The sequence below is a fragment of the Tenrec ecaudatus genome, chromosome 1 (assembly GCF_050624435.1).
Source record: "Tenrec ecaudatus isolate mTenEca1 chromosome 1, mTenEca1.hap1, whole genome shotgun sequence".
NCBI classification, from domain to species: domain Eukaryota; kingdom Metazoa; phylum Chordata; class Mammalia; order Afrosoricida; family Tenrecidae; genus Tenrec; species Tenrec ecaudatus.
Window position 1 is genome coordinate 33,569,960 of NC_134530.1, and position 70,398 is coordinate 33,640,357.

Below are 70,398 nucleotides of genomic sequence, written 5' to 3' on the forward strand. Positions count from 1 at the left end.
CTGCTTGTTCAAACGCTCGGAGGCAGCATGACTTTGGACAGCGCTATCCAGCTTATGCAGAAAAACAGCAGAGTTGGCAACCATTGTGGGCATCCTAGGAGATCATTTTAGGGGAAAGCGCTTGGAAACCTGGGGCGAACAAAGCATGGCTCGTGTGAAGGAGATGGGGAGCCCTGCTGATGTGCCCAGCACAGGGCTCGGCTGGTGAGAGTTAGGAGGGGTGGGGGAAAGAAGGCAGGAGGCAGTGTAAGGCACTGGAGTTAGGAGTCTGGGCCCCAGCCTCAGACACCTCTGTGAGCAGGGAGCAGAGATGGAGGACTAGGACTGTGCTCTGGGAATTCGGATCGTCCCTAGAGCAGAAGCAGTTCCTTCCAGGTCACCAGCGTCAGCAACACAGTCCTCCAGCTGCAACCTGAGCCCTCTCAACCCCATCTGCAGCTGAGACAAACGCTGACTTCTGAAGGCACTAAAGACAGGGATTTGGGAGATGCAGGGAATATGAACTCTTCTGTTCCTCCCTCCCTCCCTCCCTCCCTCCCTTCCTCCCTCCCTCCCTCCCTCCCTCCCTTCTTTCCTTCCTTCCTTCCTTCCTTCCTTCCTTCCTTCCTTCCTTCCTTCCTTCCTTCCTTCCTTCCTTCCTTCGTTTATTGAGCAGAAGTATAACCTTTTCTTTTCCAAGCCCTGGGAGCAATGGTTTTCATACAGAGCAATCATTCTATTTGCGTTTTGGCTGACTGCTCCAAAGAGTGGTTCTCAGAGTCCCAGAAATCAAATACAGATTGCCCTGCTACCGCCTGTATTTGCTGACAATTGGCCCCCTACTTAAGCTCTTTCTGTGTTTACACACAGGCCATCAGGCGGCTGGCTTCGTGTGCTCAAGGTACTGCGTTCAGCAGTTCTGGGAGACTGAAGACCAAGCGTTGGTGGGCTCTGCATCTGGCGCTTCCAGAGAGGGCTGGGGTGCGGGTCACCGAGCCCAGGAGACAGGGCAGCTGTTGAGGCCAATGGGAAGATGGCGATATAAAGTCGAAGGGAGAGAATGAAAACTTGAAAGCAGCAACCGAGCTGGAGGGAGCACAAAGAGGGGCGATTTTCACAGGGAGAAATGTCAGCTGAATTATGGGCTGATCAAGAGGGACATCTAAGGCCATTTAAGGTCTGACTGTGGAGGCTGAGCAGAGGTGTCACCACCAGGACAGGAAACACATACGGGAGGCAGAACCGGTTTGGGGGAGGGTCGAACACCAGCTCCATTCAGAACTGGGGGGCATTGCCCAATCACAAAGCTAAGTGAACAAAATGTGAAACCGCTCGCTGCATGAGCATACGGCAACCCCTGGCCGAGATCGAATGGGCTGACACTGGCTTTGAAATACGCATTTGTTAGAGTTTAGACACTGCGAGGTGGCAGGTACTGTGTCAGAAACAACCGGGGGACAAGAGAAGCAATGTCCCTGCATTCCTGAAGCTTACATTTCAGGAGAGAATGGTTGAGAAGACACTAGACAAATCCACAAAGGAATGGCAGCAGCTTATCTGGAGACAATGAAATAGAGCCACGTGACCGCGTGTGCTGGAGGGATGGGCAGGTCAGCCTTGTGTGTGGTTTGGGGAGATCTGGGAGCTGAGAGGATGTCAGGCTGAGCCGGGCAGGGACTTGGCGGCAGAGTGGTTCCATTGGGCGGCAATCCACAAGGTCTGCCGTGGGAAACCACCAGCCCTCCCTGGGAGGAGGACAGGGCTCTCTTCCCTAATCAGTTTTCGTGTCAGAAACTCACAGGAGCAGTTTCTGCCCTGTCCTACAGAGTCGCTGAGTTAGCCCTGACTGACTCAATGGCAGTGCACTTGTTTTTGTTTGCACATCTTAAATATCAGAAAGCAAACTAAAATCAACAAGTAGCCTATACAATCATGTAAGACTTGTCATTATCTCACAGCGGGAAGGGGTGCTAAACAATGATGGTAGGGAACCTAGGGGGACAGTGGATCAGAGTTTATGTTCCCGAATAGACACTACAAATATGTTTCTACCCAACCCTCGGTGAACCACACCATGGATGAAGCACCGTGAGGACCTTGGACGCCGACCTTGCAGGCAGCATGGCATAAACCAGGGGCGACACCAGAAAGACTTAACATAGAGGCCTAGCTGAATGAACTGAGCCCTATCTCAAAGTTTCCTGCACCCTTGGAATGAGGACTGGGGTACTCAGCTGGGAGAGGAAGGAGTGTGGCTGCCCCGGGACCGTGGAAGTGGGGGTCATTGGACTTTGGGCAGAACCCCCGCTCAGTGGGGGTCCAACGGAAAGGGACCCAGAATCACCATATATTTGGTACCTCAATGCACCCCTCACAGTGACATGAGAGGTTTTTATCTGTTGGGCAGGGATCTACACTTGGAAGAATTGATCCAAGAAGCCTTCCCCTGACACCAATCTCCATATTTAGGGTAAACAGGTCAATGGAATAGGAGATCAAGCCGTGTAGGGCAACAACACATGGGTTGCAGCTCTGGGTAGACTGTACTCCAACAGACTCCTGATCACAACGATGATGTCATCAGTGGGATCATTTTATGCCCCAGGGGGATGATTGACAATGGTTGTACTTTTTTGTTTCTATGGGGTTTTGTCTTCCTGCCTTTAAAACATTTGTTTGTTTGTTTGCTGGCTGGTTGCTGCTGTTGTTGGTATAGTTGGTCTTATGCGGTTTTGATTTCGTCATAAGCTGCACACCTTTTCTGATTTTAAACCACAGTATTCCTTGTTGTTTGAACAACTGACTCTTAATCTATAGTCAAGTTCCACATGAGCACAAATAAGTGTTCTAGAATTCAAGTCCCTTGCGATGTTATCCATAGCTAGTCGTTATGACTCACACAGTCAAATGCCTTTGCATAGTCAATAAAACACAAACAAACATCTTTCTGGAATTCTCTGTTTTTCAGCCAAGGTCTATCTGACATCAGCAATGATATTCCTTGTCTACTTCCTTTCTGAATCCAGCTGCTGCAACTGATTTATAATTATCTTTAGCAACATTTTACTTATGTGATACTAATGATATTGTTCTATAATTTCTGTTGGGTCACTTATCATGTGCACACATATGGAGCTCTTGTAGTAATCGGTCCAAGCAGCTGTCTCCCAAATTTCTTAACATAGACGAGTGAGTGCTTCCAGAGTTGCAGCCGTTTGTTGGAACATCTCAGTTGGTCTTGTGTCCACCACCTGCAAACCCCCTTTCAGCGGAGTCCATTTCGACTTAAAGTGACCCACCAGTGGCTCGGCTTTAAAAATCATATGCTTTGTAAAGATTATAGCTTTGGAAGCCCTGGGGGGGGGGGGGTTTAGTGTTACCCTGCCCTACAAAGGTTGCTATGAGCGCACCACCTAGGGTGGAAAAATAGAAAAGCCAATGTAAGGGCCTGTGGGAGTCCCAGTGACTCGGTGGGTTAAGGTTGGCAACTCAAACCCACCCGCCGTTCCTTGGAAGAAAGATGAGGCTGCCCTGCATTTACATTTACAGACGCGAAAACCCTAAGGAGCGGTGCTGTAGGGTCGCTGTGCGTGGGAATCAGCTCGCCAAATGGGTTCGATTTTTGTTCGGGTTTGTGGCCAGGACCAGGACCAGGACCAGGACCAGGACCAGGACCAGGACCAGGACCAGGACCAGGACCAGGACCAGGACCAGGACCAGGACCAGGACCAGGACCAGGACCAGGACCAGGACCAGGACCAGGACCAGGACCAGGACCAGGACCAGGACCAGGACCAGGACCAGGACCAGGACCAGGACCAGGACCAGGACCAGGACCAGGACCAGGACCAGGACCAGGACCAGGACCAGGACCAGGACCAGGACCAGGACCAGGACCAGGACCAGGACCAGGACCAGGACCAGGACCAGGACCAGGACCAGGACCAGGACCAGGACCAGGACCAGGACCAGGACCAGGACCAGGACCAGGACCAGGACCAGGACCAGGACCAGGACCAGGACCAGGACCAGGACCAGGACCAGGACCAGGACCAGGACCAGGACCAGGACCAGGACCAGGACCAGGACCAGGACCAGGACCAGGACCAGGACCAGGACCAGGACCAGGACCAGGACCAGGCGGCCTCCAGCAGTTGCAACTTCATTGGCTTACTCGCTGGGCCCAGCCTTCCTCTGCAGGCTGAACACGCCCAGGAGGTGTAGTCACCGGCCCTCGTGCACGCTCTGGCCAATGGGCGCGCCGGATCAGGGCCCACACCCCCGCCCCGCCCCGCCCCCGCACAAGCCCCGCCCCGCCCCGTGGCTCGCGCCGCCGCGTGACGTCACGGCCCGGCCCCCGACACGTGACGGCAGCACGCCGGTTCTCGCCGGCGCGGGGCTCGCGCCGCAGAGGCCGCTGAGGCGCCGGCGGCGACGCCGGGAGGGCGCAGCCCGGGTCAGGCGGCGGTCGGCCCGCGGGCTCATGGAGGCGGTGCTGGCAGCCACCTGAGAAGCGGCGGGCGAGCGAACGGCGGCCTCCACCTCCTTCGAGTCCCGCGCGGCCGCCGCGCCGACGCAGCCATGGCGACGAGCGCTCCGCAGAAGGAAAACACGCTGCTCCACCTCTTCGCCGGCGGGTGAGTCCTCCGGGGCCGTCCGGCGGCGCCCCCGCCTCACCCCGCGCGGGCCGTCGGCCTCGCAGGCGGGTCGCCGCGCCCGTGGAGGCGGAGGCGGAGGGGGGAGGGGGAGGAAGTCCGGGTCAGGTGGCAGGTGGGGAGGCCGTGGGCCTGCGAGCTCACCCCGCGTGGGTCGCTCCCCCGACGCCACCACGCGCCTTAGTTTTTCCTCCTCGTGAACAATTAGCGGCCCGGGTGAGCGATGGCGCCGCCGGGCCTCCGCTGCCCTGCGCTCTGGCCATCCCGAACTCGCTGCACCTCGTGCCGCTGCTGCTCCGGCGGGGCCTTGGCGCCCGGCGTTTCGGAGCCGGGCAGGGTCTGGCTGGCGCCACCTCCGCCGGGGGTCTCCGGAGAAGGCTGGGGTCGGGCATCCGCAGCAAGGGTGGCCCGTGATGCTGGCAGCGCCCTGTGCGTGACGAGGACCTGGGGAGAAGGCGAGCAGGCGGCTGGCTGGGAAGGTGTGCGCAAGTGTTCTTCACCTGGTGATGGATGCTTCCAACACAGCACAGGCCTGACTGTGCGCGGCGTTCGACTGTCATGCCGAATTCATGCGGGTTCGGGTCTGTGCTTTGACTAGAGACCCCCACCCCCGCCCTCCGATTGGGGACCGTAAGATCATTGATGGTCGGTCGTGGCGAGCCTTTCATCATAGCCCAGTGGTTTGGGGCCCATTTGGCGGCCGGCTTCCCAGATGTTTGCTGTCGACCTGCCCACCTTACAGACAGGCCAGGCCCTGCAGAAAACAGAACGGGTCTTGTGTTATCATCTGAACTTGAGATTTTCAGATGCAACTTGGACCTGTTCCCCAGATAGGTTTGTTACCTGGTTACGGTTGAGAAACTTATCTTCAGTGATAACTAGGACAGAAGTGTTCCGAGCTTGGCCTCATATTTGTTGTGGGCTAGCAGGGAGCCCTCAAGCCAGAAAACGTTGGTGGACAGGAACAATTTCTCATTCATCCCCTCCCCTTCTCTATTAACTGTACCTTCTCTCCCCCCACCCCCACCCCCATTTCCTTTGGGGACTTAACACAAGGAGAATGCATTCTTAAATTAAGAGACTCCTTATATAAATTCTTCAGGGGTTTTATAGGTTGGCCACGTTATTCTTACATTTTTTAATGCCAGAAAGGATCATTTAAGAAAAACAAAAACGATTTTATGTTCAATTGAGTTTGCTTTTCTGTTTTTAGTGAGGTCTTTAAAGTAAAAACAAAGAGCTTTGTATTTCTCACTGGAGCCTTGGTTGCTCCGGAGCAGCCTGGGCTGAGGCGCTGACACCATAATTAGTGTTGATGAATCTTCCCTCGTCCTTCACAGTGCCCTCTGGCTGCTGCTGCTCCACTGGAGCTACCAGCCACTTACCTTGTGATGGTGGCAGACTGCAGTGGCCTGGACAGCTCAGTGGTTTGATGGAGCTGTGGGAAGTTTATTAAGGGTAGTGCCTATAGCTACTGCATCTATTCCGTTTCGCTTCCTTCCGTGACAGCAGTTCAGGATTAGAAGACATTCAAGAGAGAAAATTCCATCTTTGAAAGAATGTTTTCAGAGTAATGAATTCCATCCTGATCACTTCCCACCAGCTTAAAATATACAAGAGGGAGGGAGGCGGGCTTCAAAGAGTTCATGGGAAAATTCCATTATCTTTTCCTTTCATTTTTTTTTCCAGGAACGGTTTGAAGTTCCCTCCTGTATGTAGTTATAATTACCCTGTGTTCCCTACACACACCTGGGTGAAATACTGGCTGCTTTGCTCTAAGTAACCAGTGTCCACTGTGGTTCAGCTGGCATCTTTCCAGAGAACTAAGTTCATTTCCTTTGAAAAGAAGTCCAAGCCCCTGCTTTTAAAATCTGCCACATCTCTCCTGTTTATTGAATAATCACCGGAAACTAGAATAACAAGTTTAAGTTGTTACCAATCAATGATATTGACTTACGGTTTTTTTTTTTCAATCAGGTCTAATAAGTTTTACATCGTGAAATAGGAACTATATACAGTATGAAAACATCACCCAAACCTGCCATGGAATCCACGCTGACTCAGCAATTCTATATCGAGTTTCTGAATACAGCATTATCTTTCTCCCAGTGACTGGTGGAGTTGAACTGCAAACCTTGTGATTAGCAGCCTAAAGTCTAACACACAGAGCCACCAGAGCCCTTTAAACAACTCTCCAAACCAAAACAAAAACTCACTGCCATTGAATCTATTCCAACTCATAGTGACCCAGTAGGTCAGGGTAGAACTGCTCCTGGTGGGGTTCAGATACCGTAACTCTTTATGGAAATAGAAAGCCTCATCTTTCTCCTAAACAACTCGGTCTTTTTAATTTTGTTGAATTTTTTAAAAATCTGTTTTGTAGGAATTGTGTGAAAGAGAAAATATTTCTACATAAACCTATTATAATATTTTTAATGCAATATACTACTCTTTAAGAAAATGAATGTACCCTAACAAAATGGCATACAAGACTGTTTCCTCATTTGAAGATAGGGTTCCATTTCAAAGAGACTCCAGGGGATATTTTTGGTTAAAGCTTTAAAGAGTCTCAGGGCATCCGTTTTTAGGTATTCATCTAGCCTCCCTTACATGAAAATTCTGGATTCCTTTAGAATCTGAAATTCTATTGCACACTGCTCCCTTTTAATTAGATTTTTCTATAGACTCTAACTACAATGTTTAGTAATGATAGTTGGGTACCATTCAGTTCTGGTCTCATGGTAAAGAAGAAAGTTGTTCATGGGGGCAATCTGTCACCATTCCATTCTTCCTCCGATCCTTGACTCTTCTTCTGTTCTAGGTGAATAGAGAGACCAGTGGGGCCTTGGGTGAACACTTGGAAGCTTTTAACATTCCAGGCACCATGCAATGAACTAGGAGACAGAACAGCAGCACTAAATATGCTATTAGGCCAACTGACTGCAGTGTCCCATGACATTGAGTAGTATTCAATGGGGCCTAGTGGTATTTATTCTATGAGTGTACTACTTAACCAGTTGATTCCAATTCATGGGAACCCTTTGTGTGTCATAAGTATATTCCATATGGTTTTCCATGCTGAATTATTTATTTATTTGGAGTTAGAGTCCTAGGCTTTTCTTTCAAGGTGCCTTGGGTGGGCCTCTACTGCCAGCCTTTCAGTTAGCTGAGAACTTGTGCCCCCCAGAATTCTGACTTTATCACAGTGGTATACTCCAGAGCCCTGGGCATCTAGCAGTAAAGAAGGCAGGTGGTTAGAGTCCCGTCAAGATGTTTTAGTAATTTACTACCCATCTTTGATTCTGATCCTATAATTTTTGTCTAGTATTCTATGATTGCTCTTTCCTTTTTCTTTTCTAAAATAAGCAACAGATACCTTGTATGTACTTCTCTGATTATGTCCTTAGGATGAACCATTAACAGTCACATTGTTAAATCTTGATAGGCTTTGGTACCTGAGTAACACACTCATAAACCATCTCTTTAACTTCTGTTGAAGTTAATCTTCTTCATTTGATGTTGATTTTTATGACGTTTAGGATTTCTGCTTATCTTCTCCCAATTCTGGGATGTAACGGTCAAAGCAAAAATTTCCACTTTCCTCGCCCTCCAAATCTGAGTGGCATTGTTACCAAATCAAAACAACAATAACAAAATGGGGCTCAAACCAAATTTTTTGCTCCCCCATAGCAAGCAAAAGCCTGTGATCCTTTCCCTGTTTGAAAGTCTGACATCTTGCCTGGCCTTTGGGCCCGTCTTGGCTGGCTAGTCCTTATTTGCTGTTGAAAGGAATACTTTAAAACCTTCCTTGTGCCATGGCGAGGTGTGGTTGCTCAGAGTGTGAAGTGATGTCTGTCATCTGCTGAGTAAGCAGTAAAGTCATAGATCTCCATGGGACCTGAAATAGCTGGCCTGATCTGTAAGCAGATTTAGAGGGTGCTGGGCTGGACTACGTGTGTAGGTCCTGTTTTTATGGCACAGTTTGTTTTGTCATCAGATATGCTTAGAGAACCCCTAAAATATATTTTAATGGGATATGGTGTGTGTCCTTGGTGCACACGCACACTGTGCTTGGCCCTTGGTATTCATCAGCCAGTGGCTGCTGGAAGTGTGGAGTACAGAAATGGTGCTGGTTCATGTAGAGCAGAGGCTCAACCTTCCTAATCCCACGACCCTTTCATACAGTTCCTCATGTGGTGGGGACCCCCAACCTTAAGATTATTTTCATTGTTAATTCATAACTGTCATTTTGCTACTGTTATGAATCATCATGTAAATATCTGATATGCAGGATGTATTTTCATTGTTACAAATTGAACATCATTAAAGCATAGTGATTCATCACAAAAATAATATGTAACTATATATTGTAAAATATTTCTGATTACAAATAAATGAAATTTTGTCTTGGTGTAGCTTGGGTAACAGTCTTCACACCAGGTATTCGTTTGTGGGCATATCTGCATGTGGATATGCATGTGGATATGCATGTGGGCATATCTGCATGTGGTGTGTGGGTTCTTGAGACCATCGGAAATAAGTGTTTTCCGATGGTCTTAGGCGACCCCTATGAAAGGGTCGTTCAACCCCCCTAAGGGGTCGCAACCCACAGGTTGAGAACCACTGGTATAGGGGAACAATGTGGAGAAGGTGCATCACTTAGAGAAATTTTTATTTGTGTTCATATGTATGGCTTTCATATTGACTTTCATCTCATCCAGTGTATGTGTGCCTTCTTTTTTTAACTGTGTGGTATTTGAATGAAAGAATCCCTCTAGAATTTAAGCTTCTTAAGCATAAGTACCATATCTGTTTTCTTCACTGCTGTATGCCAGGGTGAGGGTCACTGGTGGTGTAGTTGGTTACGAAGTTTGAACTCACCACCTTCCTCAGGGGGAAAGGTGAGTCTTTCTGCCCTTGTAACGATTTACAGCCTCGAAACCAAATGCAAGTTCTCTAGAACTGACTCAGTGGCGGTGGATGTTTTGTTTCGTTTTTAATATCCCAAGCATAGGCCCCCAGTATGTTATGGATGCTCCGTTATTAGTTGTGGAATGATTGACTAGTAAGAGAATGGAAGGTCTCCTGCCTTACCAGAGCTTGTTGATGGAAGCAGTTTGTTAAGTTGCCCCAAGTAAAGAGAGTACTTAGATTACGTGTGCCTTATGAATTTGTGTTGGCATAAGGCAATGGGTCTTGTTGGGCTTGTGTATCTCTGAAAGATAGTGATTGTCTTCAATATCAGGAAGTACTGTAGAGTTGGTTTTTTTTATTTATTCTGGGTGCTGTTTTTAATTTCCTTCCTGAATTAGGGAAGGTACAGGAGGGAACATCTCAAGGAGATGTTGTGGTGGTTGGAATTAACTCCAAGTGAAAGGTCCCCAACTCACGGTGGTCCCAGGCACAATGGAAGAAAGCACTGCTTGGCCCCGTGCCATCTCCCATGATTTTGGATCAGACTCCTGGGATCCATAGGGTTTTCAGAAGTAGATTGCCAGGCCTTTTCCCCTAGTCTATCTTAGTGTGGAAGTTCTGCTGAAATCTGATCAGCATTATATTATTTCAACGTATAAGCCTCCACTAACAGACATGGTAGCTGCACATGAGATGCTTTGGTTGGGAGTTGAACCCATATCTCCTACATGTGAGAATTGTGTCACTACACCATCACTGAAATGCTTGCATCAAAACTTAGGTATTTTGCTTTGGCTGAAGGGCCCTGCTTGTGTAGTGGTTAAACATTGGGTTATTAACCACACGATCAGCATTTCAAAGCCACCAGCCACTCCAAGGGAGAAAGACAAGGCTTTCTACTTGTAATAATTTCTTTGAGAAGAATATATACCAGACGAGTCCCAAGGATTTGGAGGTTAAAGATGCTCCAAATATCTAACTCTTCCAAGATGTTAATCTGCTCCATTTCCACCTCACTATTCTCTTGAGTATATTCCTTCACATCCCCGGAGTCTATGATTTGATAAATATCCCACATAAACTCACAAAACTTTTAAGGAAATGTCTCACGTGATGGTTGGTGCTGTTCAGTCCCCAAAGTGAAGGTCAGGCAGAGGCAAGCAAAATGCAGGGTCCTGAGCCCGAGGCAAAAAGTAACAGCAGGTGTTTTTGCTTCTACCAAAGCTTACTTAAGAAATGCAAGTATGGCTTTCCTGACGAGGGGATGTATGGTAGAAGTGTATGCTGGTACCAGTAAATATATGGCTTGGTTCGTGCCCTCTGAACCAAGGATATGGCTTGGTTCATACCCTAATCCTGTCTATTGACAGAGTAGACAAGCCAGATCCAAAGTCATTGCCATCTATTCTGACTCACAGCAGCCCTATACCCTGTGAGTTTCTAAGACTCACTCTTTATAGGAGTAGAAAGCCAGGCCTTTCTCCCACAAAGTGGTGGGTGGTTTTGAACTGCTGACCTTGGGGTTAGCAGCCCAGCACCTAACTACTATGCCACCAGAGCTCCTGTATAGTAGCAAATGCCCTCCAAAGTGGGACTATAGCCACTGGTATATAGAGTCCAGTATGATAGTATATCACATAGGAAATTATGTCTACAAGGGTCATATTCATAGACGGTAACTCACTGCTCCCGTAAAGAGTTACCATTGAGGAGGCCTGTAAGGGCAGTTCTACCCTATCCTATGAGATCGCTGTGAGTCAGAATTGACTTCATGCCAAGTGAGTTTGGTTTGGTTTTTACTGAATATAGAATTTGCATAGTCCAAATCTTGTGAACATTATGCCAGGTATTCACATAAAACACACCAGAAAATTACAGTGTGCACAGTGGCAACTGGTGTGTTTCAAATGATGACTTTAGAGGAAGCAGGTAAAAAGGAGAAATTACCAGGTGTTTCAAGATTAGAAGGCGTTAGATGTCTGGGCAGTATCGTTTCTTGGTAGAACCCATGTTGTACATTTATTCATGCTGTTCTTATGAAACTAGCTTATCATCAACTGGATGGTAATAAAGCTAATGATGAGCACACTGGCCTCAGAATAAGTGAGTGTATGCAGAGAAACAGAGTTTTCTTAAAACGATCTAGTATTTTAAAATTTTCCTTGTTATTTAGACTCAGTTCAAAGGTGTGTGTGTAATTTAAAGTTTTGATCATTTATCGCAAACTCCCATGTGTAATTGTAGTAGTAATGTTAGGCTCCTAATATCCACAAGGTCAGCATTTTGAAACCACCTCCGGCTCAGTGGGAGAAAGATAAGACTTTCCGCTGCCCTGAAGTCAGAAAAATGGTTCTGCCCTGTCCGTGGAGTTGTTGCGAATCAGAACTGACTCGGTGGCAGTGAGTTTGTTTTGGTTTGTCAGGAAAAGTGAAGTAAGGGCTCTGTGGAGCTATGAGGTCTCTGTGTGGTGTGTACAGTGAGGGCTGGCAAGGAAGCCCAATGGCGCATTCTTCTGTGTAGCACCTGGCTAGGGGGTGCCTGGAGTCAGAATAGACTCCATTGCCCCTGTTTGGTTTAGGTGAGGAGAGGAGGCCCTGAGCAGCACAAATGGTTAAGGGCTTAGCTACTCATCTGAAAAGGTGAGGTTGGGTTGTTAGCCACTCAGGCAGGCACCTCAGGAGAAAGGTTTGGCAAGCTGCTACCAAAAGATCCTCGCTACTAAATCCCTTACAGCTCTTTCTGCTCTGCCATGTGTTGGCATCGGCTCAACATCAGTTGGTTATGTAGGGACAAAGAGATCAATGATGAAGTCTATCCATAAGTAATAAACAAGACTCTGGAAGGCAGGGTGAGAGAAGGTAGAGATTGGGGTGTGATCATTTTCATAGACAAAGGTGAACGAGGCGAGGAGGGGATGCAGAAAAATCCAAGGAATAGGGGTTTTCAGAGAGTAACTCTGAATCTGCTCTGAGGCATAGTTTCACCACTCTTGATGGCCTTTCGAGACATTTTATTCAGATCTTTGCGTGTTTGGCTCTGAGTGGAGTATCCCACAGAGAATTTCCTTTGGACTCTGGCATCAGTGATGAGAGCTGGATTACCTTAGAAGCAAAATTAAATTAATATCCAGGAAGTTTTCTCATAACTGTTAGAACACACAGGCTTTTATAAACATGAGTCTAATTGCCTTTTGGAAGATTTATTTGTAGTAGTAAAGTGCTTTCTTGAAAACTATAATTTTTCATTTAAAAAAATTGTGTAGGATCATTTAGAATTTCAGTTGTAAGTAATAGGGAGTTTCCTTCAAACTAGCTGTAAACAGTAAGGAATTCTTGGCAAATATACCTGAATTCTAGAGAAAGAAGAGACTCCAGGTGAGGGCTGGTCTCCAACAATGTCACTGTGGTAGCTGCTTTACTGTAAGGGTAGTCCCCACTGACCACAAAGTGGTCCAATTTTTCCTATTTCTCTAGCCATTGAACTTGTCTTGAGCTTAGGACCAGTGTGGGTGCATGTGCCCATCTCTGGACAGATAATATGGAAAGGAAGATCATGTTTCGTTGACTTAGTCTAGGCTGGGACTAAAGATGGGTTCAGTCCCATCTTAAATCGTATGGCTTCAGAAGTACAGGGTCTTAGACAGAGGAAGAGGAGGGAGATGGGTGCTGTAGAGGCCACCAATAATTACCACTAGGTTGGTTATAGGGCCTTCAAGTATAGTGCCCATTTTATTAGTCTAGTCTAGACACTGGGCCGAATACTTCTTTGTTGCCGGTGCTGTCCTCTAGGACATTTAATAACATTCCTGGCCTCCACCCACCAAGTGCCAATACTTGATGATAACTTATTATTATACATTTATAAAACATGCATAGGAAATAGAAATGCTTATTAATGAAATGGAAACTAACATTTTCTTTCTTTTTTAATATTTTTATTGACACATTATTCTGTAGCATTTTCTTTCTGAGCATGTATCTTGGAGCAGGCACCCCACTGTGGAGAGTAAGTCTAACATGTTGGTAGCCAGTCCAATCCAACTCATCAGTCTTGACAGCCATGTGACGCTACACTGTGTCACTTGGATGTTAAATGCAACTCATCCTGTTGGTGAGCACTGGCTACAGGGTCAGCTGATACTAAGTAACCCATTTTAAATTAGTGTCCACCCACCAGAGCCAGACACTTTCTCAAGACAGATGTGTCAGGGGTCTCAGGATCTGCCCCAACTGCCCTTGGCACTCTGGTCTCTGCAGTGTTGGAAGGAGCTTTTCCTGTCACCACCCCTACCCTTTCTCCATCTTAGAGATCTTGTCTGTGGAGGGAGGGAGCGTGTAAGACCAAGGAAGGGTATCTTGCCCCCTGGCCAGCAGCTTTCTGCAGTTTGGAGGCAGCTTCATTTGCCCAGAGCAGCAGGATGTTAAGGGCTGATACACTGTGCATGGGTGTAGGGGGAGGCTTCCTACCACGTTAACCATCTTGGAATCTCTAGTTGATATAAACATTTACTGCATTCGGCTGCTAGCCCGTAAGTTGGTGTCCACCAGAGGCACTTCAGAAGAAAGACAGGGTAGCCTGACTTCCAAAGAGTCCGTCCTGGGGAACCGTATGCAGCACAGCTCTACTGTGCTGACACACGTGAGGTCCCCATGCAGTCAGTCAGATCGCCTTGGATCCTGAAGGGCAGGATGCCCTCTGTCATCCTCAAAAGGTCACCAGCTCCCTGTCAGTAGGGGAATTGGCTATCTGGACAAACAGAGCTTCCTGCCAGGTCATCCTTTGATCAATGGCCCTCAAAGAGGTTGCCGCCTCACTGTCAGTAGGGCTTTGCTTTTTGGACAGACAAAGCTTCCTGCCCTGGTCGATGGCATCGCTTTGGATGTAAGTTGACCAAAGTAATGAGTGCAGCTGATTTGGGGACAAAGCAGAGATGATTAACCTGTGCCATATTTGATCTTGTTGACTTTCGGATGAAAGGTTTACCCAGATGTTCTGTTTCTTCAATGACAGGCATATTAGAGAGTCCTATGTTTATTTTACTCTGTTCATTTTCAAATGTTATACTTTCAGGGCACATGGTTAATCATAGTAAATAAGAATAATTTATGAGGGCAAGTAAAAAAGTATTGATACAGGATCTTTTTTAAACAAAAATGATCAAAATGTGAAGCTGTTATTTCTAACAATCCTTTATGTAGATCTGTACACTTCTAAAGGCAGTGTTTCCATCTCTGACCATTCCCCAAAGACTTCTGCCTTCTTTTATTTGTAACACATCAAAGCAACCGTTGGAGCATCCTTGAGAAATTCAAATTGTATTCCTTTAAAGTGTTTTTGTAGTTTTGGGGAGCAAAAAGAAGTCTGAAGAGGCAGTGTCAGAGCTGTAGGGTTGATGGGGAAAGATAGACTTAGGAAATTCATGTAGGACAGCCCTGGCTGCCCTGGGAGAATGAGCAGGCACAGTGTTATGATGGAGAAAACAAATTCCTTGGCTCAACTTACTGGTCCTTTTCTCACCAATGCAATTTTCTCCTGTGTGATTTGAAGAAAATTTTCAGGATTACTTCTTTGGAGACCCAATAGAAACCATTGCTATTAAAACAAAAAAATGCTATAACCATGAATTGGACTGGTCCTGCAGATCTCCTTGAAAGTCATTGCTCTGGTTGGACCTTCTATGTTTAAAGGCCTCCTCTAAGACAAAGACAAGCTTATTGCCGAGAAAACCTGTCTGCAGTCATCCACTGACCCCAGAGTCGTGCTCAAAAACATTTTGTGTGGTGTAGACCCCAGTGGGTATAACCTGGAGCCCAACAGCAGTACTTTTTGACTTACCTTTGTATTTTGTATAAATAGATACAGTTAAAAACACTTTTTGTAGTTTTAATTATTTTGGGGGAGGAACATCCCCAACATGTAGTTTCCTTTAGATATATTTTAACACTTAGAAGAAATTATGCATACTAATCCTAAGTTAGGTGTGGTGTCTCTCTCTCTCTCGTTTCGTTTCGTTTCACTTTGGTTTTTCTGTGAACACATTAGAGTTATAATGACCTGCCTGTCCAGGCAATGATGATTTGATAGTTCAGTGAGGGGTGTTTCAAGTCCATTGTTGGTTTCCAACTTTTCTCCTGTCGACACTGACCCTGACCTATTTCCTTGCTTCGTGATGGGTGGGCTATGGCTCACCACTCTGGAAGCCTGTGATAGATAACCAGGTGAGGAGGGATTGGCACCAGGATTTGAAATCAGGCTTCCCTTTCACTTTGCTGTGAGTTGGAGCTGACTTACTGGCACCGGACAAAAGCAACACCACCAACAAACAAAATAGCTCTGGAAGGGCCATTTTCCTGTGCTCCCCGTACCCTTTCTCCCCACATCTGAGTCTCTCAGTCTTTCATTCCGAGACCCGTGTGTCTCAGTGTAAATAAAAGCTGAATCATAGACCCTACTGCACAGGGTAACTCGAAGTTTAAGTGCTTGTCACGCTGCACTCACTCAGTACATGACAGTGTGGCTGTTGTTGAACTCGGCAGCTTCCAGTGCTTAGGTAGCAGGATTCTACTTGCTGTGTACAACTATAGGCTCCTGATTTCAACGTCCTACTAGGAGTGTTCCCTCATTCATTGCGTCAAGGTCTGTGAGGTGCTAGGTTGGCACCTAGATTTCAATGCGTTACTTCTGGTAGAGAAGAGAGCCCAAAACTCAACTGCCATTGAGTTACGGTAATTCTGACTCATAGCGACCTTCAGGAACATGGTAGAACTGTCCCTGTAGGTTTCTGAGATCGTGACTCTACAGTAGAAAGCGTCATCTTTTCTCCCGTGGAGTGTCTGGTGGTTTTGAACTCCTAGCCTTAGCAGCCCAACACAATGCCACCAAGGCTCCTTGAAGAAAAGCAAGCTTAAATATTCTGTGTGCACTGGGCCCTGCCTCCTCCCTGTGGCTGCTGTCCCCTGTCGCAGGTGCCGGTGCAGGGGCTGTGTCCTGTTGTGGGCCCTGTGCTCCACCCTGGTATTCTTGGAAGCAGCAAGCATTCCCTTTAGTGCAAGTGATTCCAAGCAAGCTGCAATCAACGTGTGCGCCCAGACAGCCTGACTGGGCGGTGCGAGTGCAGTTAAATAATGTCTCATTGATCAAGTGGAGGGAGATTTTATAGCAGTGAAATGCTTAAATTGTTGAATATACTTTATTTCCATTATAGCATAAGTATTAACTGTATGCATTCTTGCCAAAGCGGGCAAGAAAGGGTCATTGGGAGGGCCAGCGTCAGTCAGAGCAGGCAATTGACAACAGCAATTCTTGGCAAGGAGAAGCTCTGGAAGTTTATTTGTTTGAACAACAAAATGCATGGGTAGTGTGCTGCGACTCGCCTCAAGATTGACGTGAGGCAGGCTGTGGGAAGGAATATTTAGATAGCCCATAAGCCGTTCTCCTTGAACTCCCAACGGCAGAATCCGTAGCTTAGCAAATAGTGCTTGTGGTCCTGAGGCCGGGCATACGGGGTTAAGTCAGACATGGGTCCTGACCTCTAGGAACTCACTGTACAGCAGCCTTTTCCAGAGAGGAGAGCCTGGCGAGGGTTTCAGATGATGCATGGCATTGCTGGTTAGGACTAGCCATCACACATGTAATTTCCTACATGCTATTGCCCAGGGAAAGATGGAGGTGAGTATTTCAGAATAAAGAAAGGAACTGCTTAGAAGAAAATATTTGAATAGAAATGATCATCAACTTGAAAGGGTTCAAATGAGTGACATCGGGGAACTAGTCTCTGCCAGGAATGGGGCTGCAGAGTTGACCCCTTCTGACGGAGAGACTCCAAGAACTTTAACAATAAAAGTAGGCTTTCACTTAATGTTTAATCAAATCGAAGTTAATCAGATTTTAATTAAAAAATCTATAATTTCGCCAACATTGAATTTCAAAGTAGTCGCACTACTTGAATATTTTGTGCAAGATGTGTTTTCTAGAGTGTTGATCACAATATGACAGTGATATTAAAGAAACGACATACATGTCCAACCATGGGAAATTGTTTAAAATATCATGCAGCAATACAAAATGATAGGCAACTGTTACATATGGCCATTTTCTCTTTATTTGATGAGGTTTCATCAACTTTTTCAGTCTCCCTATATGTTTTTATAAAATAAACGCATACACATTTATAGAAGTAGAGAAACATTCATGTTTCGTTTTATGTAGGAAATTATGTTGCTCTTCTGATCACTCTGTGACTTCTTTTCTTCCAGGTGTGGGGGCACAGTTGGTGCTATTTTCACATGTCCCCTAGAAGTCATTAAGACACGGTTACAATCTTCACGACTGGCCCTGGGGACAGTCTACTATCCTCAAGTTCATCTGGGTACCATTAGCGGAGCTGGAGTGGTGAGACCAACTTCTGTGACACCTGGGCTCTTCCAGGTTCTGAAGTAAGTTCATTTCCCTCCACAGTGGTATGCTGCAGCTGCCCCACTCCCCACCGCCCTGTACTAAACATTCATATAGCGCATGCATCGCATGGGCTGCTCTGTTGTCGACTCTGTGAATATCCAGACTTCTGAATGAGATTTCTTTAGCCATGCGTCTGAACTCTGACCTTGCCCTCTTAGCAAGCAGCAGGGAGATCATACTGCGCATGTGGTCATCATCCAGACAGTTAAAGTGAACTCACTGAGGTGGCGGGAACTCCCGGGTTCATTGGTTGCATCAATCGTTACCTTTGTCCAAAATCTCTTCCTAGCAAGCTCTGAGTCATTTTATTCCACTGCAGTAAAACTTAAATTTTTTTTTATATCACACAAGACAGGTTGTGACTATCTTAAAAGAAAGTAATAGGGAAATAAAATGTCTTTATTTTTATAACTTTTTCTTGGGAATAAGAGTATAGTAGAGTTGCCACATAATGCAATGTGTTATTTAGTAACTTTTGCATTTAAAAGGTTGGTTTTATGCTTAGGTTACCTGACCGTTTTACTATTTTCACTGCATTTAAAATAACGTGCTTACAACATAGTTTAGATACTCATAAGTTACATTTGGCTTATCAGTCACTTCTGCTTAAATCAGAAATTAAGGTATATACTTTTCCATGTCTGACTTTTTAAAAGGCTTGGGCTTTGTCCTTTCAGAGAGACCCTCAGTGGATATTCATGAACCCATGCTTTAGCTGAATGTGATATTCAGATCTTTGAAACTTCCCATTTGAGATTTCTTGATGTTTAATAGCTTTCAAGTAAAAGCATGAATGCTTTTATATTCAACAAAGACACATTGCCCTTTCCCCAAGTAAGTGTTCAGTTGGGAACCAACTGATCGAGAAAGATGAAGTAAATGGGGAAATGCTCTGTTGGAGTAATCACAACAGCTTGGCCAGAGTTCAGTCATGTTTTAGATCAGGGAGAATGACTTGGAAAGCACGTCGTTTATTTTTAGGTACTTTTGTTTATAAAACCTACCTGTGTCTCTCAGGAGTCCCTGCCAAAGGTGTGTGTGGACACATCTGTGGGTTGCGCAAAGACAGGACAGACTGCAGGAGCAACTGCTGGGGTCAAGGTCTCAAGTGAAAGAATCTGAAACTCCGAGTGGGGAGCTGGTCTCCAAGCCTCAGAGAATGTTGTTTCTAAATTAAACCCGAGACGGGGAATGAAGACACCCAGAGAAAACAGGAATCGAGAACTGTGGAGGCACCCTTTGGTCTCAGGAAGGGGCCCTCCAAACCCAGGTCCTCCAGGACAGGGCTATGAGGAACACCCATGTGTCGGTGTGCCCTTGGACACAGTCAGCCCTTGGTGCTGCCTTAGATGCACCTTTTTTCTGAGGAACAGAGTGCTGTGCCCAGACTGAAAGGGAGACAGGTAATTTGCCAACTAACATTTTAAGAGGAACTTCCTCTTAGGTGCTTGCCAAATAACTCATGACTCATGAATTCCTATTTACTGTAATTGGGAAACTGTTGCCCCAAAGTCAAGCAAGCCAGTAAGGTAAATAGGAGTGTTTCTATAGTGCAAGTTTTCTAAGGTTCTTATTTCATGGAGATGCCCAGCATCTCGCTGTCTCTGTCGCCAGGACACACCTCTGTAGATTCCTAAGACTCTCCAGTCCACATCAGCTATTTAATAGTTTCCAAATTGGGGGTGGGGGTGAGGGTGGAGGCCACTTTTATGCAATATGGGAGCCCTGGGATTGCATTTGTCTATTGCTCAGAAAGATTTAAAGCACCTCGGAAAGTGACCAACAGAAATCCTAGAAATTAGGCTAGTCTCTGTACCTCTCAAATGGAAGCCGCAGACTCAGAGACTTCTAGAAGCAATTCTTTTACTCACTGGCTGCAGCTCCTCATGAACCCTTTACAAATGATAAAAAATTATTATTTTCATATCTTAATGTCAGTCATTGCAATCGGTTCCCCCTTTCTCTTCTCCTCCCACCTTCCCCCTGCCCTCATGGTATCACTACTCCCATTACTGTTCCTGAGGGGGTTATCTGCCCTGATTCCAGTGTGTCGAGAACTCTTACCTATATCAGTGTACCTGCTCTGGTCTAGCCAGATTTGTAAGGTAGACCTGGAGTCATGATAGTGGGAGTTGAGGGGCAGCATTAATAAGAACTAGAGGAATGGTGTGTGTTTCCTTGATGCTATACTGTACTCTGAAGTCCTTCCTTGTCTCGAGTAAAACATTCCGTCCTGGTTATGTACCTCTAAAGCCGAAGAACCAGCTTGGTTCTTATTTCTCTCAAATCCTCCAGCAAATTCTATCAATATTGCTTTCAGATTCTGACTCCTCTTCTCTACATTCTCTACTGCCCTTCTGGTTGAAGCCACTGGCCCTCTGTCCTCTGGTAGCTCACTAGCTTCCTGACTGGTCTTCTGGCTCCAGCCCTTGCTGCCCTCACCATCCTCTCCACAAGCAGGCAGCCTGCCGCTCACCTCCCTGCAGAGATTACCATCTCCCTCTGAGGAAGCCAAAGCTATTACTCTGGCCACCGAGGTTCCGAGGTTCCGCACAAGGGCCCTTCCCTCCCGTGACTTCTCTGACTTCATTCCAATGACTCTTTTCCCCTCACCCAGCTCCTAGCTGTTCCTTTCAACCCATAGAACATTTTCTTCTCCAGGCCCTTTGTGCTCCCTTCTACATGACAATCATCATCCCACTTGTCACCGTTGCTTGAAGGCCAGGGAGCAACTGCTATTTACCACTGAACCTTCCCTCTGCTTCTGCTTCTCATACCTGCTGAATGTTTCTCCTTAGCACTTACCTCCATCCGACAGACGTTATAGTTTATGCCAGATCTTGTTTTTTACTCTCCCCACCCCCATTTGCATGCCTAGTCTATAAACTTCTTAGGTACTTCTTATTTTACTTGTTTCTCAAGGACTTTTTTAAAATTAACTTTTTGTTAACGGATGCTGAGTTGAAACATGAATGTCAGTGGGTAGTTGAAGATGTTGATCTCGACAGAGCTCACATCTTTAAAAACTAGCATGTTCTGATGGGACGTGTATCTTAGACTTGTGTACCACGTGCATATTATGTCCTGTGTTCCAATGAAGTGTTCCAAACAAGACTCTTCTACTTTTTTTCCCTAAATGAAGATTTGCATGGCTGTGGGAAAATTTGTCTAGTCTTTACAGGCTTTATTTTGAAGCTAAGTGTGCCATTTATAGTAGGAACTTGATTGTTCCAGAAACGTTTTGTAAACATGCAGCTAGGTTAGAAGTTTGGGTTATGTAACAGAGACTTGACTCTTTGCCCAATGTTAGTGTGCGTCACTATGAGGACAGTCTCTCTGCAGTTCTTAAAAGGCCCAAGTCACTTGAGGACATGTGTTCCCCACTGCATTATGGATGAGCGGCTCTGTGCTTCCTGGAGCCAGCGACTTCCTTCATTGTGTTTAAGTGGCTCCTGGCCTGCACGGCTGATGTGGATGGTGACCACAGAAAGCTAAATACTTGAAATTTGGACTTTTTTTATTATACACTATGAGCTATATGTCACTGTAAGGTGTGATTTGAGAAATGTTTTTGTTGAGAGTTCAGCTTTTTCTAACACACAGCTGATTTGAGAAAGATAGGAAAAGAATTTCTAAAAGGGAAGCCATTACATTCTCACCAGCTCTAGAAAAGGCCAATTGTATAAATTTTGGACCACTGAAAAGTAACTGAAACTCCTTGGATTCATTCAGACGTGTTTTATTGGCATCGTTTACCCTGGCCAGCCCTTGCAGGCTAAAATAGTATTGTTACAGCCTATGGCAAGCTTTTAAAGAGAAGATTTGAAATAAAATGCAAGAATGAGGGATGGTACAGTTAACTTGTTCAGACTCTTTCTTTAGAGTCCAGTTTTGAATGTTTAGCGAAATGTTTAGTGAAAACATTTGTGTTTTCACTTGCCCTCTGTTTACGCACTTTCTTTTTAACCATTTGGGACTAGGTTATATGTATCATGTCCTTCATCCCCTCGATACTTGTAATCCTATGCCTACATTGTACCTATTCAAAAGGTGCCAGTCAATGGTTTCTAAGACTGACCTCAAAGCTGAGCAATCACCACCACAATCTCAGTCCCACCCTCCCCAACCCCCCCCCCCCCCCCCCCCCGTTGGCAGCCTGGATCTGCTTTCTGTCTCAGTCGTTTGTCTGTTCTGGAAAGTCAGTCTAAATGTCATCCTGTCCTCTGTGGCTCTTGGTGCCTGGCTGCTTACACTTAGCATGCTTTCAAAGTCCCAGCTGTGTCATCGCATGTCCCTGAACTTTAAGCAAAACTCATTCATACCCATAAAAGTTATTAGAAGCATCTGGAATTTCTATTCCTGCTCTCTATGTAGGGCTCTATTTTAATGGTAAAGATCTAGAAGAGTTGTCAGGTGCTGTCCGGTCAGTTGCGACTCATAGAGACCCTGTGTACAGCAGAACCACAGCCCTCCCAGTCCTGGGCCATCCTCACAGTTGGTCAGTGTTTGAGCCCATGTCGCAGCCATCTTGTCGACCGTCTTCCTCTTGATCGCTGCCTCCCTACTTTACCAAGCATGATGTCTTTTTTTCAGGGACTGGTTTCTCCAGTCCCTCTAGAAGAGAGGATAATTATAGATTAGGAATCAATTCAAAAGTCGGACCGTCCATAGAAATCTCTGAGCCTGTTTCTTGGTGAATCTTTGCATTGGCACCCACTGCCAGATGTTCATGCTTCCTCAGCTCTGCCTCCCAACTCTGAAAACGGGGCTCCTGTGGGCAGCAGGTGAACTTCTGGAACTCCTGGCTGTCAGATACTCTAGGAGCACACTTTCTCACTTCATGAACAAAAGCACTCCCTTTCTATACTGCAGCACACAAAATAAATAGCCAGGCCCCTGCAATGAGGAAACTTGTCAGAGAAGAAAAACTCACATATTTTTTCCCTAATATAAAGCAATAGAAAAGTAGTCAGACGGCACACCGTCAAAGGTGGAATACCTGCAAGACCTGGAAAAGCAAACCCCCCCACCCCGGTTCCAGCTCTCACAGGTCACACTGAATTACAAATTGGCAGGAGTTTGAGGTCTAACAAATTTTCTCTTCTTAAGGAACTAATGTAAAAGGTGGCTCTGTTTCCATACGCTTTGTCTAAGACGTTTGAAAGATAAATCTTTTCTTATGATTCAGATCCATCTTGGAGAAGGAAGGACCAAAGTCACTTTTCAGAGGCTTGGGTCCAAATTTGGTTGGAGTGGCACCATCAAGGTAAGCATTGTACTCTTCAGCTGACTTAAGCCGACACTGTGTGCTGCTGAGCCATTTCATGTGAAGGGGATACTGGGATGAAGGATTGGGATTTGTCTAAATATATTCAATGTCATCAGATCGTCAGCAGTGCTGACTTGAATCACTGCTAGAGTGGAAAGTGTTGCTGAAGGATGTTCTGGACAAACCACTTGGAATTTCTTTGTCCTTTCAACAAAAACAAAAAAAAACTGATAATTAACGTTTTTGAAAAACAGGTACGGTATTATCATTGATATGAGAGCTAGACTTTGACTTTAAATAGTCCTATTCCAATCCAGAAGAGTTATTAGAAGCATATGGAATTTCTATTCCTCCTCTCTCTACATAGGGCTGTATATATTTTAAAAATCATTTTATTGGGACTCATACAACTCTTATCACAATCCATACATACATCCATTGTGTCAGCACATTTGTGCATTTGTTGCCATCATCATTCTCAAAACATTTTCTTTCTACTTGAGCCCTGGGTATCAACTCCTCATTTTTCCCCCTACTTCCCCAATACTCCCCACTCATGAAGGGGAGTGTGGAGTGGGGACCCAAAGCGCATCTGTAGGCACTGAACTCCCCCTCATTCTCAATGATACGATTTTATGTTCTTTAATGCCTGATCCTTGATCCCTTCGACACCTCGTGATCACACAGGCTGGTGTGCTTCTTCCATGTGGGCTTTGTTGCTTCCAAGCTAGATGGCCAGTTGTTTTACCGTCAAGCCTTTAAGACCCCAGACGCTATATCTTTTGGTAGCCGGGCACCATTAGCTTTCTTCACCATGTTTGCTTATGTACACATTTGTCTTCAGCTATCGTGTCAGGGAAGGTGAACATCATGGAATGCCAAGTTAATAGAACAAAGTGTTCTTGCATTGAGGGAGTACTTTAGTGGAGGCCCAATGTCCATCTGCGACCTTAATACTAAGCCTATAAATATATGCACATAGATATATTTGCCATCATCATATGTAAATATATTTACATACGTACATGCCTGTATTTAGACCTCTATAAGTGTCCTTTGGTAGGGCTATATTTTAATGGTAAAGATCTAGAAGAGTTGTTAGGTGCTGTCCGGTCAGTTGCAACTCATAGAGACCCTGTGTACAGCAGAACCACAGCCCTCCCAGTCCTGGGCCATCCTCACAGTTGGTCAGTGTTTGAGCCCATGTCGCACCCATTTCATCAACCGTCTTCCTCTTTTTCTTTGTCCTGTGGGTTTGTGAGGAGAGCGAGCGAGACTGATGGTCTGATTAAATATAAACATTGACTTATTATGGTCAGTGATAATCTAAGCTTTGTGCATCAAAGTGTGGGATGCAAGCAGCAGTACTGCCTGTCATCTGGAAGCTGCTTAGAAGTGCACATTCTCGGGGTACCTCCCAGGCCAACCTAGAGATCTACATTTAACCAGCACCTTTGGTCATTTCTATGTATGTTGATGTCTTGATCTAAAGGGATTTTAAAAGCTTCTAGGCTTTACCTTATATAAAACATTCTCATTTTTGTTACACAATTTAATTCTCTTCAGAGCTTGTTAGAATATATAAAACTGGACTATGATACTGTAAGCAACTGGCCACATGAAACTAGGAAATACAGATTAATTAAAATTAAAAATGCAGTTCCTCAGTCTCACTACTAGCTACATTTCAGTTACTTGTTCTCCTACTGGCTACTGTAAGGGAAAACATAGTTAGAGAACAGTTCCATCTCCTCAGAGTTCTTCTGGGCATTCCTGAGGTGCAGGTGTGTGTGTGTGTGTGTGTGTGTGTGTGTGTGTGTGTTTGTGTTTGTTGATAACTGACTGGAAAGGTAGATAAACGACCTAGAGGTTGCCTCCTGAGTTCTGAGGGGGCCTCAGGGTGGGGGAGCAAGGTAGCTATATATCCATTTATTTTCATGCTCATACTAAAGTCAAACTTTAAAGAGAAGTAAGCCTTATAACCAAGATGAGAATGTTGTTTTATATCAAGTGAAGACTAAAGCTTCAACAGTTCCTCCAGACCAGTGCCCTCCCTCTGTACACAACTCACCTGGGAAGGTCAATATTGTGCTTGCTCTTCTAGAATTTTGTAGCATTTGCACATCATTTATTTTAAAAATAGGAAGTACCCAGAAACAAGGGAACAAAAAGTGATTTAAAATCGATGGCAAGGAGGGCGTCGGATGCCTCGTGGGGCTTGATCAAGTGCAATGTAGCTGAGAGGTGTTACTGAAAACAGAATGAAGGTCAAACATGATGGTGGGATAAGAGAAAAGTAAAGGAAATAGAGGAAAGAACTAGGAGGCAAAGGGCATTTGTAGAGGTCTAAATATAGGCATGGACATGTGTAAATATATATATATATATATATATATATAATGATAGGGAAATAGATCTATGTACGTATATTTATATGTTAAAGTATTAAGGTAGCAGACGGACATTGGGCCTCTACTCAAGTACTCCTTCAGCACAAGGATACTTTGTTCTAATAGCCTGGCATTCTGTGATGCTCACCTTCTGGACACCATCACTGAAGACAAAGTGGGTGCATAAGCAAATGTGAAGAAAGCTGATGGTGGCCAGCTATCAAAAGATATAGTGTCTGGGGTCTTAAAGCTTGAAGATAAACAAGCGGCCATCTAGCTGAGAAGCCACAAAGCCCATGTGGAAGAAGAACACCAGCCTGTGTGATCATGAGGTGTCGAAGGGATCAGGTATCAGGCATCAAAGACCCAGAACAAAAAATCTTACCAGTGTGAAGGAGGGGGAGCACAGAGTAGAGACCCAAAGCCCATCTGTAGACAACCAGACATCTCCTCACAGAAGGATCACAAGGAAGAGATGAACCAGTCAGGGTGCAGTACAGCACCGATGAAACACACAACTTTCCTCTAGCTCTTTAATGCTTCCTCTCGTTCACCCCCCCCCCCCCCCAGCCCCGGACTATCATGACCCTACTTCTACCTTACAAATCGGGCTAGACTAGAGCATGTAACAGATAAGAGCTCACAACACAGGGAATTCAATACAGATAAACCCCTCAGGACCATTAATAAGAATAGCAATACCAGGAGGGTAGGGGAAAGAAAGGGGGAACCGATCACAATGATGGACATATAACCCCCTCCCAGAGGGATGGACAATAGAAAGTGGGTGAAGGGAGACAGCAGTAAAAAGTAATAATTTATAAATTATCAAGGGTTCATGAGGGAGGGAGAGTGAGAGAGGGGAGGAAAAAATAGCTGATACCAAGGGCTCAAGTAGAAAGAAAATGTTTTGAAAATGATGGCAACAAATGTTCAAATGTGCTTGACATAGTGGATGTATGTATGGATTGTGATAGAGTTGTACCAGCTCCCAATAAAATGATTTTAATAAATAAATGTGAAGTATTAGTTTGAGGGACAGTATAGGATGTAGCATTATAAGTAGATGGTAAATATTGAATAGATGTACTAAGTAGAATGTGAGTGAGGCTAATATTGCCTTGTATAGATTCCTGACTACGTCACTCATTTAAATAGGTGGGACCTAGGGATGGAGGAAAATGAAGGAGATACATGAATGCAACAAAAGTAGTCAAGATCCTAAGTTACAACCTGGTCTGTGCTGGATTCATTGGCCAGCACAGACAGTCCCAAGTGGTCCCTGCTACCAGGAGGGAAGACAGAATCAGGGGGAGAAGGGAAGGTGGAAGGGTTTTAGGGGAGTGGCATAGTTCAACCCCCACCTCTGTGGGCATCAGGATATACCTCTATCTGAAAATAACATGACTATTCTTACATGATTCTCTTAAGTCTTCCCAAAAAGTTCAAATAATTATATTTTACATACTCATTTTGGTGTAAGCGTGATATAATTTTCAAAGATTACAAAATTTAAAATGGAACGAACAGAATTTAAGGTGAATGGATTCATTGGATAGTATAAGTTACCGCAAAAAATACACCCCAAAACAACAACAATAATAATAATATATTAAGGGTTCAGGGAGGTGGGGTGGGGAGGGATGCTGGGGAAAGGAGCTGACATCAAGGATTTCAAGTAAAAAAATGGATTGTAGAAGATCATGGTAACAATTGTAGAACTATGCCTGATCTGATGGGATTGTGGATTATAATAATATCTAAGAGGTAGCACATAGAGGATTCATTAATTGAGAATATAAACTGTCGGAGGACTTAGACATTTTGATAGCGCAGTTTCCTAGTTATGTGTTGGGCACCTTTGTTATCGGTGCATTATTTCTGGAGTGGCAGGGGCTTCCTGAAAGGGCTTGGCTTCAGCAACGATACTGGGAGATTATTTTGGTTCCATATCCACCTTTCCACATTAGTTTTGGACATTTTTCAGATGTTGCAGGGGAGTGTGTAGGGGTGTGGTGCCATCACAACTTCTTTACAATTTCTCTTTGTTCTAACAGGGCTTTGTACTTTGCATGTTACTCCAAAGCCAAAGAACAGTTTAATGGCATTTTCGTGCCGAATAGCAATATTGTGCATATTTTCTCCGCGGGCTCTGCAGGTATGTAACCCTCATGAGTGGAGAGAAGAGTTCTCATTTTCCTGAAAGCTGTCTTGTGCCCACTAGCTTGTTCTTAAAGTGACAACTGCTTCTCTGACACTTAAAATTGTTTTCTAGAGCTTTATATTAGAACTGATACATGTGTTCTGGTGCCATTTGAAACTTAGTTCCGGTTTCTTTGACCACTAAGGCTTATTCCATCAAAAATGTACATGCTGTTAGCGTTATGTTCCTTTAAAGGAATATTAATGTTTTTGTTCCACGTTCCAAAGCAGAGCAGATTTCTTCATAGTCGTGCCCCACCCCACCCCCGTGTCCACCTCATCCTGGGCCACACATATGACCCTTCTGGATGATTTGCTCAGGACATGTAGTTGAGCTTCTTCAGTAGGATCAGCAGCCGGTCAGGTAACCCTTGCTCTCTCTTCATGGGCTATTTCCCTCGCAAAAGAACCCATTGAATTTGTAGCTTTCTAGGTTGAAAGCTAGATGATCTTATATATATACTTTTGTGTCTGTGTGAATAGAAAGACACTGTAGAGAACTTAAGGTGGCATTTTATGAAGTCTCTAGGCCTGCCAGCCTGTAAGACGTCTCCTGTTTTGCTAGTCTTGGTCGTTCCAAGTGAGAGCACTCCCTTTATAGATGGGAAGGTCTGACCTAGAGTAGACAGACAGTGTGTTAGCAGAATGGCTTCACACAAGGCGGGCATTTCTGCTTGCTATGGAGCAGAGACTGAGCTTCAAAACAGACTGGTTTTCATTTATTCCTTACTTAATAGGCCAATAATGAGTTAGCTGTCACTGAAAAATGTTTATCAGCATTGTAACTTTAGCAGAAATAACTTAGAAGAATCCCCTGGGATATAAAGCAGACCTGGAGGGAATTTTTGAAACTCAGTCTTCCTAATATCTGATTATTTTACTTATGTGGAGGTGTGGCATTGGCAGAGTCAGCCCAGCCCCACTGCACTTCACTGTTTTGGTGGAGTTGGAATCCCAGGCAGTGTTGATATGGAGACTCTTACGTACCAGAGAATGGCGCCTGTAAGCGGAGCAGGCTTAAAACTGCACCAGTTGTCAGCTGTGATGAGGCAAGTATTCCAGTTTCTGGATTCTATGCCAGTAAATGGAGACTTAGTTCCTAAAACACATTCTTTCTGGACCTGAATTTTATCAATTGAGTTTTAAGATGGTGAGTTTTAGGATAGTTGGGTAGTTAGCACAGACATCACCTGAGCGGAAATGCCAACAGCGCCATCTAGAGGTTGTAAAGGTGGGACAGGGATCCAGAAAGTTGCAGCAAGGTTTCTTTCAGGCCCAACATGACCAATTTCATGTTGGTATATAACTTTAGGAAATACAGCTTCCAGCTGCGGTATAAATTGTAACTGCTTCCTACTGCCCGTTATACTGTGAAAGCTTCAAAGTTTGTCTTGTATGGACAGCTTCTTAAAGCACTGACCATAGATATTGCTAACTTGTTGTATTTTTTCTTTCTTTCAGCTTTTGTCACAAATTCCTTAATGAATCCTATATGGATGGTTAAAACCCGGATGCAGCTAGAACAGAAGTAAGCTATCCATTTTTCCATGCCCACTCTCCTAGAGAGAGGGGGTTATTCTTAGGGGGTTGTCTTCCTCCCATTCCAGCTGTGGAGTCTCAGCCTTGCTTTTCCTTGAATGTCAGCATGTGCAGAATTTATTTTGTTTTGAGCTTTATGCTGCAGACCACAGTGGGGAGACAGGGCCAGCCTAGGAGCGCACATGCCCTGGCATTTCCAAACGTGGCTCCGTTGGGCACTGTCAGCATGCTCCTCCGTGGGAAATATGCCTGGCTTTCTTCTGTGTTTCCCCACTAGGGAAATAGAGAGGGAGACACAGGACCTATCTGACAGGAGCTGCAGCCCAGTGGGGAGGACAGACTGTAAGAAAACAAAGGGACCCGGGGTGCAACAGGACTGTGGGGGTCGCTAATACAGTCGCTGGGTGGCTAGTAGGGTAGTTGCTCCATGAACAACCGATTCCTTTGCTGTGAGACCAGAACTGGATGGGTCTCAGCTACCTTTACTGTATATTTTGATCAGAGATCCTTCATCTTGATTAAATGTGGTCAAATATATAACAGACTTTAAAATTCTTATGGAATCCAGATTTCTGGGTATGTGGAAGCTAAATAAACCCCTAAAAACTATTGCTGTGAGAGAATCTTTAAACCTTACTCCAAAAAGAGCTCTCGAAGTCTTCCTTAAACCAAATAATAGTTTATCAGCTAGTAAAGAATGTATGCTTTGAGCGTTGTATTCTTTTAAGAACTACCTACCCAGGGGAGTCTGGGAGAAATGGGGAGCCAATAATAATAAGTACAAAAGTGTTCTAAAGTGGATTGTGGTAATGATTGCACAGTTCTTTAAAAAATATTTTCAAACATTGTATGGTCTGTGAATTCTATATCGATAAACCACTGCCACCAAGTCACTTCAAGGATTCTCTACCTGAGATCACCTTGAGGGTGTGGGGAGTTGGCTGGGGAGGAAGCAGTCCGAAAAGGAGAGTCAGAGTTCAATTTTACAACTCAAGAATGGAATCAGTATCACAGAATTATACATGTGGAAATTGTTCCATATATTCTCAAGAAGTAAAATAAAATTTTTTAACTTAGAAATTAAAGGATATGCCCAATAGAGAAAGTTAAAATCATGAGGCACGGAGAGTTCTGAACCGAGTTTCTGAACCGAAAGGAGGCACGTGTGGGTGAAGTGCACCAGGCGCGTGTGCCTGCGCTGGAGAAAATGAAGCTGGGAAAGCCAGTGGGGACCCAGCCCTGACAGGGGCGGGGCTTGGAGAGCAGCTGGGCTCTGTGTTATATAGACTGTAAGAAGTGACAGTTTTACTCCCAGGGAACACTCGGTTAGCCTTGGAGACTATTTTGTTTGTCACAGGTTGGGTGAGGTGCTAGTGGCATCTTGTAGACGTCAGAGATCCTGCTAAACAGCCTGCCTTGCACAGGACAACTCCCACAGCAGAGAAGTCTCTGGCCCCAAGGGTCCAGGTCCAGGGGAATGATTTGAAAGGTCAGTTCTGCTGTGGAGTACGGCCTCTAGAAGAGAGAGCAGGAGACTCCTGGAGGCCGGTGAAGGGCTGAAGAACGGCACTGTCACAGGAGGCTGTTAGCTGTGACCACTGTCAACAGCCCTTCACCTGGCAGCAGGCGTTGGAGCAACCAGTTTTCTGGTTCCCATTGCTTGGTACCACTGAGTCAGTTCTGTAACACGAATCTCATAATCGTCATGTTGCAGCCACTGTGTCAGTCTTATCAAGAGTCTTCCTCTTTTTTGCTGCCTCCACTTCTAAGGAGCATTCTGGCTGTACTTGTTTATTCTTTTGGCAGTCCACAGTACTTTGAATATAGTAGAAACCATATGACCGTATAGACCATAGATAAATAAAATTATTTATATTGGTAATTTTAGCTGGGACCCTTTGTGGTGTAGGGGAAGGTCTGAAGTTCAAATCACTACGGAGAAAGACAGGGCTTTCTGCTCCCATAAAGAGTTGCAGTCTCAGAAACCTACAGGGGCAGTTCTACCCTGTCCTATAGATAGGGTCGCCGTGAGTCAGAATTGACTCAATAGCAGCAAGAGGATTAGTTGTTTTGTAATCTGTTTGACATTTATAATGATATTCATTATAAAATCATGAAATAAATAGTCTCAAAATTCATAATTTTGAAAGAGTACCCATATGCTCTTCACCCTGTCAGAGCTTAGGTAACTATGGCTTTAGTATTTCCCTAAAGCCTATCTGTATCATACCAAACCAGAAATCCAAACTAGCTGCCATTGACTCAATCCTGACTCCTGGTGACATATAGGACAGAGGAGAACTTCCCCTAGGGCTTACAAGGCTGTACATGTTTACAAGAGATCGATAACCTCGTCTTTCTCCCACACAGCAACTCTACATGTAACCCGCTGTACCACCGGGGCTCTTTATTAATTGTGATTATTCTTCCCAAATAATCTCACCCTGCTTAGAGCATTTCTCTATAGTTCACTAACCCATAACCATTTTCAACCTTGTGTGTGCACGGGGGTGGAGCTGTGACTCCTATTTTAGATGTGTAGGTTGTTTTGATGACATGTGTGTATCACTGTTACTTCCTGTGATGATTATCTTTTCAAAATTAGATCAGAGACTATGAACGTTTTCTGGCAACTCTTGATACAGATAGATGTAACTCCTTGTGGGCCAGCCAGGTGTCATGCTCCCCTGGGCCGGGGAGGAACAGGACTGCAGTGCCAGGATGACACAGGTCACCTGCTGTGGAACTTGTGTTCATGCTCCTGGGAGGTCACCAGGTATAGAGCATGCATGCAGTCACCCACTGGCTGGTGCACGCGCTAACAGACCTGTCGTTGACCTTGTGCAGAGTCCGAGGCTCCAAGCAGATGAATACACTCCAGTGTGCGCGCTATGTTTACCAGACAGAGGGCATCCGTGGCTTTTACAGAGGGTTAACGGCCTCCTATGCTGGCATCTCAGAAACCATCATCTGTTTTGCTATTTATGAAAGTTTAAAGAAGCATCTGAAAGAAGCTCCTTTCACCTCTTCTACAAACGGGACTGAGAAAGATTCCACAAATTTCTTTGGACTTATGGCAGCTGCTGCTATTTCAAAGGGGTGTGCCGCCTGTATTGCCTACCCTCACGGTACGTTGTGCCTTTTCTCCCTGAGCCAGAAGAGAGCTGGCAGGTCTGGGTGAGTTGTCAGTGTATCTGAACTTCTGTAGGCCAGATCCTGCGGTAAGGCATGGGGTCCACATGAACATGGTTTGCGGGTGTAAACATCTAGTTGTCAGCCCACCGGGCCCTGTGCTGTCGCATTGCAGTATCGAGGACCCTGTGTTGTTGAGCTGTGGAGGGTTTGAAAGGAGCCCCAAATCTGGCCTTCATTTAAAAGTCCTTGATTTTAAGAGGGCTAGAGAGCCAAGCTTAAAGAAAAGCTTCATTTATTGTGCCCTGAAAACTGGGTTGTTTTGAGAAGCCTGTGCATTGTTGGCTGCCATAGAAGCACATGTCTGTCGTCGTTAGGGCCCCCCGGGGCTTACAGACATGGGGAGCTCTGGGCCATGAGGGGTGCACATGAGGGGGAGTCAGGTTAGCAAAGGCGGTGGCTTTGAAGCCCAGCTGAGTGGAGCCAGATATAGGAGGAGAGAAAGATAGGGAGTACCTGCAAAGCATGCCTTGTTAAAGGCATTTTAAAATTACCCTTTAGAGACATTGTTGTATGTGCTTAATTGGGAGTGTGGTTACTGCGTTCTGTCAGGTCCATTTCAGCGCAGAGCAACCCCATGTGACCACATAGACCTGCCCGGTAGATTTTCTAGCCATGAGCCTCTGAGAAGCAGGTTGCCAGGTCTTTCTCCCGCAAGTGCAAACGGCCAGCCTTTAGTTAACAGCCGAGCACTAAACCCTCACTCGATCAAGTCTCTAAATAGGAGTAGAAAACCATAAAGGATATTAAGTCCCCTTCAGACTGAGCTTTTTAAACATCCCTTAAGTGGTGTGTGCGTGTGCACATGTCCACAGTTGACGGGTTCCTGGTCTGAAACAAGCATTCCCTTGCATTCTGTCCCTGTGTATGTGACCGCCCTGGCTGAGGACAGCCGTGATGGCAAGTGGGTGTAGTGGTGCAGGGACGAACTATGTGACAAAGCTGCCTACTCGCTGCTTTGACACTCTTGCGATGCCTGGAGAGAACGTGTGCCCGGAGCATAAGCGTCTTCCTCTCTTTGCAGAAGTCATACGGACGCGGCTCCGCGAGGAAGGCACCAAGTACAAGTCTTTCACGCAGACCGCGCGCCTGGTGTTCCGGGAGGAAGGTTACCTGGCCTTCTATAGAGGACTCTTTGCCCAGCTCATCAGGCAGATACCAAATACTGCCATTGTGCTGTCTACCTATGAGCTAATTGTGTACCTGCTAGAAGACCGTGCTCAGTAACAGGCCAGAACACTGTGCTCTCCGAGAATAAAACTGAGAAACCCTAGAGAACAGTTTTCCTCGTTGATCTGTAGAACGTTTGAGACGGAAACAGGAAAAGCCATGAAAGAACTGGCTGCTGTCACCTGGTGGACATTTCCTTTTGGATTCATGCTTTCTGGAAGGTTCTAATTCATTAATGTTGAGTTAATTATAACTTTTTTTTTAATTTAAGAGGATTCAGGATTAAGCAGCAACTAAATTAAATCATGCTATTTAATTTAAGTATTAATTTGGTTTGTGTCCTCTTTATGATCCTGGTACTATAAAAGCTAAGGACTTCAGTATTTTGGGCAACGCACAGAGGTGTGAAGAAAAACTGTAAGTCTGGTCTGGTTTTCATCTGACCTTGTCCCAGTGGCAGCACTGTGGGGACCGGGATAGCCTCCTAAGGGGTGGGGTGTGTGTGTGTGTGTGTGTGTGTGTGTGTGTTGCATTTCAGAGGGTCAGGCCATTTACAAACTAGGATGAGTGTGTGTGTGTGTGCGTTGCATTTCAGAGGGTCAGGCCATTTACAAACTAGGATGAGGAAATCAGACAAGCTTCTGGTGCTAAATCATTTAACCTGTAAACATTTTCCTGAAGTTGTCCTCCTCTTATCCCACCTGAACCAAAGGAAGAGATTGAAAGAATGGTTTAAGTGCCGAGCTCAGGGATTCCTGCCCAGAAGTTAAGCCCGGGTAAGCCGGCCCGAATCCCACTTCAAGGAGTGTGCCAGCACAGCCTCAAAGTGGACGGAGGGTAGACTGGCCCCTGCACGGAGTCCTTGGTGATGGTAGAATACTCGCTTAAAGTAGAAAACTTTAAATCCCAGAAATGAGAAATCACCAGCATTGTGCACCCCTTTGTTTTAAGAAGAGGGGAGGAAAAAGAGTAGTAAGACAGGGCAGGGAGAGTCAATAATCGCCCCCTGCTGCTGGTCACTGGAATTTGAATGCTGTGGGCATTAAGGTGGTCTTCCCTCCGGGGAGAAAGATACTTGATTCTAACTCACAGGACAGTGTGTAGTCCAGATACAGCTGCGGATGCTCTGATAAGGGATGAGAGGGGAGATTTTCAACTTGCTCACCTTCGTGGCCATGGAAGGAACATTGATGTTCCTGCACCTTCCAGCTTTCCCACCCATCCGGAACTCAAAACAAATGCCTCAGAGCTTCAAAAATGAAAGGGGGGTGTGATTTTGATTCGACAAGCTCACGTTTAACTCTTGAACAGTGGCACGTAGCAGCGCCTACCTGTTTTATTATTGTTATATAAGGCTGTATGAACGAGTGCTTTATCGTGTTTGTAGATTTCAGTGTACCGAGTTTAATGGGTAGCTGTAATGGCCACCTGTATGTAGTTATGGGCTGCAGTGGATTTGGCCTTGACCCTTGGAGAGAGACCCCGTGCACAGTGGGTCCACATGCTGCCGAGCTGGCACCATCCCAAGACAGGTTCCCGAGAGAGCCCTCGGGCCCCAGGCATGTGTTCATTGGCCAACGTTCCTCCTCTAGTATTCAGACGGAAACCTGAGCATCCCCCCGTTTTTATTTCATCAGAAGGTTCAAAATAAGGTGTGACAAAAATGGCTAAGTGCAAAAGACAGCAGTTTGAACCTACTCGTCGGCACCTCAAAAGACAGGCCAGGTCATCTGTTTCTGAAAGGCTGAAGCATTGAGAATCCTGGCCCCACTGCTATCGGGTTGGTTCCGACTCAGGGGCTCTAGAAGGCTAGGTTTCTCTGGCTAGCAGAGAGCCTCATTTTTCTCCCAGAAGCGGCTGGCGGGTTTCAGCCACCGACCTCATGAGCCGCAGTCTAACCCTTCACCGCATTTCCCCAACAGTGCCAGCAGGCCTCTTGAAAAAGCCCTGCCGCATGGCTCTGTTCTGCACACGTGTCACCAAGGGTTGGAACGGACTCTAGGCAGCAAACAACCACAGCTGTTGTTACTAGGTAGCAAGATTTAGAATTCGCTTATACATTCTTGAATTAATGGTTGGATGTTGACTTGGTATAATTTAGGCCTCCCTCTGCTTGCTTCTGCACAAGGGCATTAAAATTAAATATCTGCAGCAAATGTAGGAAAAGAACAACCAGAAAGAAATGTTCCCTGTTACAGGAGCTTTTGATATTTCTATTACACACGAGAGAGATGGTGAAATCCCACTGTCCCTGCCTTCCTTCAACAGTTTAGTTAGTGGAATGTCGTGGTTCTCTCAAGTCAGATGAATACTCAGAATGTGCCAAACACAGGCGTTATGTTTTAGCTCCTTCGAATTGGGACGATTTTTCACCTTCAAGCTATGACAGAATTGTGGCGTTGTTACCACACATTTTACAAATAGGAGGATGGGGGACTTAGCTGATTCACATGCAGTGGTAAGTAGTGAGCTGACCATCAGGAGACCTGTTGGATCCCGTCAAGGCAGCTCTCTGCCCAACAGAACAAAACGCTGGCTGGTCCCTCGCTGTCCTCCCAGTGAACGGTTCTGAGCCCACTGTTGGAGTCACCATCCATCCATCTTGTCGAGCATCCTCATTTTTACTGATCCTCTTAATTTACCTGTTCTTTTCTCATAATGTGTCCAAAACGAGACAAAGTCTAGCCCTCCTTATTTCTTTCTTTTTAAAAAATCATTTCATTGAGGGTTCATACAGCTCTTAACAATACATACATACACCCATTGTGTAGAGCATATTTGTACATTTGTTGCCATAATCATTTTTAAAACATTTTCTACTTGAGCCCTTGGTATCAGCTCCTCATTTTCCCTGCCCTCTCCTACCCTCAAGAACCCTTGATAATTTATAAATTATTATTTTTTCATGTCTTACACTGACTGATGTCTCCCATCACCCAATTTTCTGTTGTCCATCCCCCCCCAGGGAGGGGGTTATATGTAGAACATTGTGATCGGTTTCCCCTTTCTCCCCACCTTCCCCTTCTTCTGGTATCACTACTCTCATTATCAGTCCTGGATTCCGTTTCCAGCTCTTACCTGTACCCATATACATGCTCTTGGTCTAGCTGTCTGTGAGGTAGAATTGGTATCATGATAGTGGGGAGGAAGAAACATTAAAGAACTCGAGGAAAGTTGTGTGTTTCATCGTTGCTACACTGCACCCTGACTGGCTCGTCTCCTCCTATGACCCTTCTGTAAGGGGATGTCCAGTTGCCTACAGATGGGCTTTGGGTCCCCACTCTGCACTCCCCCTCATTCACATGGATATGATTTTTTGTTCTGGTGGGTCTTTGATGCCTGATAACACCCTCATTTCTGAGGAGCACTCTTGTACTTCCTCCAAGAAAGTTTTGTTCTTTGACTTTCAAAGTCCTTTGGGAACACCATAATTCAGATTCTCTTCCAGTCTTCTTTATTCACTGTCCAAGTTTTCCGTGGCAAAGCCCTCAGAAGTGGACAGCCTTTTGCTTTTCCCTGTAGTTGCTAGGAGCCGTCCAGTGTGTTCCCGCTCAGGGTGACCGTGTGCTCAGTGCCTGGCCCCGCACCACCGTCAGCATGGTGCTGTGCTTGAGCTTCTTGCTGCAGCCAGTCCATGACTCCGCCTTATCGAGGGTCTTCCACTTTGTCACTGCCCCTCTGCTGTACCACGCATGATGTCCTTCTCTAGGGACTGGCCTCTCCTGATAACATCTCTAAAGTCTTTCCATTCTTCTAAGGAGCGTTCTGGCTCACACTTCCTTCCAAAACAGACTTGTCCTTCTGGCAGTCGACAGTACGTCCAGTCTTCTTCACCAACCCCTAATTGAAATACACCCATTCTTCAGTCTTCCTTAATCATTACCCAACGTCCTCCTACATGAGGTGATTGAGAAGACTGTAGCGTGGGGCTGGCACGCCTTCATCCTCAAGGTGACATCTTTGATCGTTCACACTCAAAGAACGCAGTACTTGCCCAAAGTAGTACATTGATTTCTTGACTGCTGCATCTTTGAACATTGATTATAGATCTACGGAAACCAAAGTTGCTTGATGCTTTGATCTGTCTTCCATTTTCTCATGATGTTACCTATTGGTCCAGTTGTGAGGATTTTGTGTTCTTGGCATTAAGGTGCAATCTATACTGAAGGCTGCAGTCCGTGATCTTCGTCAACAAGTGCTTCAAGTCCTTGATTCCAGCAAGCCAGGTCATGTCATCTGCGTATCACGGTTTCTCAGATGACCTGCTCAGCATACAGATTGGCCAAGTTCAGTGAAAGGGTACAACCCTGACCACACCACTCCTGTCCAAATTCAGGCCACACTCTGACTTGTCTAGGGAAGAATTCCTCCTCGTCTCTTCGATCTTGCAGCTCCATGCATTCCTTGGGCGTGCACAGCATAGCTCTAGCCTGTATTGTCGTCATCACCTGTCCATCTTCCTCAGCTTCCTTCTGACTTTTTCCTTTCTCGTCTCAGAAAGACACTGGTCATACTGAGTTAGGTCCCCTACTACAGTGTGACCTCATGTTAACTCATCACAACCACAAAGACCCTAATTCCAAACAGGATCACATCTCCAAGTCCTAAGAGTTAGATCTTCTACTTTTTCCCCCTAATTAGGATTTACAGAATAGATCATCAGTTGTTACGTTCGATAAGGCATACACATTTTGTTACATACATTGCAATTCTCCCTATTTTTCTTATTTCCATTCTGACTTCCTTACGAACCCTCTGGATTTTGTTGGACAATTGCTGCCCTTTGGATTTCAATGGGTTATTATCCTAAATTGATGAGTTAAGAGTTCACCTTTCCTGATTTTACATCAGGTCGCATTCTCATGTTCTGTTTGAAAGACTGCTGCTTGTTTCATACCCAGATTCCTCATGGACGCAAAGAAATGTTCTGGAATTCTCATTCCTTGTCATGGTTATCCATAGTTTGTTATGATTGGCACAATTAATGCCCTAGCTTAATCAGTAAAAACAAAACCAAAAAAAGTCTTATGATGTCCTTTCAGTCAAGATCCATCTGACATATCAGCAATGATATCCCTTATTCCACATCCTCTTCTGATCTGGCTCGAATTTCTGGCAGCTCCCTATCAATCTACTCTGACCATTGTTTGAATTACCTTAAGGAAAATTTTACTTGCATTGTTAGGTAATTTCCTTATTCTGTTGGGTCACCTTTCTTCGGAATGGGCACAAACATGCATCTCTTCCAGTCAGTTGGCCAGATAGCTGTTGTGTCGGTCTGGGTAGACTAGAGAAACAAATTCATAGACACTCGTGTATATGAAAGGGCTTATATACAAGAGCAATTGACTTGAGGAAACAGCCCAGCCCAGTCCAGATGAAGCCTATAAGTCCAATATCCGCCAATAATGTCCAATACTAGTCCATAAATTACTCTTTCACATGCAGTGATGTTGAATGCAGGCAGATCACAGGCCAGTGGGTAGAAAGTCTTGTGGAACCAGTGGCGGAAGAAGCAGCTCAGTGCTGGCAAGGTCTCCATGTAGCTCCTCCCGCCCCAGAGCTCTAGCATAACACCATGTGTCTGGTCAACGGAAATGTCTTGCAGGGAGTCAGCATGTGTCCTTCCTCCAGCGCCTTTATCTCCTTAGCGCCTCCAAATGAGGTCATCAAGCTGCGGCCTGATTGACATGCTAAACCCCACCCCTGCACTTGTAAGTCTCGAATTGATAAGAGGTTACGTAACTACCACAGCTGTCTTCCACATGCCTTTGCAGAGACCAGTGAGCATTGCCAGTACTTCCTTCATCAGCTTGTTAAAACATTTCAATTGGTGTTCGAACAATTCTTGCAGCCTTTTGTAGCTTGAACTTCTTCCTTCGATACCAATACCTTGGTTTTTGCTGGATCATCAACACTACCTCTTAAAATGGTTGACTATCAGCCAATTCTGTTTGTCACGATGACTTTGTATATTCTTTACATCCTCTTTCTTCTCATGCTTCTACAAAACTTGGTCTTGTGGAGCTGCCCTCTGAACATTTCTGACCAGCTCTTTTACTTCATTTCTTCCATTTGCTGTAGCAAGTTTCAGCGGCTCTTCTGACATCTCATGGGCTTTTCCTTTCTTCCCAGTCTTTGAAAGGACCTTTTGCTTTCTTCATGTAGACTGGTCTTGATGTGATCCCACAGCTCATCATGTCTAGGGTGACATTAGTGTTCAGTATGTCAACTCTTGTCTTGACATGCAAATGATAAATTCTTTCTCCCTAGTCTGTTCTCAGTCATGGACTTGTTTTCATTTTCTTGATCCTCAACCTGAACTTACGTGTAAGCAATTGATTCCACAGTCAGCCTCAGCCTTCCTTTGCCTGCTGATGTGGAGCTTCTCAATGGTCTCTCTCCACAGATGTAGTTAATGTGATTCCTGGTGACGTCCGTGCATGTAGCTGCCGTTCATGTTGTTGAAGAGATTTTGAATCAAATAATCTCTAGTTTCATTTCTGTCACTAAAACCTTATTTTCCAACTACTGGTCCTTCTGTTTCCAACTCTCACATTCCAATCACCAGTAATTATCGTCACTAGCTTTCATGGTTAGTCTGTAAATTTGAATAATAGTTGTATTACTTTTTGATAACGAATGTGATGCTGTTCTTAGTGAAATTTGTCATTCCCAACACAGTAAACTACATGATTATCCAACTCAAAATTAGCATTATCAGTCCATCTCAACTTATTAATGCCTAGCATATCAATTTATGCATTCCACTTCATTTTTCACTTCAACATTTCCTAGATTCATATTTTGTATATTCCATGTTCTCGTTGCTTTTTAAATTATTTTACTAAATAATTTTATTGAGGGTTCTTACAGCTCTTAGAACACTCCATACATCAATTGTATCAAGCACATTTGTACACATGTTGCCATCATCATTTCCAACACATTTTTTTTCTACTTGAGCCCTTGGTATCAGCTCCTCTTTTTTCCCCTCCCTCCCTCACTCTTGTGAACCCTTGGTAATTTATACATTATCTTTATTTTCATATTTTACACCATCTGCTGTCTCCCTTCACCCACGTTTCTGTTGTGTGTCTCCCCCTCTTGGTGGGGGGCGGGGGTTCTTGTTAATCGATGTTTGCAGCTGTTTATTCTCTCTTTGAATCATGTCCCATCAGCAAGTAAAGGCTCCTAAAGCTTCACTACACTCTACTTGGAAGAGGCAGCTCCTGCCCCACTTGTACTTTGAGTCCCCTCCCAAGGGCTCCCCATCTGGCACTGTGTCTTGCTATTCATGTTTGTTTTCAGTAGCTAACTCCATGGACGTGGACAGTCTATGCCTTCCTCCTCGTGTGTTCTTTGAAAGTTCTGCCTGCTGGTATCTCAAATACTGGTAGCATAGCTTCTTCTAGGAACACCACAGTATGACAAACTGGCACACAAATGATAACTTCTTTCTCCCTAGTCTCTTCGTCTAGAGCAGCGGTTCTCAATCTGCCTCATGCCTCGACCCTTTCATACAGTTCTTCATGTGTGGGTGACACTGTAAAATTATTTTTGTTGCTACTTCATAGCTAAGTTTGCTACTGTTATGAATCGTAATATAAATATCTGATATGCAGGATGTATTAGACGACCCCTGTGAAAGGGTCGTTCAACCCCCAAAGGGCTTGCAACCCACTTGGGGGGTTGGGACCCATAGGTTGAGAACCACTGGTCTAGATGCTCCACTGAAACCTGTTCACCAGGAGGGACCCTGCTGAGATTTGAAATAAAGGTGGCACAACTTCCCGCATCACAGCAACACTGCAGGTCCCCACAGTCTGTTGAATGAGGATGAGACTCAATACCTGTTATCTAAGTCGTCAGAGGCGGCAGGGACCTTTAAGCTGTCAAGTTATCCGTTGGTTTACTGAAGGATTACAAATCCATGACCCTTATCCTTGACCAAGGTGAACATGAACTAGTGCATGTGATAATTGCGTGCATGCTCTGTCCACAAAGATCAGAGTCCTTCCAGACGCCAAATTTTTTGGAAAGGGGATGAACCTTAATGCCACACACATGCAAGAAGTCGCCCTAACTGTTCATGTGTGAACATGAACATGGTAGCTGGTGGACTCAGGAGGGCAGATGAAGGGCTTGTGCTCTGCTCCCCACTTGCACACAGTGGAGCCCCCCTAGGATTCATGCTGGTCCATCACTCTACAGCCCTCTTCCATCCAGCCCTGTCAATGCACGAGACAGAGACAGGACGTTGGAGGGAACACCTGGGAAACAAAAGTAACATTTTCCCTCAAACCTACAATCCATCATGATCCATAAAAAATACCTTCTCGTGGACCACCAAGCAGGGCTGGGAATAAAGCTGATGGACTCCCTTTAAAAAGATGCAACCACGTTTGGAGAAAGATGGACAAGGAAGAGATGGAGAAGCCACCCAATCTTAATCATAATTCCTTTTTCGGGTTAATGACACCCTGAAGAGAGGGGCTATTTGTTTATAGTTTCATAGGCAAAATAAATAGACTGATTTCTCTTCAGCCACCAAGACCCAGAAGAAAGCAGGGAAGCTGATGTGTGACCTGACCCCTGTCCTGCTACTTAAGTTCTGTCCTGCTACTTAAGTTATTCAAAATGTCAAGAAGACCCAGCAGATTTCTGAGAATGACGATTGTTGACCGCTGAGATCTTTCTTCCATTGCTGATGCTGTCTAAGAAACTCTGGGACTTTATCATAACTGAACATTTTATACAGTAGTGATTGGACTATTACTACAGACTGTTGTTTTGCTGAAAGATCAAGATTTTGGACTTGTTAATGCTGTAATGTGATTGGAATGTAACATTGCATGATTGAGATTTGATTAGGAAACATTTGCAAGGGTTTAAGGGAAACATTTTGTTAGATGCTGATCAGCTTAAAAAGGATACTTTCTATACATTCAAAGACAGGCTTGAGGCATCTCCTGGCTCTGATATAATTAAGCAATTGGTAAATGACATGGAAGGATTGGACCCTCGTGCTTGGGTTCAAAATATTTCTCATAGCCTGGGTCCAGCCTAATACTGCTGCTCATTATCACAATCTTTGTCCTGGCGATCACATGTTGCTTCTATAGAAAGCTAAGGCGTGTGAAGGAGAACCATACGGCCTCTATGGCACTTTTGAAGTTCGTGTGTAAGGCAAATACCGTGAGGAGCAGAGAACGGGAAGAGATTGTTTAAGAATCCTTCATTCTCTCGAGAAGGAGCCTGGAGGGTTGGGTTTCTAGTGGTGGAGAGGGCCCTCCACCCTTGTGAGTAATAGGTAAGTCCTAATCACATTCTCGTGACATTGTTCCTCACTTTACCCTCCTATTGTAAAGGCGAAACTGAGGAGCAGGAAGGAAGCTGGACATGACAGGGCAAGGGAGAGCAGAAACAGAAATAGCTTTATTAGGTGGGGGGAGCTCCCGGACGAGGTTCTGTTGGGTAGGCTAGCATAGAGCTGGGGAATGTCCATTAACGCATGCCCAGGGAGCCAAGCTGCGGAAACAAAGGAGTGGCACTGCACATGCTCAGAGGTTCAGGTTTCCTGCCGGTGGGCATGGGTGGGCGCTAAACCTGGATTGGCCCACCTAGGCCAGGTGAATTCAATTCAGCTAATGGGGTCGATCCGGGGTCGTCCACCATGCCTCCCCGTGGAATCCTTGAAAAGGCAGGAGCCCAGAGTCCAGACATACTTTTCTGTGTGACGCTGAGCAGCTTCCGTCTGGCTGCATGGTCAGGAGTCCTATGGGTGCCGTGTAAACCTGAAACTTCTAACTCTCATCAAACTAACTTGGATCACACACACAAAAAATAATACCTTTGATGTTCAGAGCTGAAAACACTGGAAAAGTGGGAACATTGAAACAAGCATTGTGCATTAATATCAAAACTGACCTCTCATTAACATTTTGCTTCTCTCAAAAAGCTCACTGAGAATTGAGTCCGTTCTCACTGATGTGACCCTGTAGGACAGAGTAGAACTGCCTCGTTGGGTTTCTGAGGCCATGACTTTATGGGAGTAGAAAGCCTCACCTACCTTGAGGTTAGCAGCCCACTGCCACCAGGGCTCCTGTGGTTTTCATTACAAAGGTAGTTAAATTAACAATCCTGACACGTGCACAAAATTAATCTCTCCTTCCCCTCTCACCCCCCTGAGGGAACTAGGGTTATCAGACAAATGTTAACCATGCTGGACTTCCTGCAAACACACGGATTCTGAGGTTTGTGTTTGCAGCCTTTGACTATTACAGCGGTTCTCAACCTGTTGGTGGACACCCCTGTGGGGATCGAAAGACCCTTTCACAGGGGTCCCCTGATTCATAACTAGCAAAGGACAGTGATGAAGTAGCAGCGACAATAATGTTATGGTTGGGGGTCACCACCACACGAGGAACTGTATGAAAGGGTTGCAGCATGAGGAAGGTTGAGAACCCCTGGGCTATTACATGAATTGACCTGCATGTTGATTTTTTTTTTTAAGCCCTGGAGCCTGCCTGGTAGTGCAGTGGGGACTCTAGTGGGCTGCTAAGCAACCAGGAGCTGCTCCCTGGGAGAAAGGCAAGGCTTTGTAGCCCCGTAAAGAATCCCAGGCTCCTAAAGCAATAGGGGCAGTTCTACTCTGCCCTAGAGGGTCGCTATGAGTCAGAATTGAGTCATGGCCTTTGGGTTTTGGTATTGTCCTTCCAAGCCAACACCTATAGCGCTGATATGCTAATAGTTACATGGTAATAATTTGCTCAACTTTGCTTCTGTCCATGGACAGTAGTGTTTCCATAAACTAGTTTTTATATCCCTGGGTGGTGGCTCAAGTAGAAATGATAAGGCGCTTAGAAACAATTGATGTATGTATGGATTGTGATAAAAATAAATAGCAAAACAGCCCTGAGCTCACAGGCTGCCTTGGCTAGGCTTTGGGAAGACAGAAATAGCAGGGGGAAAGACCAATGACAACGTAGTCGAATATGCCCAAAGTAGACCCCTCGCGCCTTGCAGAAGGTGGGCGCCCTTCAGCGCTGCCGGCAAGAATTTCAGGCGCAGGAGGAAGGAGAGGTCGCGCCGAGCCGCCTCCAAAGCGGCCTCCCACCTCCGGCCGCGCGGGGGCGCTCCGGAGTCGACACCGCGGCTTCCGCCGGCGTCCCGCCCGCCCGGGCTCGCCCCGCGCTCCGATTGGCTGCGCGGCGGGCGCGCGCCGAGTCAGGGGGCGGGCCCGCGCCGGCTACAAAGCGCTGCGAAGGTCACGCCGCCGGAGGCGCGCGCTGCCGCGGCTCCCGCGCGACACGCCCGCCTGCCGTCCCGCGTGGGAGCCATGGAAGGAGTGAGCGCCCTGCTGGCCGGCTGCCCCACGGCCGGCCTGGCCGGCGGCCTGGGGGTCACGGCGTGCGCCGCGGCCGGCGTGCTGCTCTACCGGATCGCACGGAGGTGAGTGCGGGCCCGCGCCGCCGCCCTCCGCAGGCCCACGCGGCCGCCCCGCCCGCTCGCCCGGGCCTGCCGCCCGCTAGCTGCCCCGGGCCTCAGCCGGCGGCCCCCGCGCGCGGCCCCTGGGCGGCGGGCCGCGGAGACGCCCCCTTCTCCGAGTCCCGCGGAGGCCGCGGCGTCGCACGGGGACCCCGGCTTCTTGGCTGACGCCAAAGACCTCATCCTACACTCTCCCCTCCCCCCCCAAAAAAACCCCAACTCTGAATTTATATCTTTGTTCGGGAAGCGGTCGATGAGTGTGGCCTGCGGTCAGGAGACATGCAGAATGGGCATGGGCACCCCAGGAATGTGGGGTGCGGGCGAGAACACCCACAGAGCTCCCACGGCCGGGTCCGCAGCCCCACCCACTCCCCCACACAACCAGGCCACCCAAACTGCAGAATAATTGAGCAGCCTGTGGAAGGCAGATGCGCTCCCCTGGGTCCTGCGCCCTCACTGTCCCCCCCCCACCCCCCGCGGTGGGGTGCTCATAACGGCCATCTCCTATCAAAGCACACATGCCCGATGTCCAATGCCCAGGGCATTGTTCCAAAGCCTCTGACGAGTCCATTTCATAACCCCCACCCCTGCCTTCCCTCTGCTACAGAGGCCCAGCGACCCAGAGGAGACTCTGAAGGGTTAAACAGAAAAGCCACCGTTTGGACTGGAGTGGCTAGGATTCTGCACCCACCCACCCCTAACCAATGGGCTACACTGCCGCTACCAGCGGTTCTCAACCTGGGGGTCGAACAACCCTTTCACAGGGGTTGCCCCATTCATGACAGTATCAAAATGACAGTGATGAAGTAGCAACGACAATAATGTTATGGTTGGGGTCACCACACATGAGGAACTGTGTCAAAGGGTCAAGGCATTAAGGTTGAGAACCACTGCGCCAAACCCTACCTGAGTTGCTTAGGGGCCCTGGGCTATTCCTTGACCACCCCGGCCCTGGCTAGACAGCACACAGATCTCGCTGGCTTCCATGTTTGGACCAACCTCTTTCTCATCAGCTTTTCTGATGAGGGATACAGGTTGGAAGGCCTCCTGCCTCAGCAGGGCCCCTGGGAGGATCCACTGCTCTCCCAACTTCCCATGCAGCAGGGAGAACTCACCGGAATGAAACTGGTGGGTTTGCATTGGCATCATTGGGGCCTCTGATCTTCCATAGAGCGATAGGACTTGCCCAGGGTCATTCACATGGCACGTGGCGGTGCTGGGATGTGAACCCAGGCCGACAGCTGGCAAGGCTGGGTCCTTAATCCATACCATTTACTGCTGCTCATCGCAGAAGTGGAAATAAGTGGTTGAGTCACAGGCTTCTTGGAGGAGGAAGGGGTAGGAGGGACTTGAGCTAGACCTGGAGGATGAGCCACATTTGCAGGCTAAGAAGAGGGTGGCTTCCAGGGGAGGAGACAGACACACGGAGGATTGCATGGACAGACCACAGCCAGGGATTGGGGGAGCCCCCCTTCCAAGGACCTTTGAGAATCTATGCACCTGGTTCCTGCCCAGTTTGAATGGGGAGGAGGAAGCTACAGTACCAGTTGGTCCAAAGGGGCCCCTTTGACTAGGAGATTGCTAAGGTCCAAAGTACAGGATGCTCAGATGCAGGTCTGACTGCAGAGATGGTCTAGAGCCCATGTGTCAGCGGACAAGCCAGGGAGCTGGGTGGCTCTGTCGGCTCACACTTCTCAGCATCTCCTGTGTAGTGGAACTGGGTTTGGACAGCTGGTCTCAGGATGTTTTCCCTAGCTACATAGCCTCTGAAGCATCGGGGAGCTTGGTGCAGGAGGCACACTGGGTAAACCAGAGCCGTGGTGTGGCATTGCCCAGTTGCTGGTGGTGGGTGTCTAGAAGAGCCAGGCCCTTGCAGGACACCCAGGAATGTCCACACAGGGTATTAGGTTTGTCCAGAGGTCATAAATCAGGGAATATCTCCAGATACAAGACTAGCTAGCCCTGTAGCCCGAGCCACCTCCCTCCAGGGAGGGACCATAATGAAGGTAGCTTTTGGCAGCGTGTGTTTTGAGTGGCCCTCTGAGGGGCCACGTAGAAGAGTTGTTTTGGGAAGGTGACTTGGGAGATGAGCGTTTGTGGGTTCAGTCCAAGGAGCTCAGTGGGCAGAAACATGGCTCTGTGGCCAGATGTGGAAGGAGAAGCTGCCTGGTGCACCCTGGATCTGCCCCACCCTCTCAGGTGGTGGGGGGCTGTCAGAGGTCAATTCTCAGGGGGTGTCTAGCCTCCCAGAGCCTCCGGCAGAGCAGACACCCACTCCTGCCCCCTGGAACCCTCACCCAAGCCGCTGTGAGCGTGGTAGCAGCTAGCACTTGAGCACTAAACACTTACCCCAAAATAATCTTGCCATCGAATCAGTGCTGACTCATGGCAACCCCCTGTGGGTTTCCGAGGCTGTAACTCTTTACCTGAGTAGAAAGTCCAGTCTTTCTCCCTTGGAGCTGCTGGTTTCGAAGTGCCGACCATGCGGATCGCAGCCCAGCATGTAACCTCTAAGGCTCCTGCTAAAACACCTTACAGGGACAGGGGCTCCTGCTCCCCCCACTGAAGCAGTCCGGATCCCTGCTGTCAACACAGTCTCGGGGCTGGAGGACGAGTGCTCTTCTTGTAGGTATAATACACACACACCCCTCTCAAGACTTGTTCACCTTATTTCCAAGTTAGCCTCTTAGGCCCATCCCACCCTGCTCTCCTGATCAGACCCTTGTCCACACCCTGTGTGTGTCTCTACCTTGCAGGCTTGCCCACGCCCCACAGGCCGTGGCCTGCAGCCCGCTCGTCTGAGGACCGACTCCGTGTTGGGCTGCCACTTGCCCCCCTCCAGCGGCATTTGCACTGTTCATGCAATGGACATCCTTATCCATGTGTGGAGTCAGAAGTGGACAGGGCACCGTTGATCTTTGCATATCTATAGCATGACAGTAAGACAGGTGACCGGGTGTCACCCTGGGTCAGTGTGGCTGCTGTGGACTTAGGTGTTTTGCTTTGCGGGGGTCCTGTTTTCCCGGTCATGTGTTGGTGCCTGGTGGCTGCAGCCCCGTCTGGCTGGGCCGGCATGGGTGCTTTCATTTTGTGAGTAGATCCCTGTGGCAGGTGTGGGCACAGCATGAGACTGGCCTCTGCCCTGTGAGATTGCCTCTTGGTCAATTTCTTGGGGCTGCTGAGGGGACAAGGAGGCCTGGCTGGCTCTTGGAGGTGGCTGTTCTGGGGATGGGCCTGGGGCCTGGAGACTGGTTCCCGTGAGCAGCTGCCCTGTCCTGTGTCTCTAGGTACCAGGCCAGTTCCTAGAGGCAGAACTTGGCTAGCGGCGTGGGATGGTGGGCCCACTGGAGAACAGCCCCCACCCATGGGTGCTGATGGTGCCTTAGATATTATGGGCTGCATCTTCCTGAGTTCACCCTTTCTGACACTGTTCTTGGGCTGATGGGGGTGTCTGTAGGCAGCTGCCTCTGGTGCCTAAGACCCAGCCTAAGGGAGTGGCCTCAGGGCTGCTGAGGTGGCCTGCCAGGGGTGGGGCTTAAGGGCCTGAAACTGGGCTTTGAGCCTGGTGTCTGGGAAGAGAGAGAGGCCCCCAAGGGCTCATCGCCTTCCTGGCCTTTCTGGCTTTCTGTCCAAGCTGGTGCCTGATGGAGGACTCCCATCCCCTGCTCACCCCAGGTGGGCAGGTGTCCAGGCCCCCGGCCCTGGCAGGAATGACCGTGGGCTGACCCTCCCCCTTTGCATTCGTCCCCAGTTGCTGTTCAGGCTCAGTCTGAGACTGGGGCCATTTCCTTGGCAATAGAGCTGGAGAGTCGGAGAAGGGGGGCTATGACTCAAGGGGGATTTGGAGCAGGCCTCGGGCCAGAGCCACATATCCGAGCATGGGTCGTCTTTGTACCCATCTGCTACCCACCCACCAGCCGGACACTCTTCTGCTTACCTTCTCCTGTGGGTGGGTGCAGTGGGACCTGAGGCGGGTGTGAATCTGGTTAAAAGGGCTGGGGGCCCTGGTGAGGATGGAGGGGTTCATCACACTGTTGCCGGCATAGGACTGCAGGTTTGAGGACACACAAGGAGACAAGAGGCTCTGAGACCTGTGTCTGCCCCACAGGACATGCCCCCACAGTCACAAAGGCACCTGAAAGGCAGGTAGAGAGAGATCAATAGTGTATGCTGAGGACCTCACGGCCCCAGACACAGAAAGCAAGTGGGGCCCTGTTGAGGCCAGTGTCCTGCCGAGCAGGTGTCACCTCTCAATTGTGGCTACCTCCTCCTTGTGTGACTGCCCAGAAAAACCAGCGGGCTGCCTCTCACTCAGTCTCTTGTCAGTCTGTGCTGTTGGGCTAGGCTGCATACAGCATGGCTCCCCGCTATCCCCAACAAGGACCTGGATTTATCTCCTTTTCTCCACACAGTGTCCCCGTCCCTACTCCCCATAACCTTTATTTATTGGGCACTTACTCCACGGGTCCTGAGGGGCACCAACAGTTAAGCCCTTGACTGCTGGTCAAACAGTGGTTCAAACTCTGCAGAGGTCCCTGGGAAGACAGGCCCGGCTGCTGCCTGCTGCTGAGTGGTCACTACTCGCTAACCGAAGGCGCTGCTCTGCTCGGCACACAGGCCGCCATTCGTGGCAGCAACAGCAGTGCCCTTGACTGGACCCCGGGAGATCTCAGCTCCCGTGAGATCAGGGGTTCGTGGCCTCCACTTGGCAGGTGGGCAAGGGGCAGGGGAGTGGTGCAGGATCAGGCCTTCCTCCGTAGTGGGCATGGGACCAGACAACACTGGCTCTGTGTGCACAGCACCTGCCTGCGCCTGTGCCCTTGGATCTGGTAACACCCCGCTGTGATCAGTTCCACTTTGCAGATATGGCGTTGGGGTGGGGATTCTGACAGCTATGGCATCAGACCCATGGGCAAGAGGTCGGGACGCCGAGGTTCAAGCAGCTGCTGCTGTGGCCTGTCTTGTTCCTGAATTCCAGGGACAGGGCTGTTGGTTGGGCAGTTGCTTTGGGCACCACCCCCTCCTTGTGACCTTGGGCAGACAGAGCCCCAGTGTTTGGACCTGGATTATCCCGTAGGCTCCACCTGTTACTACATGTGTGGCCAGCAAGGGCCGCTGTAGGCCCCTTTCTTCCCTGGTCTTCACTGGAAGGGCTGGCTGAGCAGCTGGCCCTGGCCCCGCCCCCTGGCCTCCAGGGCCCTGGCTTCCTGTGAGTACAGCAGGCTCCTTTCAGTCTGGGGAGCTCCCTGGGAACCGACAGGGAAGGGACGGCAGGCCTGGGCTTGGCCAGTCAGCTCCAGTCCTGCTGTCCCCATGTCTGAGTGCCAGGACACAGGGGGCTGGTGGCCCTGGGTCCACAGGTGGACACGCTGGAGCCCAGGGATCCGGTGAGTGGGGGCCTTGCCGCAGGGGTAGAGGGAAGTAGGAGTCACACACCGCTTGTTCTGGCACAGCGTGTCCAACTGTCCAGCCCCGGCTCCCATCCCTGGCCCCTCTCCTGGTGGCCAGAGGCAGCGGAGTAGGGTCTGCTGGAGACTCTGGCTAATCCCACTCTTCCTTCCGTCCACAGGAAGCCGACCCACACTATTGTCAACTGCTGGTTCTGCAACCAGGACACGGTCGTGCCCTATGGGAACCGCAACTGCTGGGACTGCCCCCACTGCGAGCAGTACAACGGCTTCCAGGAGGTACGGGCGCGTAGGGCTGCGCCGTCTGGCCTGCATCAGCCCCGGGCTGGGACCTCCTCCTTCCATGTCCAAGCGTGAGAAGCAGGCTCAGAGCTGAAGCGGCTTGTCCCAAGTCACACTGCTAGACGGCGGCAGACTTGCAGTCCCGTGCAGGCCCGTTCTCATTGCTTTGTGCTAGACACTGGCGGCAAACTCTCTCTGGAGGACCAGATAGGAAGCACCCTGGGAGTTGAGCACCTTCATAGCACAGACGCAGCCATGGGCAGTACAGCGCCAATGTGGCCGTGTGCCGATTAGCTTTCTTTTAAAGAAGGATAGCCGGCCAGGCTAGAGCTTACTGGCTGCAGCATTCGACAGCAGATTGCAGTGAGCCCCACAGAGCTGTGAGCCCCGGGGGATAGGTCTGGGGGGTGGGTCTGGAGGAGGGGCCGGGCTGGGGGGCTTCTCCAAGTTAAGCCTGCAGGCTGCTTCCTGTGAACTTATTTGGAGAATAGGATGTTTGGGGGCTACCCCCACTCCCCCGAGGGCTTCCCCATACTGACGGCAGGTCCTGCCCCTACAGAACGGCGACTACAACAAGCCAATCCCCGCCCAGTACCTGGAGCACTTGAACCACGGCGTGAGCAGTGTGCCCAGCCCCCAGGACCCCTCGCAGCCCCAGCAATGGGTGAGCAGCCAGGTCCTGCTGTGCAAACGGTGCAGCCACCACCAGACCACCAAGATCAAGCAGCTGGCTGCCTTCGCCCCTCGGGAGGAGGTGAGACTTCAGGGCGGATACGGACCCCGCTGGGTCCTGGCCGGGTGGGTGCCTCCTCTCTCCCAGGCAGCCCCAATTCTATCCAGAGCACCCACAGGGGCCACACGGCAATCCATGCTGGCCTCCCCTGGTGGCGTGGGCTGGTGCTTCTCCGTCTCCCATGTCTTGGGGTGGCTGCTGTCAGGGTTCCGAGCCTGGGAGCACCACCAAGCCCACAACTCCTGCTGGTCCTATGCTTCTGTTCCTGGCTAGTCGGGCAGATTCCTGGCAGGGGCCCCCAGGAAGACTGAGAAATGAGTCTGTCCCACCCTCCTCTCTGAGTCACCCTTGGCCCTCAACTGGGTCCTCTGCCTATGGGGAAGTGGAGTGTCCTCCTGCCTCCTCAGAGAGGAAGGAAGGTGCAGGCCCTGGGCCCTTGGTGGTAGGTACTTGGCTTCACTGGGGCCTGCGCCTCCCGAGCTCACTGGGGTGTGCAGGGGCCTGTAGCTGGCTCATCCCGCCTGCCCACCCTCCCTCCCCCAGACTCAGACAGTCCCCAAGGGTCCAGGAGGAGAAGAAGCTGAAGTGAGCTCTGGAGGGTGTTGGGGATGCTGCTGGAGGAAGGGCAGAGTGAGCTTGAGGCTTGACCCTCAGGGCGACTTCGGCTCCAGGGGACTCAGCAAGAGGAGTTGGGCTGATAGCCCTCCCTGGCCACTGTTGAGAGACAGTTGGGAAGCGTAGGCTGTGCTAGAATCTTCTAGGCTGTTCCTGAAGCCCAAAGACCCCTCAGCCTCCACAGAGGCCAAGACCCAGCAGGGGTTCCCTGGGGTTTGGCTGTGCCACCCACTTCCCTGAACTCTCGAGTCTAGAGGTGGGGCCTGAAATAGGAACCCCTTCCATCCCCGCCTGCTGGAGTGGCTCCCACACCCTGCTGCTGGCCCTCCCTCCCGTGAGAGTAGGGGGCAGAGTTTGTCCCTGGCCGTCAAATGGGCAGCCTTGGTGTCTCCTGCAGAGCAGGTACGACGAAGAGATCGAGGTGTACCGGCACCACCTGGAGCAGACGTACAAGCTGTGCCGGCCCTGCCAGGCGGCCGTGGAACACTACATCAAGCACCAGAACCGCCAGCTGCGTGCCTTGCTGCTCAGCCACCAGTTCCGGCGCCGTGAGGCCGATCAGTCCTGCATGCAGGTCAGCGCCGTCGTCCGTGCAGGAGACTCTTCTTCAGCCTCCCACCCCATCTGGTGTCGCATCTTTCAACCCAGATTCAGGCTGCCTGCAGAGTCTGAGGTGACCCCTGTTTGCACCACCGAAACCAAACTTGGGGAGGCTGAGAGACATGTCCTGACCACTCTCCTGGGCAGCAGGCAGCTGGCTGGACACTGGGCCCAGGGCTGCCTGCCTAAAACCTCTTAGTGCCTTTTCAGTTCTTACAGTAATCCATGACTGGGGCATTCTAGTTTCTGCCTCTGTTTTTAATTAGATATGCCAGCATGCGAGGTCAGATGTGGAACCACTCCTCCGGTGCCAGCCATGCCCTCTTACCAGTTGGTCCCTGGGTTCTGGCCACATGGCTGCACCCCCCACCACGGCTGTCACCTGTTTGCACAGCAGAGATGGCTGCTCCGTCGTCTGGGTTTTGCTGGCTCTCTCTGGCGTAGACCTCCTTTTCTCGGCCACCTGGTGCTATTCTCTTAAATGTCTCTTTTGTCCAGTTTACCTGCGCTTTTTTCTTTTCTTTTTTTTTGCAATTTCAAAGAATGTCTTCAGAGTAGGAATTTGGGTGACAAAATGCTCAGTCATTCCTCTGGACAGCAAGGTGACTGTGAATTGAAAGGTTTGGCTGTGTGTGTGGTTGTGGGGCGGGGGTTGTCCCTGCCCTCAGCAGCTTCTTTGGGGGCATGGGGGCTCTGAATGGGTAAGACCTCAGAACAGGAGGTGACGTCTCGAATCTGAGTCGAGAACATATAGTCTAGGCCCGGAACCTTTGGTCACCAGGAATCAGGTGACTTCCTCTGAGTTGTGTAGCCCTCTAGCCTAGCCCTGCTCCACCCCAGCCCTGGCACCCTGAGCCCATGCCCACAGGGTGGGCAATGAGGGCTATAGCCACTGCAGCTGACCAGCAGTCTCCCTCCTTCCCTCCAGAGTTTCTGCTCCTCGGCGGCGAAGGCCCCACTGCAGGTCATCGTGCTCCGCACCCTCGCCTTCCTGACCTGCGCCTTCCTGCTGACCACCGCACTGTACAGTGCAGACAAGCCCTTTGCCCCAGGAGCCGCCCTGCCCCCTGCCCTGCCTCCTGGTGGCAATGGCTCGGCTGTGCCTGACAATGGCACCGCCCTGGGTGGCGAAGGCTGGCAGCAGCTGCTAGGCCTGCTGCCGGAGCCTGCAATAGAGAAGCTTCGTGAGGCCTGGGCCTTCGGGCAGAGCCACCAGATGGGCATCGTGCTGCTCGGCCTGCTGACCTGCCTGCTGGCCATGCTTCTGGCCGGGCGCCTCAGGTGGGTATGGGGCATGCGGAGCTGGCAGCTAGGCGGCTTCACCCTAGACTACTGCCCGGGAATAGGGCTGAGGGAGGACTCAGAAGGCCCCATCTGCTGGTCCAATCAGTGTATTGGCCCCAGGCAGGCTCTGGTATGGCTGGAACAAAATGAAGTCCTGTTCATGAGGGCTGGTGGGCAAGATGGGCACGGCAGTGGCCCTCAGAGGCGGCCTCCTCTACTCTGACATCGGGGTGACAGCCACCTACTTGGGGCGGGGGCTGCATTCAGTGGGACATTTGGACTGTGACCCCATCGTCATCTTCCTTAGGGTGACTTGAGTTCCTGAACCCCACCTAACCAGGCAGCACAGGCTGGGGAGGAGGCCCACTGCCAGGGCCCCCGTTCTTCTTGGGCTCTGGGCTCTGCAGCTGAAGGAGACAGGGAGGGTCTGCTTCTCTCCGTGGGGACTCACTGCCCGCTGTCTCTTGCAGGCTCCGGAGAATCGACGCTTTTGCCTCTTGCCTCTGGGCGCTGCTACTGGGGTTGCACCTGGCTGAGCAATACCTGCAAGTGGCCTCACCCAGCTGGCTGGACACACTCAAGTTCAGCACCACATCCCTCTGCTGCTTGGTGGGCTTCACGGCAGCTGTGGCCACGAGGAAGGCAACAGGCCCACGGAGGGTCCGGCCCCGAAGGTCAGAGAAGCAGCAGTGACTGCGGGGGTGGGGGAAGATAGGACAGACAGGCCCCAAGTTTTGCCCCGACTTTCTTTCTACCCCCTTTCTGGCCTGCCTCACTCTCACTCTGCCAGCCTAGAGCCCATGCTGGCCCTTCCCGCGCTTCCCTGAGCCTGCCCCCTGACCTTCCCAGAGCCACATTGCTCCTGAGCGGGTGCTCCCTGCAGGTCCTATAGCTGCTCCTACTGTGGCCACTCCTCTGGCCCAAGCCCCTCTGACCTGTCTCTGACTGTGGCGTCCTGCTGGCAGCTCCAGCCCCCAACCACCCCGATCCCGCCCGCCTTCTCCTGCCTCTGAGGCCACTGGCTAAGCAGTGTGGCCCACTCCTGGCTTCCCTCTTGCCTCCCCCATCTCTGAAGCCCTGGGCACAGTGAGGTGGGGTGGCAGGGATCAGGGCAGGGCCCAGTCCATCCTCCTACTTTTGTCTGCTGCTGGCCAGCCCTGCCACAGCTGAGTGCGGCCACTAGTCTGCTTCTGCTCTAGGAAGCCCAACTCTGCCCAAGCAGCTGGGCCTCCATGTTCTTTCTGACAGGCTGGGTGCAGGGCTCACCACCACACCCACTGCCCCGTTTCCTCCCTTCACCCCTTGGGATGTCTGGATCCAGAGTGTCAGGCTGAGATTTCAGGGCACAGGGGTGGGGGTTCTCCTCTTGCCTTGGGCTTTTTGCTGTCCCTAGCCACTTTCAGACCTTGGCAGCCACTCCCAGAGGTGCTGAGGGCACCTGCTCGCCACCTCCACAGCAAGTTGACTGCAGCACCCACTGCTCTCTCCAAACCCACCCCCACTCCTCCTTGAAATTTCGTAGGAATGGGGGCCTAGGGGGAAACAGAGTCCCTGGGAGGCTTCCCAGGGGTGCTACCCCCAGAGGAAGGCCCAGTACTTGACCTTGGCATGTTCCAGACACAGACCTGCCACTCGTTAGGTGGGCTGTCTTAGCTAGACCTTTCCCATTCCCAGCCTCGGTTTACCCTCTCCTAGGCCCTTGGAGTGCAACCTCATCAAACCTCTGCCGCCCCTCTCCTCTCTCCTCTCCCTGCCTCAGTTGGACCTGCTGCTGTCAACTCATCCCACCTTTGTGCCCCTGTCCTTGTTCCCAGGCGACCACTAGCAGCCATGTACCCACTGGGTACAGACCCACAGCACTGCCCGGGCCAGCTAGAGCATGTGACCTCCCAGAGCCTCCATGTCTTTTTCCTTACTTTGGTGCCACATGACTGGCTTCCATGCCCGAGCTCCTGTGAGGATCCCACGCTCCGGGATCCTCAGGAGGCCCACACAAAGGCAGGCTGCAAGTACCCCCTCCTGCCATGGTGCCCTCGGGGGACCCCAGGTGGGCTGCACTCTCCCCCCAGCCCCTGTGTGTCCTGCACACATCCTTCTGAACATCAGCTCCCTTCCAGAAAGTGTGGGTGGGCTGTGTCAGCCCCGCCACCACATGCCAGGAGGGTGCAAGGTGGGTGGGTCGCATTCCCCCACAGGTCTGGTGTCTGAGCGCCCTGCTGTCTGTCGTTTATGTCCACGGGGCCCTGAAAGGCTGCCCTGCCCCACGTAGCCGCTGTCACTCCCCTCACCGTCTATCTGTGCATGGAGACCCTCAGCGGGTGAGACCTTCCGCGACCTCGATGTTCCCACCCTGCCTGTGGCCCCTGAAAAGGCCTCACCTTGCCTGCTGGCCAGTTTCCTGCTGACCTCAGGGTGGGAGTGGGGGAGAGCCACTGCAGAGTGGACGGAAGGGGCCGTGTCCCGTGGGGTCTGGGACCCAGACGTAGACCAGAAGCCCCACTGGCAGGGTGTCTCCATGAAGGGAAGGAGCTGCCTGCCTGTGCCCACATCCCTGCCCCAGGAGAGGGACCATCAGAGAGAAGGGGCGCAGCTCTAAGCCCCCGGAGTCTGCTCTCCAGGAAACTGACGCTAATGAGGCGCTAGGGGCTGCTTTGCTTGGCACTGGGAAAAGCAGGACATCTGTGTGTATGTGTGTATTTAAATTAAAGTATTTATCGTTACCTGAGCCAGCTCTCATGCTGGCCGGGAGCCCCTTGCCAGGCATATGTCTCTTCTGCCCTCTAGCGGAGCATGGCAGACAGACTGCCTGGGGAGAAGCCTCTTTAGAGGAAGGGCTGTGTGTGACTTGAAGCTACCCCTTAGCCCCTTAGCTTCATCCCTTGGAGAATGCCCCTGCCCCCTTCTGATGCTATCGGCATCGGCGGAGGACGTGCTGACCCCCAGGGATTGTAGCTTGTTTACTTCAAGTGAGGGAGCATCACCCCTGGGAGTCCCCCACTGCTGGGGCCTGTCCAGCTGGTGCCCAGGCTGCCTCCGCCCAGCTCTCACCAGTCCCCTGGGATTGCTCTCCCAGTAGCACTGGCCCAGGACAGACCACCAGGACTCATCCTCCCGGCTCTGGAAGGTGGCGCCCTCCTTCCCAACTGCTCCGATCTCCCCTTCTCTGTGTAGTAGGTTGTGGAGAATTGTCTAGTACCCTCTCATCACTGTAAACAGCCGCTGTGTCCATGCCGTGTGTTCAATAAATGGCTCCCGGCCCGCTTTCTACCGGTTTGGCGCCAGGCGCCATGTCTTTTCTGTTTATTCTGTGTGTTCTTTAGACGTTTCTGTGCCCGGGGAGGGGGCCACAGCGAACGGCTGCTCCAAACCTTCCATCCGCAACTAGGGCTCGCAGTGGAGGGCGGACACCCCCTCATCCCCACCCCAAGTTTGGATTCTGGATCCCTCTCCAAGACCTGGTTGGAAAACAGGGCTGTGTCAGCTGGGCGTCATCAAAGGGAACTTGGCTCCCGTGGGTGCTCTCTGAGCGCCCCGCGGCTCCTCAGATTGGAGTAGGTGCCCTGTGGGGTCCATGCTGGGCCCGTCCAGAGCAGGCCCCCTACAGTGGAGTCGTGTTGAGAGCACTTGCTTGGCGCTTTACAAGGATCACCTGGCTGAGTGATGGGCCTGCGTGATGTCACAGGGAGAGAGCCCGGACACCAGGAAGTTCCTCTGCCTGGCAGGGCCAGCATAGCCAGGGACACCAGAGACCCAGCAGCACATGTTCCAGGTGGATAAGGGACCCCGAAGTGATGTAGGGGAGGCCTGGGAGTGAGCAGGGGCTAAGAAACATGGTAGAGAGCTGGTGAGACTGTCCAACTTCCTGGCCCCCAGTAGTCCCTCTGACACCCCAGCCAGCCACCACTTGGACCCCAGGCCTGCCTGCTTGAGGTAGCATGTAACCTCTTTGCCAGCGCACTGCCCAGGGCAGGGTCCTGCTGCCACCTGCTGTGAGGGCCTGGATATGATGCCTGCGCAGGCCCCAGTGCCCTGCTGTCCACCCTGCTCCTCTGAGACAGACACTGCAGGAGGTTACCCACTGACGCGAAGGCTTGAAAATGGCTGAAGCAACTTGTCCCCAGACTCCAGCCCACAGATGCCCCTGTGGGGACCTGGCAGTGTCATCTGGCCGCTCCCCAAGGCTGTGGGACTGCCTTGCCTGGAGTTTCCAAAATGACTGTGGTTTCCTACGTAAAGGTGGCCCCCGTCCCCAGATACACCTTCAGGGCAGGAAAGGGGCGGCGGTGTCAGTGGATGGAGCGCAGGTTTGCCCAGCCAGGGGCTGGTGAATTCATGAAGTGTGCCCCTGCCTTGATTTCCACTTCCCGGCTCTCCAGCTGCTGGGTCTCACCTTTGGTTCTGAAGGCCAGGTGCCTTGGCGGGCCCCATGATTCTCCAGGAAGCGAACAGCTGCCCCACACCTGCCCTGTGAACGGTTTGAAAAGGCAGAGGTATAGCATTTCAGTGGGTCTAGTAATGCCCCGAGCGGTTGGCCAGGATTCTTAGATGCAGGGACCATAGCCAGCCCCTGGGCTGCAAGGAGGCCTACCTGCCTATCTGGCGGCAGATGTCGGGCTCACTGGTCCCTGGGGACCAAGGTAAGGCTGGGCCCCCACCAGATGGTGGACTAATGTATTAACTGCTCCGTCCCCCACCCCATCCTCTTCTGTAATCGGTTGCCTTAATCAGAAGCATGGTTGGCCTTCTGGCTTGGGGCCCTCGGCCTGTCGTGTGCTTTGTACTCTCAAGTTAAAGCGACACTGTCACCTTCCGTCTGGCGGACAGCGGTAGTGGGCAGTCTGGCTTCGAGTTCGGTTAGTGGTCCCGTAGTCGGGTCTGTGGTCGCCTCCCTCAGGGTGGGTTCCAAAGCTTGCACCTCTGGGTCACATGGGGCTACAGAGGGGAGTGCCCAGGGGGCGGCCCCAACCGGCAGTGTGACTGGGAAAGCAGAGGGCGTCGAGGGGGCCGTCTGGCTTTTGGGAACTGCCATGGTCTTGTCCCCCGCAGTCCGGACCCGGCTGTTGTGTCGGGGAGCTGAGGTTTCCACAGGCTCTGAGCACGCATGGAACAGGAAGTAGCCAGGAGTAGGCCACTCCCATTAGCCTTGATGGAAAGCCTGGTACCCTTTCTGCTTCGAGGTGAAGGAAGGGATGCGTGAGGTTGGCAAGAGCGACAGTGTCACTTTAATTCCGAGACCTGTAGTGGAGTCGTTTGCTGTGAGCCTGACGGGGTCGGAGGGGCATGCTGCGGGGGCGGGGGGGGGGGTTGGGGGGGCGGGGTCATGCTGGCACTTCCCAGCTGCCCTCACCTAATGGCGTGAATGTGGTGGGACTGCTTTTCTGCTTCAACTAACGCCGCCTCTGAGGACCCCAAATCAGGCCCTACCACCACCACCCCCGCCCGGCACAGTGGGAAGGGGTTCGAACCAGCAGTGTGAGGCCGCCTGGCTTGACCCTCTCCCTTCTCTGGGGCCTGATGGGCTCATGCAGGTATTTCCCAGGAGACCCTGCTGGCCTCTTCCCCACTGTCCCCAGCCTGGCCATCCCCTACCCAGGAGTTGGAGCCACCTCGCCAGCCCTGCTCATCCCTGCCCCTCCCGGCTTCCTGCCCCTCGCCAGCCAGCAACTGTTCCGCTCACCCCGACGGGCCTCACCCTCCTCCCTGCCAGGCCGCCTCCACCGGGCCCTCTCGCTGGGGACCATGCCCTCTCTGACCCGAACAGGTAAGAGACACTGCTGCTGGACACGGGGTCTCGGGATGAGGGGGAGGTCGAGCGGGGAGCTTCTACTACTGAGGTGGGCAGAACTGGGCCACTGCAGCTGGCTGGGGCCAAGTGAGAGAACCTCTCTGAACCTTGGTTTTCCCTCAGAAAATGGGGGCTGGGGGAGGACTCTGCCACGTGGGGGGAGGGAGGGCTGTGAGGACTGTGGGCTCTGGCTCGGTGGGTCCTGAGGGAATGTCGCCAGGGTCTGGTCCGGGATCCTCCTCCCTGGGGCTGTTGGCACACTGTTGTGATTGAGGCCTGGGCACCCACCTCTCAGGAAGCCCAGAGTCAGAGACTCAGTTCAGGACACTGACACTGATGAACCCAGGTGATGGGGACCCGGTCCCCATCTGTTGGTAGAACCTGTTGCCAGGAGCTCCCCACACACGGAAGATTCCCCTCCCCTCCCCTTTCCTGACAGACTCTCCAGGCAGTGATGGAAACCAGCTCTAACATTACACATGCTTAGAGCCACCCAAGTGTTTGTGACCGAGCCGTCTACCTATGGGAAGCGCCCTGAGTCCCACCTTGAGAGCCTGGGTAGCAATTTGGGCCAACCAGCAGGAAGAGGTCCTCAGAGGACTCTGGGTGACCCCGCTGGGTCAGCTGACCTTCCAGTGCAATGGCATGGGGAGGGGTCAACATGTGCTGTGTGCCCTCGGCCCTTCAGAACTATGGGGTGGAGGAGGGCAGCCGCTGCCCATGGTGGGCATCTGCCCTTCCTTGGTTCTCAGCTTGGGGAACATGAGACCCAGGAGATAGGTCCTGGTACTTGGGGTGCACTTGATTCCAAAAGGGTGTTGTGCGTCCTGCGAGCCCTCATAGGTGGTAGGGGCACTGGATTGGGTGCAGGCTGGGAAGCCCGGCCTCATGGGGAACGAGGGGCACAGCGCCTGGCATCAGGGCCCGCTCCCAGCCCGACTCCCGTCGCTGAGATGTGCCCTGTGTTTGGTTTCTTTGCCCACCTTCTCGGGTGTCAGGGTGTGCGTGACTAAGGCTGGATTTAGAACGGTTGGGGGCAGCGGGAGGTGCATTGGGTGCAGGCTGACCTGCTCCCCGCTTTCTTCCCACTCCAGACTCGGGGTACCTGTTCAGTGGTAGCCGTCCACCCTCTCAGGTGTCTCCCTCAGGTGAGGCTCCTGTTCCGGGTAAGGGGGACCGAGCACTCCAGGACTGGGGTGGGAAGGCTCTGGCCAGCCTAGGGAGTGACTCAGGCCTCAGGGCCTCGGCTTCCTCTGTAAAATGGGGTGAAAGGACTAGGGCGTGCGTGCTGCCTGTGTACCAAGCCCACATGGTCAGTATCTGACCTCATCATAGCGGGGGCCTCCAGGGGGGCAGGCCATCCATGGGGACTTGGGTTGGCTGACCCTCGCTGTCAGAGTGTGCTTACCTGGGCCCAAAGCTGGGGGGATCGGGGCCTTGAATGGGCACCATGAGTCTCCTGTCCCCTCTGAGTGCAGGCCTTTTCTCCTGGTTTCCCACAGATGTCCCTCTGTCCCCTGGCCTCCTTCCAGCCCGTCCTCTCCTCGTTAGCATGTGATAGCACGGGGGAGGGGGAACGGCCACCCACGGATGTCCTGTTTGATGGTTAACATGGTTTGTGTCACCCAGCCTTCTTCTCTCCGCTGTCTGGGAGCTGCCCCTCTTCCCCGGCGCCCTCAGTGGCTGGCTCCATGGCCTCCAGCTCCAGCTCCTTGCGCCACCGCAGACCCCTCATCAGCCCCGCCAGGCTCAACCTGCAGGGGCAGAAGCTGCTGCTGTTCCCGTCGACCCCCGGGGAGGCCCCCAACACGCCCAGCAGCTCGGACGAGCTCTCTCCACACCTCTTCACCTGCGAGCCGCTCCCTGTGCCCCTTAGGCCTTCCCTGTGGGACACCAAGCACACCATGGGTACGGCTCGGAGGGACCCGAGGAGCAGGAGCGGTGCATGGTTGCTGTGGGACAGGGACTCTGCTGAGGCCTCTTTGAGGGCCAGTGTCCTTCCTCTGTGTGACCCGGGAGGTAGCAGGATCAGACCTCCCTCACAGGGCCACCTGTGCTCCTGACATCCGGTGCAAGGTCACTCTCCCAGCCTGGGGGGTGGGGGGACCTTGCTTGAACCCCTAGGGCATGGCCAGAACTTCTGGTCATCTCTGTGCCTGGCCCCAAGTCCCTGTGTCCTCAGGGTGGGTCCAAAATGGTCACCATGGCCAGATTCTGTTTTGCACCAACCACATTGTTTGTCGGAGCAGCCTCCATCGGGCCAGCATCTCCACTGGGCAGGGATGCCCTGCAGGGATGTGCGGGCATCACAGGTTTCTGACCTCCCCGGACCCAAATCCTGGCTGGGGCCTGGCCTGCTGCTCCCCACACCGACCCGCCTGCCAAGGCTGGGCCTGGGTGAGAGGTGGGGCGTGCTGGAAGTGAGTGCCTGCTGAGCTTTTTCTTCTCTGCAGACAGAGCAGTGCCCGCAAGAGGCCGCCCCATCAAGAAGGAGGACGACTCCTCCCAGTCGTCCACCTGCGTGGTAGACACCACCACCAGGGCAGGCTCGGAGGACGCTGCTTCCTGGAGAGGTCTGTGCACAACACCCATCCCCCCATGGGGGTGGAGCCCAAGGAGCTGTGGGTCTGGGCCGCCTTCGGTGAGTGAGCTCACCACCCATTAGACCGAGGCCCTGCAGGATGGGGGTCTAGATCAGCCCTGTCCATCCCAGCTGCCCCCAGTCACAGGCGGCTGTTGAAGTGTACACTCAATTATATCAAGTTCAATTGTAAGCCCATTTCCTCTGCCCCACAAGCTGTGTTTCATCCCCTCAAGAGCTGCCACCCTCAAGCAGCAGGCCCCAAACACTTCCTCCCCAGCTTCTCTTGGCCCTCACTGATCAGCCTTGGATCCGACCCTGTTGGCCATGGCGGGGACGAGGTCAGCCCTGCAGCCCTGGACCCTCCAGCAACAACGGCGGGCACTGCTGGTCGGTCGTGTGTGTGACCTGGAGGGTCCCAGTCTTATAACCCCGCCCCACACCCACCCCCATCCCCAGTGTGCAGGCTCAGGAGAGATCGTGTCTCAGGTGGGGGGTGCTTCGACAAGGGACTTTGGGCAGGGCTGGGTGGAAAAGGACACAGGGCAAGGTGTCCCTTGCTGGGAAAGTGCTCGAACAACCCCCAGAGCTGTGTCCTCTGAGGGGCGTGGGTGCTCAGCAGGCCAGCACCCTTGACCCTTATCTCTGCTCTTGCAGGTCACTTCAGCCCCTCCCTGGTCAGGGGCCTCCTGGCTGCAAGCTTGGCTGCCAATGCTCTCTTCACCTCAGCCTACCTGTACCACAGCCTGCGCTGACCCTGTGGGGCCCGAAGGACAGGCGACCAAAGCCTCAGAAGCGTCCCTGGCACCACCACCACCACTGCCTCTGCCTGCGCCAGCCAGGCCTCGTCACCCAGGGGACTTTCTACCCAGCTACCTGCTGGCCAGAGTGTCCTTTAGCCACTCCCTTCAGCCCACTGACTTCACGGCTGACACTGGGGGTTTTTGGTGCTGACACCCTGGGCCTGGGCCCTCTCTCCACCTCCAGCCCAGCAGGAAGGCCACCTCTACTGTGCCTGCAGAGAGCTTGTGGGTCAGGTCCCTCGGGACAGCCCTCTGGGAGCCCCTCTGCCCACTGAGCTGAAGACAGCGAGGGGACTGGTCCCATTCTCCCCTTCACCTCGCCAAGTGATCCCACCCTGGGTCCGGCCTCTTGAGATGTCCTTCCCCCAATCTGCCCTTCCTGCCCCCAGCTCTGCCCCTCCTGGCCAGAGACTCCTCAGAGCTCCTGGGACTCCGCCCCATTGAGGCTGTAGGTCCTCAGGCCCAGTGTACCTGCTGCCCTCTCCTGCCCCCATTTGGTTACCTCTGGTGACCCTCCCAGGAAGCAGCCCCACGAGCACAGAGCACAGGTCTCCTGCGCACGTCTCCCTGGCTAGGCCTCAGTTGGCCTGGCCTCCTGCCAGCCACTGGGACCCCGAGCCACCTGCCCTGGCTGCTGCCACTGGCCCTGAGGCCGACACTGCAGGGTTGTCCCTTTCCCCTACTCCTGTGCCCCATGCTGTCCCTGGAGTGGAGGAAGGCAGGGCCTCAGTCCCATACTGGGACCCTGGAAAGACTGAGGAAGGAGGGACTGCCCGGGCGGGTGGGCAGGTCTTCGCAGGGCTGGAGGAAGGGCCACCTCATTCAGGGATAAAGGTTCATTTTATTTTTGTACACATTTGTGCAGGCCAGGCATTCTGCTAGCAGCAGGCGTCCAGTTCTCCCTGCCAGGGAGGTGGTGTTTTTTTAAGCTTTGGGTGCTTTTTAAATTGTTTTTTAACACGGGGGGGCAGGGGGGAGCAGATTGCCCAGATTCACCCTCCCTGTCTCCCCACACTCCTGCGCCAGCGCTGCTGAGCCGAGTGTGGGGAGGGGACAGCTCCACTCAGAGAGAGCTCAAGCCCCATGTGGACACATCAGCTTTTTAAGTTGTATTTTTGCTTAACAAAGCCGACCCCTCCCCATGGACCTTCCTTGGGTGGTTCTTGGTTGGGCCCTGGGCTTCTCAGCCCCAAGATGGGCAGCAGGCTAGACGCTGCTGGCGAGGGGGTGGGTTTTACTTATGTTTTGTTTCAGACAAAAAAAAAAAAACACCTTATTTTTCTTTACAAAAGCAAAAAGAGACCAAAAAAGATACCAACCTTTGAACTACCTGGCTTGTCTTCCCTGGGTTCTTGTTTGCTGCGTTCCAGCTCCAAGTGGAGGGCAAGGGACACCCTCCCGTTTTTCTTCACCGCAGAGCCCAGGCGGCTCCCGGGCTCTGGGGCAGGTGGCTGACTGCGGGCCAGGGCTGGTGGAGGTATGAGGCATCCCCCCACCTCCAGACAGAGCAGACAGGTTCCGCTTGTCCTTAAATGTCTACCTCACTCAGCCACCCTGACCACCCTAAAGCTGCTGGGGGAGGAGCATCTGTCAGCAAACCAGGACAGAGGCCATGTTCCCTGGACCTGCTCAGACCACCCAGCAACCTATCAGCAGAGTACCAGTCTAGGACCCCTCCACCCCACCCTGCTGGCCCACCCAGGCCAGGAAACTCCCAGGACTGGGGAGTGTCGTCAGTGGTCCAGCCGACTTGCAGCCCCTTGTGTGGCGTCTGCACTGGGGGCGGTGAGCCGGACATGAAGGGTGTCAGGTGATAGAGCCACCTTCAGGAAACCCCACACCCTGCCTACTGACCGCCTCCTGCATAGACTGCAGGAGCTCTGGTGCCGTCGGTGGGGTGGAGCTGTGTCCGTGGGCCTCTGGCTAGCCCTGAAATAGGGCGGCTACCACTGGGCAGAGGGATTGCCCAACAAGTATTGTCTATTCAGCAAACCAGCTCCAGGCCAGGGGCCAAGCTGTAGGTGGGGCCCAAGACACACCAGAGCCCCCGGCCAGGCCCCAGTTGCCCGCTGTTACCAGAGTGCTACAGTGTATGTCCCCACAGGTGAGGGGTCTGAGTGCTGGGCATTGGCTTTCGGGGGAGGCTTTCTCCCTGTTGGCTCTGGAGGAAGGCCCTGGTTCTTTGCAGCTGTTTCTGCATCTTTGGAGATCTGCAGCATAGCTTAACCCAAACCTACACATCTTAAAGAGACTGACCTCAAACCTAAAGCTCCCAAACGGAACTGATTGCATAGGGCCAGGTAGAACAACTGCGTCTGTGGGATTCCAGGACTGGCCCTTGCCTGGAGTAAACAGACTCCGCATTCTCCCATGGAGCTGCTGGTGGGTCCAACCCTGACCCTGTGGTTAGCAGTCAGTGTGCATGTAGCCCACGAAGCCGGCAGGGCGCTGACTGCAAAGCTGCATTATCTTAATGCTGTCATATTGCCAACACAGCCCACTTCCCGTGGCTTAGAGCCACCCGGGTAAGATTGAGAGCCCGTGCTTGGGGAGGACACAGTTCAACCCATAGCAGCCACTTTGTGGTCGGCTTTCCGAAAACCCTGAGGGCATGCGCCCTACTGCTCGTCTTGTGTTTCACCCAGGCCGAACCTAGCCTTGCAGGCCCCTGCCCACTGCCCTGCTGAGCCCAGGTGAGGCGGGCTGAAGGAGGCTTGCAATCCCAGCTGCAAGGGTTTGTGAGACTGGGTTTCCCCCTTCACGAATGTCTCCTGAGGCGTTCCAAGAGAAGGAAAGCACACCCCTTGTGTAAGATCTCCAAACGGAGGGAAAAGCCAGAATCCACTGCCAGACCATGGGCGTTGCTCTTTTTGTCCTGCGTACATAGTTTTTTCTGAACACAGGATCTTTCCGTGCATAGCATTTGTAATGGTTTTCTTCAGCTGACAACAGGGCCACATTTCCATCATTCCATGCCTTTTCCTGTCTCCCAGCGTGAGGCGAGCATGGGCCAGGCCCTCTATAGTCTAGAAGGCTCTTGTCAGCTGCACTGACCAATGGAGAGTCCTAAGCATTGGAAAGCAAGCAGCAGGTCAGGAGGGGCGAGCTTACACGACGGGAGGTGAGAGTGTCAGATAAGCCTCTGCACTTATGACCCACTGACGGGCTGGGTGGGGTGTCACTGAGCTAGGGGAGCAGGAGGTACTAAGCATTGGCACTGGAGGTGAATTAAGCCATCTCTCTGTAGCATCCTCCCCCCACTAAGCTACAAGTCCACCCTTTGAGAGGCCTCCAAGGGGTGCCTGTGTCCCCCCTGCCCCGTTCTCCCTCAACATTGCTGCTCATGGTCATTCAAGTTACAGATGTAGGACTCTGTCTCCTTTTAGATGGGGTTTCCATGACAACGGGGACTGGGTACACAGATAACCTGATTGGCATTAGTGAACTGTAATGCACTGATACTGGCCATTTTGAATCAGACAAATGGTCTACTATGCTGTGAATGACAAACAGAAGGAATGGTGTCCCATTCGTCCTTAAAAAGGAATATTTCACAATGTATCCAGAACAGTGCCACCAGTGATAGGAAGACCGCCATGTGCCTACAAAGAAGGTCAGTCCATAAAACTGAATCAGTGTTACACAGCAGTCATTCTTCTCAAAGATGACATGGAAAAGTTTTGCCAACATCAGTCTTGAACCACCAGGTTGCACGGTCTGAAATCGATCACGTGTGCAATCAAGATGCAATGATTGTCTCTGACACTTAGCAGGCAAATGGAGACGAGAAAGATCAGTCGTTGGAACATAGGGCTGTGGGGATAGAAACACAGCTGAAGAGCACCTGAGGGAATTTGGCAAAACTAAACACTTTCTACTCCAACATCAGAAACAGCAATTATGGAACTCAAATGCAGAAGAATGAAGTCAACCTTTCTGGAAAGATACCGTGACAATGTCAGAACAATCCCAGGGAACCATGACAGAACAGGCCAATTGCTCATGTTAAAGTTGAAACTAAAGAAAATCTAAACAAGTCCAGAAGAGCCAGATAAAACCTTAAGTATGTTCCACCTGGATTTAGAAATCATTTCTAAATGATTTAGAACAGATCGATGCATTGAACGAAGATCGAGGGAGTTTGGCGATGACATCAAAGAAATATCCAAAGCTTGTTGAAAGAAACGTCCAGAGTGAGGATCAGAAGAAACTCTGAAATTTAGTTTGAAAGATGGAACAGTTGAAAGGAAAAATTGATAAAGTAAAAACTAAAAGTTTAAAGGGGCAGCTCAAGAATACAAAGTCATATAACCAAATTTGGTTTTTCTAAAGTTAAAAAGCCAAAAGGGACATATCTGGCATTTCTCAAGCTGAAAGAACTGAAGAAAAGATTTTGAGCCTCTGATTGCAGTCCTTAAGGATTCTGTGGGCATGTAATGAGATGGGATGCATCAAAAGAGCTACAAGAAATTCAAGCCAGATACAAAAGAGGATGAGGACTGAGTTATCCTGGGTGGTGTCAGAGGGATGTTAGCTGAAGGCAGAGCATACCAGAGAGGTACCTACCTGTGTCGTACTGATGGTGCGAAAGCAACTAAGTGGATAAGACAACGTTATGCTAGTGACTACAGCGTCAGTTCTGGCTCCAATCCTGTGTACAGCAGAGCCTAACAACCCAGTCCTGTGCCATCCTCATGGTCTTACAGTCTTTGTGTCCATCTACCTCATGAAAAGATCTTCCTTTTTTTTCTGACCCTTGGCTTTACCAGCATATGACCCTCAATAGGGACTGGTCCTTCCTGTTCATACCCAGAGTAGTCAAGACAAACACTTGCTACCATCTTTACTTCTAAGGAGCACCTCTGGCTGTACTTCTTCCAAGACAGATTTGCTTGTTCTGGGAGTCCACGGTACTTCATTGTTCTTCAGCAACACTGTCATTCACATGCACCAATTCCGAGGGCTTCCATACTCATGGTCCAGCTGTCACATGCCTGTGAGGCTGTTGAAGCAGCATGGCTTAGGTCAGGTGAACCTTAGCCTTCCAAGTGCCAGCTGTGCTCTAACACCGTAATGAGTGGGAGCAAAGTAGAGGGCCAGTGTGAAAGGGATGGCTTAGCACCCCGCTGCAATAATAGACTCAGAAATAGCAACTATTGCAAGGAAGCCATAGGACCTAGCAGTGTTGAGTCCGCGGCACCTAACGGCAACATCCTCACCCTGGAGCACTGGTTAAGTGTTCAGTTGCTAACCAAAAGATCAGTCGTTGGAACCCAGCAGCCTCTCTGCTGTAGAGATGTGCCAATCACACTTGTAACGAGTCTAGCCTAGGCCGCCCTGTGCTGCAGTCCTAGTAATGACCATTCCACTACTTGGAACAGCATTCCAATCAGACCCATGAGCCAGAAAAGGCTAGTTTGGGGGTATTTTTAAATCATTTTCTTGGGAGCTCGTACAAGCCATTGCAATCCATACAGCCACCCATTGTGTCAAGCACATTTTGTGAAGACCCAGGCCACTAGCAATCATGGGCAGAACACTTGCCTCTATTCTCTTCCATTCGCCTTTTCTGTTTCAGTGTGATAGGACCCTAGCCAAGAACCAACTCTTAAGTGTATGCACAGCATAAACCTATTTGTCCTCAATTCTGGACCAGAAGAACGCATGCCAAGGAATGAAAAGTTGCCAGTACACATCGAATGTGTCATTAGGGCACCTTTCCAACTCCAGCTCCCATCCCAACAGCCTGCCCAGCCCCTTGTGAATGTTGTTAAGGGCCATCGAGCCAGTTCTCATAGTGACCTTGAGTACAACAGAACGAAGCACTGCCCGGTGCTGCACCCACTCACAAGTTATGCCTGAGCCCATTGGTGCAGCCACTGTCAATCCATCTTGGCAACGGTCTTTTTTTTTTTTTTTCTGCCCTCATTTTACCAAACATGCTATCCTCCAAGAACTGGTCTCCAGAGAACATGTCCAAAGTACGTAAGATGCGTCTCACCAGCCTTACCTTTAAGGACCACGCTGATGGTACTTCTTCCAAGCCGGATTTGGTTTTCTTTTGGCAGTCCATGATACTTTCCGTGTTCTCCAGCACTACAATTCAGATGCAGCGATTCGTCTTCAGTCTTCCTTGTTCAATATCCATCTTTCACATGCATATGAGGCCATTAAAAGTGCCATGTCCGGGGCAGGCACACCTTAGTCCTCAAAGTAACAGCCTTGCTTTTCAATACTTCAAAGTGGTCTTGTGTGGCAGATTTACCAAATGCAGTGCATCCTTTGATCTCTTGACTGCTGCTGCCATGGGCATTGATTTGTGGATTCAAGCAAGACAAAATCTTTGACAGCTTCAATCTCTTCCCCATTTATCAGGGTATTAGGTTTTGTTTTTCTTTACATTGAGTTGTAATCCATACTAAAGACAGCAATCCTTGATCTTCATCAGCAAGTACTTCAAGTGGTCTTAACTTTGAGCAAGCAAGATTGTGTTATTTGCACATCACAAATTGTTAATAAGCCTTCCTGCAATCCTGGGGTCACATGGTTCTTCATAGGAACCATTTTCTGTATTTGCTCCACATTCAGATTGAATAAGTATGTTAAGAGGATACAATGCACAGCTTTCCTGATTTGAAACCATGTATAGTCCCTTGTTCTGTTCACACCACTGTGTCTTGATCCGTGTACAGGTTCAACGTGAGCACAATGTAGTGTTTCAGGGTTCCTGTTCTCAAGGCTACTTATAGTTTGTTACTAGGGGTAGTTTGTTACACACAGTCAAATGTCTTATAGCATAGTGAAGAAAACACCTTCCTGGCAGTCTCTGCTTTCTGTCTAGATTTAACTGATCTCAGCAATGATAGCCCTTATTCCACGTCTTCTGAATCAGCTCTAATCCTCTGACAGCTCCCTGTGAATGTACTGTTGCAACTGTTGTTAAATGATCAGCAACATTTTACTTGCCTGTGATATTAATATTGTTCTATAAAGTAAGCATCCTGTTGGGTCATCTTTGGAGTGGGTACACATATGGATCTCTTTTCAGTC

General features: G+C 50.0%; 2 protein-coding genes across 3 annotated transcripts; both read left to right on the forward strand.

Annotated features, from left to right (window-relative positions):
- The first annotated feature begins 4,345 nt into the window (after positions 1-4,345).
- On the forward strand, positions 4,346-34,082 carry SLC25A33 (solute carrier family 25 member 33). Its single transcript, XM_075538266.1, has 7 exons — positions 4,346-4,616; positions 17,804-17,983; positions 23,194-23,271; positions 27,722-27,822; positions 29,328-29,394; positions 32,253-32,533; positions 33,622-34,082. The coding sequence occupies exons 1-7, from the start codon at positions 4,561-4,563 to the stop codon at positions 33,822-33,824; spliced, it is 966 nt and encodes a 321-aa protein (XP_075394381.1). The 5' UTR covers positions 4,346-4,560; the 3' UTR covers positions 33,825-34,082.
- Positions 34,083-45,013: 10,931 nt separating this feature from the next.
- Positions 45,014-64,677, forward strand: TMEM201 (transmembrane protein 201). 2 transcript variants are annotated; one of them, XM_075550699.1, is made up of 11 exons: positions 45,014-45,221; positions 50,827-50,944; positions 51,507-51,701; positions 52,693-52,869; positions 53,824-54,176; positions 54,650-54,853; positions 59,708-59,940; positions 61,059-61,112; positions 61,594-61,872; positions 62,418-62,537; positions 63,203-64,677. In XM_075550699.1, exons 1-11 carry the CDS (start codon positions 45,109-45,111, stop codon positions 63,298-63,300), a joined length of 1,944 nt encoding a protein of 647 aa, XP_075406814.1. In that variant the 5' UTR covers positions 45,014-45,108; the 3' UTR covers positions 63,301-64,677. The 2 variants fall into 2 exon arrangements, with proteins under 2 accessions (XP_075406814.1, XP_075406818.1); XM_075550703.1 differs by lacking the exon at positions 45,014-45,221 and adding an exon at positions 50,444-50,644.
- Positions 64,678-70,398: the final 5,721 nt, after the last annotated feature.

Coding starts and splice junctions, on each gene's coding strand:
- SLC25A33 (XM_075538266.1), top strand. CDS start 4,561: ATGGCGACGAGCGCTCCGCAGAAGGAAAACACGCTGCTCCACCTCTTC. Junction 27,823..29,327: donor TTTCTCCGCGGGCTCTGCAG/GTATGTAACCCT, acceptor TCTTTCTTTCAG/CTTTTGTCACAAATTCCTTA. Junction 29,395..32,252: donor CGGATGCAGCTAGAACAGAA/GTAAGCTATCCA, acceptor GACCTTGTGCAG/AGTCCGAGGCTCCAAGCAGA.
- TMEM201 (XM_075550699.1), top strand. CDS start 45,109: ATGGAAGGAGTGAGCGCCCTGCTGGCCGGCTGCCCCACGGCCGGCCTG. Junction 45,222..50,826: donor CTCTACCGGATCGCACGGAG/GTGAGTGCGGGC, acceptor TTCCGTCCACAG/GAAGCCGACCCACACTATTG. Junction 50,945..51,506: donor AGTACAACGGCTTCCAGGAG/GTACGGGCGCGT, acceptor CTGCCCCTACAG/AACGGCGACTACAACAAGCC.